We start from the raw sequence: 70,679 nt of genomic DNA on the forward strand, positions 1-70,679 counted from the left end.
ACTATCATTTATCAGAGGGTTAGTTATGAATTGCGTCAAAAGCTACCTAGCTGACAGGAAGCAATATGTGAAGCTAGGAGAATACACCTCTGCAAGTTTAAATATTACGTGTAGAGAACCCCACGGGTCAGTACTGGGACCAAAACTGTTCAACTTGTATATTAATGCCATCGGTAAAGTGACGAAATACTAAAAGTTAGTTTTATTTGCGGATGAAACTACTGCTTTTTTTCTGGGGAAAGCACACAAGAGTTAATTAAAAAAGTGATAAAATGGCCATATTAAAAAGATGGTTGGATAACAACGCTAAGGCCCCACAGCATTTCAGTATGTGCAATCAAATTATGGAACCTAAACATAGCACTAAGATGAGCGATTTCAAGAAACAATACAAGCAGTTGATGTTTGCAAAATACAAGGAAGAAGAGTCTTGAACTTGTTATGTTTATTTGTATTTATTATTATTTGTTTATTATTATATTGATTTATTATGATTGTGGAACCTTGACAATTATATTACCATATTGTTACATTACCTTATCACTTTTTTATGTATTAAAAAGATCACATATAAAATACAGGAAGTGAATACATGTACAGCAACAGATGTGAAATGGATGGGGGGGTAGAATTAAATACGCTTTGCTTTTTCCTACTCCTTTTGGAGATGTGGAACTGTGAATTGTATTTTGTGACGTATTCCACTGTAACTTGTATGCATGCTCAAGTAAAATTAAACCATTACCATAGTAGTGATGCCATAGTTCACAGTCTGAACTATGTCGCAGGATCGTGTCACGAGATCGTGTGACACCCCTAAAAAATTATATGACAATATATTGCAATCTACTAATGTAATTTGTACTATGTTACACTCTTCTGCACTCTGTGTGTATGCTACCAGCCCTGCCTCCACCCATACAGACAAAGACTGTATGACTGACAAACATTGCATGCTCAATGCATTTATGCTGTTGTTCTATGAAACAAATGTGCCAGAAACCAATGCACGGAGAGAACTCTTTTCCTGCCTGTTTGGAGGCAGGAGACGATGAAAATGGACATGCATGCACAAGGCAATGTATTAGGAGGGAGAAGCCGTTCACAGATGGAGAATACATGAAAAGGACTTAGAGTTAAGTGTTTAAATTATTTCAGAGTAGGCCTACACTTGCACAGCACACTTCCGTTTGTTGAATTTTGTGCTGTGTACACACAAAAAAGACCCTGCTTCCGTTGGCCCGTACAGGTGAAAAAGTTTCAACACCTAATTGAAGATACCAGAACAGATTCATTTGCTGAGATATAATGTCCCTCCCTTTGGGTTGCAAAGTGCAGGTTGGGATTGCACTATTTAAAGTAAATAATTCATCATGGCAAGCTATACCACCCTCTGTTCATCCTGATTTTGTATTACATTTTTAACTCATTTTTTGTACTCACTGATAATTTATTAAGTATGTCAGCATTATTAATAATGTATACCTGAATCCCTTGCAAAAAACAATGAGAATCTAGGAAACCTCACCTGTCCAGAATCCAGGTATTTATTTCACAGTGACACTGGTTGAACTTTTGGCTAAAAAGTTACTGAATCGATTTAAAGTTATTGAATCTTTTCGGATCGTTCTAAATGAACAGATATCGTCCTTGAATCGAATCGACAACCACGAATCGTGATACGAATCAAATTGTTGTTAAAATGAATCGTTACACCCTTAATGTTTCCATATGATGTTGCTATACTGCTTTATAGGTATTGTTGTTGTATATGTAGGAACTATTGTTGTTTTTCATATCTAATATTTTTCTTTTGTGTGTCTTGTGTACGTGTTGTTGACAACCTCTCTTGTGTTGCTTTGTGTGATGGACCCCAGGAAGACTAGTTATTACTTTGGTAGCAACTAATGGGGATCCATTTTAAACAAATATTTTGGGTCTACCTAATATTTTTGGCATTGGGCATACCTAATATTTTGAAGGCATCTAATATGTTGGCCTCCAGTAATATTTAGGCCTAATATTTTGGACAACTATTTAGGCATAATGTGTATGTAATATTTTAGGTGTACCATATCATTTAGCCATCATATGTACTGTCATTGAATCCATAATAAACACATGTTGGGAAAGACATGACAGTGTTATTTACACAATAGGGATGGAGAGAAAATGATGAGTAATGCTTTGCTTTTAAAATGATTTTGAAGCACTTTTGAGTTCACCTCCTTTTATTCATTTCTTCACAAGGCTGGTATTTGCAGTTTTCTTGGGCTCCATTTTAGATTATTTTATTTTATTTTTATTTTACAGCCGCCAGAAAAGCAGAGACTTGAGGTGAGAACACTACGTAAAGTAATTCAAAAAACAACTAATGGCAAAACACAAAGGTTGTGTCTGTTGATCTCTCTGCCATATTGTGTCTTTGGCAACAATCACGTCTTCACTGAAAATAAAAGTAACCTTAAATGTTTATTTATCCCTTTCATTCATCATTTACATGTATTTAGATGCATTTTGAATTGTTTTCTGCATGTAAAACTTTAATTGTAAAACTATGGATTTTGTGTTAACGGATTAATTGGATTTTCATGATTTCTTATGGGAAAACTGTATTTGGCTAGAGTATGTTTCAGTTGAGTCGGACACTAACCAAGGTTCGACTGTTCGTGCAAGTTTTAGTTTGATTCTGTAATATTTATAAAACCCATTTTTCAAGGAGAAACACCCATCATGTAACTTAATGACTTTATTTTATTAGCAACTCCAAAAAATGTCTACCCATCTTGGCCCCTGAGCCTCAGTTTGGGAACCTTGTTCAATTCTAACACATTAAATGCAATGAAAATATATATTAGCTATAGATCTATATATTAACATTATACACTGGTGCTGATGCTAATACTGGCTGGACAGTAACCACGACAACAGCGCTAGGCAGGATGCAGTGATGATGCTCGTCTTGTGGCACACTCCACTGGAAACCTCTACAAACATAAAGAAAAAAAAAACATTGTGATTTTGTCTCTCCTTTTTTTTTTATGAAAATAATGATCTAATAATGATCTTACGCATTCCGTTCACAAAAATGGATGTGATGTCCACGTTGAACGCAGTGATGTTCGGCACGGCGTCGATCAGTACTTTCCCAATGGCGGTGTTGTTGGGCACCGACCCTGATGTAAACCTCAGGACCATGTTGTTGATGATTGAGCCGTTACTGACAAAAAAAATCCAAAAAACATTGTAACATGAACACAGCACAATGATATACCAATATGCTGCTGAAAACAATAAAATACCTGAATGACGTAACTATCAAGGAGTTGAATGACGAAAAGGCGCTGCTGTAGAAAGGCTCAAGCTGTGGAGAAAGAGCATTATCCATTCAGTATTTTTTTTTCTTTGTATCCTAATTTGGGCCGCACGGTGGCCTAGTGGTTAGCATGTTGACTACACAGTCAGGAGATCAGGAAGATCTGGATTCAAATCTCCATTGGGCATCTCTGTGTGGAGTTTGCATGTTCTCCCTGGGTGTGCGTGGGTTTTCTCCGGGTACTCCAGTTTCCTCCCACATTCCAAAAACATGGACTGATCGCCAGCCAATCGCAGGGCACATATAGACAAACAACCATTCACACTCACATTCATACCTATGGACAATTTAGAGTCACCAATTAACCTAACATGCATGTTTTTGGAATGTGGGAGGAAACCGGAGTACCTGGAGAAAAACCCACACAGAGATGCTCAAGCGGATGCTCTTCCCGATCTCCTGACTGTGCGGCCAACATGCTAGCCACTCAGCCACCGTGCGGCACTAATGATAACATAAGATAAAAATTAATATCCGTCCCTTGAACTTTATTATAAATGTATTTTCTGTGTGATTCCAATTGTAAAAATCACTGAATATGCATACTTCTTTTTCAAATACAGGGCAAAAACCTAAGATGAGGCGAGTGTCTCTTCTTTGCTTAGTGCGCAAGCCCAAGCCTGCAAGTTTCTACGCCAAAACTTTCTACAGCCCATAAGATGTATTTAGTGTGTGTGTGTCAACATGTCATCATGTCACGTAATGTGTATCGTGTGACATCAAGTCAACATTCTTGCAAGTGATAATGCTTGATAATAAAATATATAGAAACATCATACGTTCTTCAATAGAGAAGGAAAGTCAGTATTTTTTTAAAGCTTTATTGAGATACACAAACAGCAGTGTCGGTTAGAACTAGATTTACAAACAAGTCAAATGCAAGATGAAAGCATGTTTTATCAGAAGTGAATTATTCTCTTCTTTTGTTGTTCTCTTAGGGCCCTATCCTAAGAAAAGGCACGCAGCTGCGTAGGATTCTCCCTCACTACGTAAGTCTTTCATTCAAGATACGCACGTTGTGTGGAGCGACACTAAAATGTGGGTGTTCCCTGTGAAATCTGGCCCTTCCCGCATTATCTCCTTTACTTTATACTTTTGTCCCTGTGTGCTTCTTTGTGCCACACTTGAAGTTTGAGACATACCTGTATTAATCTATATCCATTCATTCTGCCACTGTCACAAAGTTTTTTTCATTTTAGTGTTTTTCTTTTTTTCCCTTATTTTCTGGACAATATTATGAACCTACCACATTTTTCTTGTCTTTCCACTGCACCATTCATTCATCTAAAATGAACACAAATGGTTCAATAATGATTGTCCATCAGCCAGTTGTTTGAACGCTTCAATTGTGAGCTAAAGCGTGTAAAGCCCCTCCCGACATGTTCACGGCAAAAGTTGGACTCAACAGAAATCTGAACATCACGCAAAAGTTCAGCGTCGCTACACTATAGAACAAGTAAAACATATCTATGGAGTTACTATTTACATCCAGTCAGGATGCGGGTGCTGCTGAGAGGTCTGCCCCGCCCTAAAGCAGTCACAACAGTCAGTGTACAGTCAGCCCCTGCGGCACACTGAGGGCATAGTAGAGCTCTAAGGAACCCAAAGTGCAAATGAATTACCATACGCGTGGCGCGATGCCACCTGGCTGGATCTCGCCCTGTTTTACAGAGCGGGTTCTAAAACGTGTTTCTTAATCTTCATGAAATTATTACTCATTACACTCAACCCTCATTCGGACTTGGTCACTTACCTGGTCAGTGTTTCCCAACGTGTGTGATGGGAGAACGTTTTGTGATAAATTAAATGGCGTCATCGAGCGACTTTTAGGACAGCCAATAGCTACTTTTCTTACTGAGGAGTTGGCAATAGTGACTCCATGTGCCTTGATTTTCTGACAAAAACATGACGTCATGGCAAAGTCCTTTGTCAATGAATCACGTAAGCCCGCCTTCCTTCACAACTTGTGTGTGTGGGTCTGCTTTACGCACGGTAGGCATGTCAGAAGTCTGTGTGGGAGAATACGAATAAGGGAAACGTGCGTAACTCGAAACGTGTTGAAAAACCCTTAAGCGCTAATGGGAGAATAAACCCCTTAGCAATAACAACCTGTATTAAGATAAAAAAACAAAGGAATCAGTGCCTCACCGCCCACGAACCTGGTGGAGGAGGCATGCTGCGTGGACAGTAGCCTGTTTTGTTTTTGCAACACCTAAATTGTTGATCGACCACTTCCATGTCATCCTTACAACATCCGGATAGACGTTACAATGCGATCTTTATCCTTAATGATCGTTGCCACAGTCAAGCGATTGAAACAAATGCAGCCAGTATTGAGCACATAGTGTATTCTTCCATGACGCAAAGCTCTGTAACTAGTTTTCTAGAGAGTATAGTGTTTATGGACCAAAATTAGGTTTTTAATTAATTTATGGGAGTGCGGACTTAACCACTGAAATTGGAACACCATAACCCAAGGACCACCTGTACTGTACCTGCATTTTCATAGAAGGTTGTAGGCAATACTGAAAAGGAAGCATTATCAATAATTTTGTTGGACCCTCAGAAACTCTTATTACAGAAACTCTTAGCATTAAGTCCTATATCATTTTGGGAATGCTGAGAATCAAGCATTCACAGCCATTTTGTCATGTACCTGCAAGTATACTACATACTATTGTGTGTTGTTTGTCTTACCATTTCTGAATACTGAGTACTAAGCACTTACACTAGCCAATGCTACTGTGCGGGCAAAAACCTTGTTATTATTGACATGAATGCTGGGAATCGAGAATGCGGTTATTTTTCTTACTGTTGTCTTGATCATCGTTGCTCGAGCAATAAACGCAGCGGACGACTGATTGAGCAAGTTACTGGTGAATGTCTCGCCCACTGACGTAAACCTCAACGTCCGTGTTGTGAACTGCAATGGTGTTGTTGCCTTTTTTGTAGTAGAAGCAGGCTTTGCCGTTGTTGAGTTTGCTTTATGTGGAGATTCTGTCAAAACATTCAGGAGAACTTTGTTAAAAAAAAAATCACATTGCGGGTGACAAATCAGGGTACATAAATGACGATTAACTCACGTATGACTTGAATGCTGTTCGCAACAATGCTGATGTTGAACGTGTTGTTGGGTTGACTGAGTGTTTCCTGCAAGGTGGAAACGACGAGGTCATTCTGCGGGGTTGACTCCGTGTCCATGAACTGGAGTCCCACTTCCACTTCCGTTTTGTCCATTCGTGTGACGACCACCGCGCGGCTGTGTCACACATAAATCACACAGTTTTATGATCTTTTCCAACAAATAACGTGCAATGTTTGCATCATCTTGCAAAAACTGTACATAATGCGGATGAGAAAGGTCCGGATGAAGATTAAACCAAATCTTGCCCTGTAGATGATGTCGCACTGTAATGCAGATAAAAATGCATTAAAACATTGGAAAGCGGAAAAATTTACAAAATATGAAAGTGGACTTACCGCCGTGACAACTTGTGTTTCAAGAGCTTTGTACTGTGCACTATTGACATCATTGAATTCTTCCACAAAAGGTTCCTCCAAAGTCGCAGAAAGAATGACAACTGGCGGCGGAGACGTTGTTGGCCCATGGGTTGTGGACATGTGGGTGGTTGTTGGTCCATGAGTTGTGGGAATTTGGGTGGTTGTTGGCCCATGAGTGGTGGTTGGCCTATGGGTTGTGGGAATGTGGGTGGTTGTTGGTCCATGAGTTGTGGGCCTCTGGATGGTAATTGGGCCATGGGTGGTTGTTGTTGGTTTTTCGGCTGTTAATTGTGAAAAACAATAAAAGGCTGAATTAGGCAGTGCTGTTTTTAGCATTAACAGTAACAAAAACTGACAGTAGTGGCAGAAGTGTTGACTTACAAATGACTGCTATTGAGTCTGGATCAATCGTTAGGTTGAAAGTGTTGTTGGGATTATTCACAGCCTGTACCAAGGTGTCTACCACCACATCAGCTTCTGGGATTTGATCACTTGAAACTGAATTGTTGAATTGCAGTTCCACTTCTACTTGAGTGTTTCCCATTTGTGGCCTTGAATGGTAAAAAAAAAAAAGAACTTAAGTGGTTAAGTTCAATTGCAGGGAATGCAAACTCTGACAGTCCTTGTATTTAAAGCATTACCTAAATCCAATAACAGTGGTTCTGATGAAAATGCTTCCAAATGCTTCCAAGAAGATGAAGTCACACTGGAAGAAGAATCACAGTTTTAAGTAATTTTGTGAAAGGCATTGTGGAAATCAAATAGTTAAAGACTAGGTCACAACCAGTTGAATGGGCTCCTACTGCCTGTCTATGTGCAAAAATCCTGCAAGAAACACACAGAGGGCACGCGTATGATGTGCTGATTTTTGACTGACGCATATTGGCCACAGAAGTAATTTGTCATGTTGAACAAACTTTACAGGCCCTTACGTTTTTTGAGGTTGCAAGACAAACTGACACACTTTGTACATCATTGTGCGTTGTCTGTACAGCCAACGTGTATGTTTAAAAAAATCGCACATCTGGTTGTGACCTAAGCTTCAGAAGTGTACTCACTATTGATACCACTTGTGATTGAAGAGTTTGGTATTGTTCACTGTTGGGATCGTTAAATTCTGGCACAAAAGGTTCCTCTACAATCGCTTCAACAAACACAATTGGTGAAGTAATTGAGGTCACTGAAGTTGTTGGTCCATGAGTGGTCATTGATCGAGTGGTGGAAGTTGATCCATGAGTTGATACCAGGGTTGTTGCTGGACCATGAGTTGTTGGTACTGGGGTGGTTGTTGGCCCATGGATTATTGGTCTATTGGTGGTTGGTTTTGGTTGCTCAGCTGTTTAATAAAAAATATTTTAAACAAAACACACTATTAGTCAATAAACATCAAATACACACAGTGACAGAAATGTTTACTTACAAATGACTGCTATTGAGTCTGGATCAATCGTTAGGTTGAAAGTGTTGTTGGGATTATTCACAGCCTGTACCAGGGTGTCTACCACCACATCAGCTTCTGGGATTTGATCTCTCGATACTGAATTGTTGAATTGAAGTTCCACTTCAACTTGAGTGTTTCCCATTTGTGGCCTTGAATGGTACAAAAAATCCACTTAATTTCAATTCCAGGGGATCTAAACTCTGACAGTCCCTAGATTTAAAGTATTACCTAAATCCAATAACAGTAGTTCTGATGAAAATACTTCCAAATGCTTCCAAAAAGATAAAGTCACACTGGAAGAAGAATTACAGTTTTGAGCAATTTTGCAAAAAGCATCACAGAAATCTAATCATTTAAAAGTGTACTCACCATTGATACCACTTGTGTTTGAAGAGTTTGGTATTGTTCACTGGTGGGATCATTAAATTCTGCCACAAAAGGTTCCTCCACAGTAGCTTCGACAGACAAAACTGGTGAAAGTACTGAGGGGACTGAAGTTGATGGTCGATGAGTGGTCTTTTGTACATTAGTGTTTGTTAGTCCGTTAGTTGTGATTGCCTGGGTGGTTGTTGGTCCACGGGTTGTTGGAACCCGGGTAGTGGTTGGTCCATGAGTTATTGGAACCTGGGTGGTTTCTGGTCCGTGAGTTGTGGGCCCGTGGATGGTAATTGGGCCATGGGTTGTTGTTGTTGGCTTTTTAGCTGTTTAATGTGGAAAAACAATAAAAGGATAGATAAGGCAGTGTTGTCTTTAGCATTAACAGAAACAAAAATTGACAGTCGTGGCAGAAGTGTTGACTTACAAATGACTGCTATTGAGTCTGGATCAATAGTTAGGTTGAAAGTGTTGTTGGGATTATTCACAGCCTGTACCAAGGTGTCTACCACCACATCAGCTTCTGGGATTTGATCACTCGATACCGAATTGTTGAACTGCAGTTCTACTTCTACTTGAGTGTTTCCCATTTGTGGCCTTAATTAGTGAAAAAAAAAATCTGTTAATTTTATTTTCAGGTCATGTAAACTGTGATCATCTCTGTAATTAAAGTATTACCTGAATCCAATAACAATGGTCCTGTTGAAAATGCTTCCAAATGCTTCCAAAAAGATGAAGTCACACTGGAAGAAGAATCACAGTTTTTAGTAATTTTGTTAAAAGCATTGCGGAAATCTAATTGTTGAAGCCTAGGTTACAACCAGTTGTATGGGCTGCGACTGCCGGTCTATGTGCAAAAATCCTGCAAGAAACACACAGAGGGCACGCGTATGACGTGCTGATTTTTGACAGACGCATATTGGCCACAGAAGTTATTTCTCATGTCGAACAAACTTTACGGGCACTTACGTTTTTTCAGGTTGCAAGACAAAGTGACACACTTGTACATCATTGTGCATATGCAACATGTATGTTGCATATGCTGGTGTCAGGTTTGGGCAAAATGTCAATTTTTTCATACGTCGCACTTGCGGACTCCTATGTGTTTGGTGTGCCATACGTGCACCCCCGTAAGTAGTTAGTGCTTCCAAAGTTCAGATGTTTCAAACGTCCTCCATGCGTGTCAAGATCTTACTCCTTCATGATCACCACAAATACGTTCTCCATGAGCAAAAAAAAAAAAACGCAGAAATTTAGGGAGCCCCAAATATTAAACAGCCCAAAAATTGCACATCTGGTTGTGACCTAAGCTTCAGAAGTGTACTCACCATTGATACCACTTGTGATTGAAGAGTTTGGTATTGTTCACTGTTGGGATCATTAAATTCTGGCACAAAAGGTTCTTCTACAATCGCTTCAACAGACACAACTGGTGAAGTAATTGAGGTCACTAAAGTTGTTGGTCCATGAGTGGTCATTGATCTAGTGGTGGTTGTTGATCCATGAGTTGATACCAGGGTTGTTGCTGGTCCATGAGTTGTTGATACTGGGGTGGTTGTTGGCCCATGGGTTATTGGTCTGTTGGTGGTTGTTTTTGGTTGTTCAGCTGTTTAATGAAAAAAATATTGAAAACAAAACAAACTATTAGTCAGTAAACATCAAAGACACACAGCGACAGAAATGTTGACTTACGAATGACTGCTATTGAGTCTGGATCAATAGTTAGGTTGAAAGTGTTGTTGGGACTATTCACAGCCTGTACCAAGGTATCTACCACCACATCAGCTTCTGGGATTTGATCAGTTGATACGGAAGCGTTGAACTCCAGTTCCACTTCTACTTGAGTGTTTCCCATTTGTGGCCTTCAATGGCAAGCAGTCCACAGTTCATTTCAATTCTAGATCATTTAAACTGTCACAGTTCCTGTATTTAAAGTATTACCTAAATCCAATAACAATGGTTCTGATGAAAATATTTCCAAATGCTTCAAAGAAGATGAAGTCACACTGCAAGAGGAATGACCGTTTTGAGTAATTTCAGGAAAGGCAATGCGGAAATCTAACAATTTAGAAGTGTACTCACCATTGATACCACTTGTTTTTGCAGAGTTTGGTATTGTTCACTGTTGGGATCATTAAATTCTAGCACAAATGGTTCCTCCAAAATGGCTTCAACAGACACAACTGCTGAGGGAACTGAGGTGACTGAAGCTGTTGGTCCACGAGTGGTCATTGATCTATTGGTGGTTGTTGGTCTACGAGTTGTTGGTCTGTGAGTGGTTGTTCTTGGTTGTTCAGCTTTTGAAGACAAATAATTAAAAATAAAACAAACTATTAGTCAGTAAACCCTTTGAGAACAGGAACAGGAAAAAAATGACAGTAACGTTGACTTACGAATGACTGCTATTGAGTCTGGATCAATAGTTAGGTTGAAAGTGTTGTTGGGGCTGTTCACAGCCTGTACCAAAGTGTCTACCACCACATCAGCTTCTGGGATTTGATCTGTTGATACCGAATTGTTGAACTGGAGTTCCACTTCTACTTGAGTGTTTCCCATTTGTGGCCTTTAATGGTAAACAGTCCACAGTTAATTTCAGTTCTCAATCATGTAAACTTTGACAGTCCCTGTATTCAAAGTCTTACCTAAATCCAATAACAATGGTTCTGATGAAAATATTTTCAAATGCTTGGAAGAAGATGAAGTCACACTGTTGGGATCACAGTTCTGAGTAATTTCGCAAAAGGCAATGTGGAAATCTAACAGTTTAGGAATGTACTCACCATTGATACCACTTGTGTTTGCAGAGTTTGGTATTGTTCACTGTTGGGATCATTAAATTCCGGCACAAAAGGTTCCTCCAAAATTGCTTCAAGAGACACAACTGGTGAGGGAACTAAGGTGACTGCAGTTGTTGGCCCACGGGTGGTCATTGGTCCATTGGTGGTTGTTGGTCCATGAGTTGGTGGTCTATGGGTGGTTGTTCCTGGTTGTTCAGCTTTTTAATGAAAATAAATGAATACAGAACAAACTGTATTGTTCCGTGCTTTCATGAAAATAATTGTAAACAAAACAAACTATTAATCAGTAAACTAACAATGAGCATCATATGAAAAAAACAACAAAAAACGACAGAAAAGTCGACTTACGAATAACTGCAATTGAGTCTGGATCAATCGATAGATTGAAAGTGTTGTTGGGACTATTAACAGCCTGTACCAAGGTGTCTACCACCACATCAGCTTCTGGGATTTGATCTGTCGATACCGAATCGTTGAACTGCAGTTCCACTTCTACTTGAGTGTTTCCCATTTGTGGCCTTCAATGGTAAACAGTCCACAGTTAATTTCAATTTGAAATCATGGAAACTTTGACAGTCCATGTATTCAAAGTCTTACCGAAATTCAATAACAATGGTTCTGATGAAAATATTTCCAAATGCTTGGAAGAAGATGAAGTCACACTGTTGGGATCACAGTTCTGGGTAATTTCGCAAAAGGCAATGTGGAAATCTAACAGTTTAGGAATGTACTCACCATTGATACCACTTGTGTTTGTAGAGTTTGGTATTGTTCACTGTTGGGATCATTGAATTCTTCCACAAAAGGTTCCTCCAAAATTGCTTCAACAGACACAATTGGTGAGGGAACTGAGGTCAATGCAGTTGTTGGCCCACGTGTGGTCCCTGTTCCATTGGTGGTTGTAGGTCCCGGAGTTGTTGGTCTGTCAGTGGTTGTTGGTTGTTCAGCTGTTTAATCAAAAACAATTGAAAACAAAACAAACTATGAGTCAGTAAACCCTTTAAGAATGGACATCAACTGCAAAAATTCCTTTGAAATGTCGACTTACGAATGACAGCTATTGAATCTGGATCAATACTTAAGTTGAAAGTGTTGTTGGGACTATTCACAGCCTGTACCAAGGTATCTACCACCACATCAGCTTCTGGGATTTGTTCTGCCGATACCGAATCGTTGAACTGGAGTTCCACTTCTACTTGAGTGTTTCCCATTTGTGGCCTTCAATGGTAAACAGTCCACAGTTCATTTCAATTCTAGATCATGTAAACTTTGACAGTCTCTGCATTCAAAGTGTTACCTAAATCCAATAACAATTGTTCTGATGAAAATATTTCCAAATGCTTGGAAGAAGATGAAGTCACACTGCAAGAGGAATCACCATTTTTAGTAATTTCACGAAAGGCAATGTGGAAATGTAACAGTTTTGGGGTGTACTCACCATTGATACCACTTGTGTTTGCAGAGTTTGGTATTGTTCACTGTTGGGATCATTAAATTCCGGCACAAAAGGTTCCTCCAAAATTGCTTCAACAGACACAACTGGTGAGGGAACTAAGGTGACTGGCCCACGGGTGGTCCCTGTTCCATTGGTGGTTGTTGGTCCCGCAGTTGTTGGTCTGTCAGTGGTTGCTGGTTGTTCAACTGTTTAATAAAAAACAATTGAAAACAAAACAATCTGTTAGTCAATAAACACTTTATGGATGGACATCAACTGCAAAAAATAGTTTGAAATGTCGACATACGAATGACTGCTATTGAGTCTGGATCAATAGTTAGGTTGAAAGTGTTGTTGGGACTGTTCACAGCCTGTACCAAGGTGTCTACCACCACATCAGCTTCTGGGATTTGATCTGTCGATACCGAATTGTTGAACTGGAGTTCCACTTCTACTTGAGTGTTTCCCATTTGTGGCCTTCAATGGTAAACAGTCCACAGTTAATTTCAATTTGAAATCATGGAAACTTTGACAGTCCCTGTATTCAAAGTCTTACCGAAATCCAATAACAATGGTTCTGATGAAAATATTTCCAAATGCTTGGAAGAAGATGAAGTCACACTGTTGGGATCACAGTTCTGAGTAATTTTGCAAAAGGCAACGTGGAAATCTAACAGTTTAGGAATGTACTCACCATTGATACCACTTGTGTTTGCAGAGTTTGGTATTGTTCACTGTTGGGATCATTAAATTCCGGCACAAAAGGTTCCTCCAAAATTGCTTCAACAGACACAACTGGTGAGGGAATTAAGGTGACTGCAGTTGTTGGCCCACGGGTGGTCATTGGTCCATTGGTGGTTGTTGGTCCATGAGTTGTTGGTCTATGGGTGGTTGTTCTTGGTTGTTCAGCTTTTTAATCAAAATAAATGAATACAAAACAAACTGTATTGTTCAGTGATTTCATGAAAATAATTGTAAACAAAACAAAGTATTAATCAGTAAACTAATAATGAACATCATTTGAAAAAAACAACAAAAAGCGACAGAAATGTCGACTTACGAATAACTGCAATTGAGTCTGGATCAACAGTTAGGTTGAAAGTGTTGTTGGGACTATTCACAGCCTGTACCAAGGTATTTACCACCACATCAGCTTCTGGGATTTGATCTGTCGATACCGAATCGTTGAACTGCAGTTCCACTTCTACTTGAGTGTTTCCCATTTGTGGCCTTCAATGGTAAACAGTCCACAGTTCATTTCAATTCTAGATCATGTAAACTTTGACAGTCTCTGCATTCAAAGTGTTACCTAAATCCAATAACAATTGTTCTGATGAAAATATTTCCAAATGCTTGGAAGAAGATGAAGTCACACTGCAAGAGAAATCACCGTTTTGAGTAATTTCACGAAAGGCAATGTGGAAATGTAACAGTTTTGGAGTGTACTCACAATTGATACCACTTGTGTTTGTAGAGTTTGGTATTGTTCACTGTTGGGGTCATTGAATTCTTCCACAAAAGGTTCCTCCAAAATTGCTTCAACAGACACAATTGGTGAGGGAACTGAGGTGAATGCAGTTGTTGGCCCACGTGTGGTCCCTGTTCCATTGGTGGTTGTTGGTCCCGCAGTTGTTGGTCTGTCAGTGGTTGTTGGTTGTTCAACTGTTTCATAAAAAACAATTGAAAACAAAACAATCTATTAGTCAATAAACACTTTAAGGATGGACATCAACTGCAAAAAATAGTTTGAAATGTCGACATACGAATGACTGCTATTGAGTCTGGATCAATAGTTAGGTTGAAAGTGTTGTTGGGACTGTTCACAGCCTGTACCAAGGTGTCTACCACCATATCAGCTTCTGGGATTTGATCTGTCGATACCGAATTGTTGAACTGGAGTTCCACTTCTAGTTGAGTGTTTCCCATTTGTGGCCTTCAATGGTAAACAGTCCACAGTTAATTTCAATTTGAAATCATGGAAACTTTGACAGTCCCTGTATTCAAAGTCTTACCGAAATCCAATAACAATGGTTCTGATGAAAATATTTCCAAATGCTTGGAAGAAGATGAAGTCACACTGTTGGGATCACAGTTCTGAGTAATTTTGCAAAAGGCAATGTGGAAATCTAACAGTTTAGGAATGTACTCACCATTGATACCACTTGTGTTTGCAGAGTTTGGTATTGTTCACTGTTGGGATCATTAAATTCCGGCACAAAAGGTTCCTCCAAAATTGCTTCAACAGACACAACTGGTGAGGGAACTAAGGTGACTGCAGTTGTTGGCCCACGGGTGGTCATTGGTCCATTGGTGGTTGTTGGTCCATGAGTTGTTGGTCTATGGGTGGTTGTTCTTGGTTGTTCAGCTTTTTAATCAAAATAAATGAATACAGAACAAAATGTATTGTTCCGTGCTTTCATGAAAATAATTGTAAACAAAACAAACTATTAATCAGTAAACTAACAATGAACATCATTTGAAAAAAACAACAAAAAACGACAGAAAAGTCGACTTACGAATAACTGCAATTGAGTCTGGATCAATCGATAGATTGAAAGTGTTGTTGGGACTATTCACAGCCTGTACCAAGGTATCTACCACCACATCAGCTTCTGGGATTTGATTTGTCGATACCGAATCGTTGAACTGCAGTTCCACTTCTACTTGAGTGTTTCCCATTTGTGGCCTTCAATGGTAAACAGTCCACAGTTAATTTCAATTTGAAATCATGGAAACTTTGACAGTCCCTGTATTCAAAGTCTTACCGAAATCCAATAACAATGGTTCTGATGAAAATATTTCCAAATGCTTGGAAGAAGATGAAGTCACACTGTTGGGATCACAGTTCTGAGTAATTTTGCAAAAGGCAACGTGGAAATCTAACAGTTTAGGAATGTACTCACCATTGATACCACTTGTGTTTGCAGAGTTTGGTATTGTTCACTGTTGGGATCATTAAATTCCGGCACAAAAGGTTCCTCCAAAATTGCTTCAACAGACACAACTGGTGAGGGAACTAAGGTGACTGCAGTTGTTGGCCCACGGGTGGTCATTGGTCCATTGGTGGTTGTTGGTCCATGAGTTGTTGGTCTATGGGTGGTTGTTCTTGGTTGTTCAGCTTTTTAATCAAAATAAATGAATACAGAACAAAATGTATTGTTCCGTGCTTTCATGAAAATAATTGTAAACAAAACAAACTATTAATCAGTAAACTAACAATGAACATCATTTGAAAAAAACAACAAATAACGACAGAAATGTTGACTTACGAATAACTGCAATTGAGTCTGGATCAATCGATAGATTGAAAGTGTTGTTGGGACTATTCACAGCCTGTACCAAGGTATCTACCACCACATCAGCTTCTGGGATTTGATCTGTCGATACCGAATCGTTGAACTGCAGTTCCACTTCTACTTGAGTGTTTCCCATTTGTGGCCTTCAATGGTAAACAGTCCACAGTTCATTTCAATTCTAGATCATGTAAACTTTGACAGTCTCTGCATTCAAAGTGTTACCTAAATCCAATAACAATTGTTCTGATGAAAATATTTCCAAATGCTTGGAAGAAGATGAAGTCACACTGCAAGAGAAATCACCGTTTTGAGTAATTTCACGAAAGGCAATGTGGAAATGTAACAGTTTTGGAGTGTACTCACAATTGATACCACTTGTGTTTGTAGAGTTTGGTATTGTTCACTGTTGGGGTCATTGAATTCTTCCACAAAAGGTTCCTCCAAAATTGCTTCAACAGACACAATTGGTGAGGGAACTGAGGTGAATGCAGTTGTTGGCCCACGTGTGGTCCCTGTTCCATTGGTGGTTGTTGGTCCCACAGTTGTTGGTCTGTCAGTGGTTGTTGGTTGTTCAACTGTTTAATAAAAAACAATTGAAAACAAAACAATCTATTAGTCAATAAACACTTTAAGGATGGACATCAACTGCAAAAAATAGTTTGAAATGTCGACATACGAATGACTGCTATTGAGTCTGGATCAATAGTTAGGTTGAAAGTGTTGTTGGGACTGTTCACAGCCTGTACCAAGGTGTCTACCACCACATCAGCTTCTGGGATTTGATCTGTCGATACCGAATTGTTGAACTGGAGTTCCACTTCTACTTGAGTGTTTCCCATTTGTGGCCTTCAATGGTAAACAGTCCACAGTTAATTTCAATTTGAAATCATGGAAACTTTGACAGTCCCTGTATTCAAAGTCTTACCGAAATCCAATAACAATGGTTCTGATGAAAATATTTCCAAATGCTTGGAAGAAGATGAAGTCACACTGTTGGGATCACAGTTCTGAGTAATTTTGCAAAAGGCAACGTGGAAATCTAACAGTTTAGGAATGTACTCACCATTGATACCACTTGTGTTTGCAGAGTTTGGTATTGTTCACTGTTGGGATCATTAAATTCCGGCACAAAAGGTTCCTCCAAAATTGCTTCAACAGACACAACTGGTGAGGGAACTAAGGTGACTGCAGTTGTTGGCCCACGGGTGGTCATTGGTCCATTGGTGGTTGTTGGTCCATGAGTTGTTGGTCTATGAGTGGTTGTTCTTGGTTGTTCAGCTTTTTAATCAAAATAAATGAATACAAAACAAACTGTATTGTTCAGTGATTTCATGAAAATAATTGTAAACAAAACAAAGTATTAATCAGTAAACTAATAATGAACATCATTTGAAAAAAACAACAAAAAGCGACAGAAATGTCGACTTACGAATAACTGCAATTGAGTCTGGATCAACAGTTAGGTTGAAAGTGTTGTTGGGACTATTCACAGCCTGTACCAAGGTATCTACCACCACATCAGCTTCTGGGATTTGATCTGTCGATACCGAATCGTTGAACTGGAGTTCCACTTCCACTTTCGTGTTTCCCATTTGTGGCCTTCAATGGTAAACAGTCCACAGTTGATTTCAATTTGAAATCATGGAAACTTTGACAGTCCCTGTATTGAAAGTCTTACCTAAATCCAATAACAATTGTTCTGATGAAAATACTTCCAAATGCTTGGATGAAGATGAAGTCACACTGCAATAGGAATCACCGTTTTGAATAATCTCACGCACGGCAATGTGAAAATCTAACAGTTTAGAAGTGTACTCACCATTGATACCACTTGTGTTTGCAGAGTTTGGTATTGTTCACTGTTGGGATCATTGAATTCTGGCACAAAAGGTTCCTCCAAAATTGCTTCAACAGACACAATTGGTGAGGGAACTGAGGTGACTGCAGTTGTTGGCCCACGGGTGGTCCCTGTTCCATTGGTGGTTGTAGGTCCCGGAGTTGTTGGTCTGTCAGTGGTTGCTGTTGGTTGTTCAGCTGTTTAATAAAAACAATTGAAAACAAAACAAACTATTACTCGGTAAACCCTTTTAAGAATGGACATCAACTGCAAAAAATCGACAGAAATGTCGACTTACGAATGACAGCTATTGAGTCTGGATCAATAGTTAAATTGAAAGTGTTGTTGGGACTCTTCAGAGCCTGTACCAAGGTATCTACCACCGCATCAGCTTCTGGGATTTGATCTGTCGATACCGAATCGTTGAACTGCAGTTCCACTTCTACTTGAGTGTTTCCCATTTGTGGCCTTCAATGGTAAAAATCCCAGATTTTATTTCTATTGCAGATCATGTAAATTGTGACACTCCCTGCATTCCAAGTCTTACCTAAATCCAATAACAATTGTTCTGATGAAAATACTTCCAAATGCTTGGAAGAAGATGAAGTCACACTGCAAGAGGAATCACAGTTTTAAGTAATTTCACAAAAAGCAATGCAGAAATCTAACAGTTTAGGAGTGTACTCACCATTGATACCACTTGTGTTTGAAGAGTTTGGTATTGTTCACTGTTGGGATCATTAAATTCTGGCACAAAAGGTTCCTCCAAAATTGCTTCAACAGACACAACTGGTGAGGGAACTGAGGTTATTGTCGTTTTTGTATCAACCTTTGTGGGTGAAATCATATGACTTGTTGTCTCGTATGGTGTTGTTGGTGGTTCTAGTGTGGTGGTTGAACCTTTGGACAGAAAAAAGAAGAATAGCGGTGAGAATTTCATTTTTAGAGAATACTGTACAGCCAGGAGAAGTATGTCGATGGTGAACAAAAGCTTGCACTGAAATGGAACACCAGTGCAAACTATGGATTAGAAGGATATTTTGTTGACTTACTAATTACTGCAATTGATTCTGGGTCTACAGCAAGTTTGAAGGGGTTGCAAGAGTTATTGGCCACCTGCACGAACATTTCTACCACCAGGTCATCTTCTGGGATTCGGTAAGACGATGTATTGCTGAACTCCAACACCACTTCGACTGTCATGTTTCCCATATGTGGACTTAAATTGAAAAAATATGACAATTTATTACAATTTCTACAATACAATTTGCTTATTTATATATAATTAAAGTGTTACCTAAATCCAACAACAGTGGTGTTGATGAAATTAGCTCGAAACGCTTGAATGAAGATAAAGTCACACTGTGAAGTTCGTAAATAAAAGGTTTATGAATGAAATGTCAGAAAATGCCATGAATTTCCATAAACATGTACTCACCATGGCTTGCACTTGCGTTTCAAGTTTTTTGTATTGTGCACTGCTGTTATTCTTCAACTCCGCGACGAAAGCTTCCTCCAAAGTCGCCACAAGCGACACGGTCGCTGTTGTTGCCACTGTCAGCCCATCACTGATGCTACAAATCTGTGCTCCAGAAGGCCTACAAATCACCAAAGCCACTGTAGTAGAAAAAATATGTAAAAAAAACCCAACCATATATATATATATATGTATATTATATCAATTATATATACATAAGTAAGACTGGAATTACTGATTTTTCTTGGTAAGAATTGCACTCACCAAGCAGCACTAAAATAGTGCCAACGCCCATAATGTCCTCTTTTGCACCTGTAAAATCATTTCGTAAAGAGATGAAAAAAAAAAGAAAAATTCTTATAATACTGCTACTTTTTTCTGATAATTACTCTCAGAAAGTTGCAACCTTTATTTGGTAAAGCTACGACCTTTGTCGTATAATTTTACGACAGTGGTCATGTAAAACTATGACTTATTCGCTCATAATGTTACAATTTTCTTGGGAAAAACTACCTTGTAAAATGCAAATGTCTTTTTTTGTAAATGTCCAGTCTTTGTCTTATAATGCTTTGTCACAATTCATTCTCAATCCCACTGACATACCCTCCATAGAGGAAGCAGAGTCTGAGGCAACGAACGTGACGGTTCCATCTCGGTGGCTTAAGTTTCTGGGGTAGTCAAAACGCTCCCCAGTGGCAAAGCAAAGGGGTGGATGAGTTTCGCCCTGAATTCCTTTCGTCTCTGGATGTTGAGGGACTGTCTTGGCTGACACGTCCCTTCAACATTGCGTGGATGTCGTGAAAGGGACCTCTGGCTTGTTGGACAGGGGTGGTGCTCCCCCTTTTCATGAAGGCTGACCCGAGGGTGTGTTCCAACTATAGAGGAATCAGACTCCTCAGCCTGCCTGGGAAAGTCTATTCCAGGGTGCTGGAGAGAAGAGTACGACCGTTAGTCGAACCTCGGCTACAGGAGGTGAAACTAGCGAAACACAGAAAATTATTGTGACTGCGAAGCTCGCTGGATATCGCAAGTCCATAGTTTTCAGCAGGTTTTTAAAGCCATTTTTTCAACTGTTGCAACGGGGACTATATCTTAGCAATGTGATAGGACACCTTTTTATAACAGCACACCACTATGCTTTTCCTTTGATGAGGAACGCAGCAGGAGCGCACGGCTTCACACATTCCTCTGTTGGAGTTTGTGCCAAGTTTTAAGTTGGTAAAAAATATTTTTTTATGCTCTGAATTTGTAGCACCTCCACATTACTGAGCTAACGCTTATTGCTTGCTGCCAAATTTTTCCACCGCAGACGCTGTCGCTTTCACTGGAGCCGCCGGGCTTCTGCTCCGCCCCTCCTCCCTTCCTGCAGGCACGGATGAGGGAGATACAGCGCAAATCCAGTCTATATTGATAACAAACGATATGGTTGATTTTGATATCGTGTTTAAAGTAAATATCAACATTTTAAAAATATCGATATATCGCCCAGCCCTTTTTGCAGATATGAGAATATAAAATATAAGAACGAGTGGTTGTTATATACATGAAACATCTCTCTACAAAGCTAAATCCAAATTCTTCCATATATGAAGGTTTTTCATAAAAGTAACGCAATAATTACTTTACATGGTAACTAATTACATTTATGAAGGAGTACGGTATGCAAACCATCTGTGGTTGCAGCTCTGCAGAATTTTCAAGTGTGATTGACACAAAAAGCTTTTAATTTTTTACTTTTGGGCTTTTGTTGAATTGAATCGTAATAATGTATTACAGATATTACAGAAGTAATGCACACAGTGTAACAATAAAATCATTCACCTACCTAAACTCAAAGAAAAGATCTGACGTTAAAGGCAAGGCAAGTTTATTTATAGAACTCAATTCGTACACAAGGTACAGTAATTCAAAGGGTTAAAGGGTAACATCACTTCATATCAAATGAAACACTTACCAAAGAATAGTCTTTATTTCTGCTTTAGTTTTTAATCCTCTTCACATCAACGCTCGCACTTTTTGTGGCTGGCTTTGAAAAAAAACGAAGCCTTTTTATGAAGTGGGTGGTGTGAGACATCTTTTAGAAATGTGGACTCTTAATCTGCTAACAATATGCGTCTCCGTCAACGGTGACAGTGCCTTGGCACTGTGTCACGGCATCCTCCCTTCTTTTGTTCGCCAATAAAAATTTAAAACAACTCTCTCAAATCACCTGTCAATCAAACAAAAAAAACAGTATTGAAAAATGATATAACCTTGACTTTTTTTAATATTATAAAACAAATTGAATAAAAAGTAATTATTAATTATTCATTATGAATTATTATATCCACAGTTGAGGTCCCAACTGTAAACTGTGTGGACAGGGCACTGCTTTTTCTTTTTGAGGTATCAAACCGTTTTCATTTCCTTTATTTACTTGATAAGGATAAACATGGGTGATTCTCCTGAAAGGGGTACCAAAAGCGTGACATAGCAAGCACAAATGTAAGTTGTTTTCTAACCAGTTTGCATTTTTAAATAAAGTATGACTTGTTCTGTTTTAGTTTATGAAGAAAAACCTGCAAGAAAATATCACATTTGATAGATTTCATGGCAGCAGGGCACTGTTCACTGAAATCTCAATTGTAATATTTACATAAAAGTGCTCTATTATTATTATTATGTGTGATAAAAGCCTGATTTGCCCCTGATTGTTGGGCTGACCAGGATGTCACGTAATGGTGGCTTATATTTCACATAACACAGAGCTAGTAGCTGGACCCTGCTTTAAACTCGATGCGAGACTCAACCCTGTGTTCTTCAAAGCATTGTTAGTTAGCACAAGAGTAGCACACTTCATTCACCTTCTGCAGAAACATGATTTAAAACAATAGTTCCCCAAAGTGTATTGATTGCAAAAAATAGATCTGTAGAAAATCGGATTGTAACGCGTATGATGACCACTACCCCATATTTCTGATCTTGAGTCAGTGTCGCTTTTGTTATTTTTGGGAAAAAAATGGAGAAATAGCCCGGAAATACTCTGAGGTTCACATTATGTGTCAATGCAGATATCAGCTCATTTGCATACAGACTTCCTTGATTCAAGTTTAGTTACATTGTTTGCGGACTACACTTTTTACCTTGATGAGGCATAACATTTGGTCAAAGTACCGTAATTCCGGTGTATAAACCGCACCCACTAAATTTAGAGGATAAAACCACATTTGTACATATACAGTATAAGCCGCACCGGACTATAAGCCGCACATGTCCGCGTCATAAGATTACATGTTGTGGCGTACATGAGTCCATGAACATGAGGCAGCTCTTTATCTGAGAGGAGCCAATGATGAGCTATGAAAAAGCTCACAACGAGCTTGTGAACCCTTTGGAGGAGGTCATTACGCCATATAACAGTCTGACGCACGGTGGCATCTTACAAAGAACACAAAACTGATCACACACTCAAAAGGTATACGTAATGCATATACAAACAATACAATATGAGTTAAAAAAACAAACATTTGAAGTTTTCCCATAATTCATTTTGTCTGAGCAAAGCATTTAATTGGAGTACAAGCAGCATAGATGGATGGATGGATGGATGGATGGGTGGATGGATGAATGGATGGATGGATGGATGGATGGATGGATGGATGGATGGATGGTGCTACAATGCTGCTCTGTCCATAAAAGCGCTGTTTACTGAGCTCAGTATTTCAGCTGCTTTCCCCCCGCCACCCATTATGAAGCTCTAATAACCACGTCCATCTCCATGGTGAATGCCAGAGGAGATGTGATGCAGCCATTATGAAAGTTGACATATAATTTGACAAGACTAAAGTTGTGGAAATAAAAGCTAAATATAATAACAAAAATGAATAAATAAAATGGGGCATAAGCGTTGAAAGAAAATACACATCACAAAACCCAATTACTTTGTTCCGCAAGAATGACGTTTCTGTCGTCACATTGGGAATTCTTTAGTGCGTTATTTAGTTATGGACGTGTTCTACCAGTTGACCCAGCGTCTTTTTAAACATAGCAATACCACACGTGTAACCTCTATGTAGACTACATCGAACTATGCAACGCTATGTGTGAGGAATGTTCAAGAAGCACAGAAGACATCTTTCAACTCTTTTATTGAAATACATATTTAGAATAATTTAACTGGACTTCAATAAAATTCAATATCGTACTTGTGTCCATATGTGGTTAAAAGAGGTCTTAGCTGTCAATGTACACGTCATCGCAAAACATGCCAAACATTGTTTAAATAAAAAAAAAAAACAAGACAAAGTCGTCAAGAAAAACATGGTACTAAGGTTGGAATATTACGTGAATACTACAAACTAAGATTACCTCGCACCACCACTGTAACAATAATTAGAAAATCTACACTTTATGACACTAAACGTCATAAATACAGGAAAGTTGTTAAGTTATTTAAGAAAGATCTGACTGAAGATGTAATATTATGAGATAAGTTATAATATATTAATAGAATAAAGTTGTCATTTTCATCTGGCTTTTTTTGTCATGAATTCCAACCTTTTTCTCCACTATATTCTTGTAAAATGACAACTTTGCTCCCTTAAGATGATGACTTTTTTAGTAAATCTATGAGCTTTTGTTTTTTTATTATGACTTTATTTACTTTATGCTCATAAAAAAGTCCACTACCCAACTTAGCTGTCTTTTTCAAAATGAAGACGTTTTTATGACCTTGTTATAGTGCAACTTTATAGTGAAAAAAATCATACTTTTATGAAAATAAAGTTGTAATTTTACAACAGTTACTTATTTTTATCTGAACGTAATTTAAAGTCATTTAATTTAATTTCACAAAAATGAAGTCGTGCCATTACGATACAAAAAGGTGTGGATTTAGGGAAAAAAAGATGAAGTGCATGTGTTGGCTTCCCTCTGGTGAAGTACAAGTCATTTAATTGTACGTATGCTATGTTCAAATAAGTTGACATGAAATCAAAGATTCTATTATTGAAGGTTCACCACTCTTCCGTGTTTTCGCCATTTGTGGATAATGGCTCTCACTGTGGTTCGCTGGAGTCCCAAAGCTTTAGAAATGGCTTTTATAACCTTTTCCACTTGAACTCAGGTGTGATGCACCACAGTTATGTTTTAACAGGGGCAATCACTTATTCACACAGGGTCATGTAGGTTTGGATGTTTTCTCCCTTGATAAGGTCAGAAAAAAGGTCAAGGTCAAAAAAGTAACGTTCATCGCACTTGCACGCGCTTACAACATGCGAGTGAGTAAGGACACCGTACGTTAGCAGCACGTTTTAAGTACAGCCTCCGCATGATAACGTGGCAATCGGACGGAGGTCGTACGTTTCAAGCACGTTGTAAGCACGTACAACTCAGCGCGTGCGCAATGTACGCTGCTATGTACTTACACCTTGCGCAACCGTGCGAGTGACGTGCCTTGACGTACTCCCTGCCTGCTCTTGCCACGCCCTCCCCTTTGACCAACACCCATTGCCCCCCGCACCGCAAATTCACACACCCAGTTTTTCTTTACTTTTTCTTGACAAAGACAATTAAAAAAAAAAGTAAAAACTATGTTATACGTACATTGCCACAAAAATAAAATATATAATAACAAATAAGCAAAAAAAACATTTAATACAGCAAAAAAAGAATGGAAAATTAATTTTTGTAGTGCACAAACCCTCAAATACAACCCCCCCAAACCTACATCCCTCAACCTCGACACACACTCCCACAACTGTTATCTGTCCGTCTATTATCTGTCAGAACAAACTACAATATATAAAATATAAGTGCAAATAAGCATCTCTGAGTACACCAACTAACTCCCGTAGGCTTTTTTGCCCCCTCCAGTGTCCTTCTGAAGGATTGGAGGTGGAAACTTCTTCCATTTCCCTCATTCCTCAGTAAAACAAAGTTAGGTGCTACCTTATTTGCTCCTCTATCAGGCAGAAACATTCTAATCCTGTCCGTCTGAACTGAAGGCCAACTAGGCGGATCAATTGAATTGAATTGACTTAGTCGGTGATACTGCTCTACTAATAAATATAACATACATATCATTCTTAGATTTAAAATAAAACATTTAACAACCAAACAACTACTACAGCAACTGAAATCCAAGTGAACTCACCCGCCTCACTACTTGGTTTGATCCACGTCACGTGGTGGACCTTTGATCACGTCTGAACAGCTTGGGGGTGCCAGCCAGACATATCCTGACTTGATACCCAAATGAGCGCTGAACACTAAAAAATAGGATTTTATTTCTTTCCCCTCATCCTTGGCGCCTCCTAGAAAATGCCCCCGTGGACAATTGCCCATATGGCCCATAGCTAGAACCACCACTGATTAGGATAGCGGAGGTCTTGTATTTGAACACAAATTGAAGTTTCAAACGTCACTCTAAGCTTTAAATTCATTATTTTTGGTTGCGACCCTTTTTTTTTTGCAAGTCTGTTTTTGTTTGCAAATTGTTTTTTTGTTGATTGGATAAAAATAGGCCGCATGGTGGTCTAGTGGTTAGCACGTTGGCCAATACAGTAACAGTCTGGAGATAGGGAAGACCTGGGTTCGATTCTCCCCTGGGCATTTCTGTGTGGAGTTTGCATGTTCTCCCCGTGCGTGCGTGGGTTTTCTCCGGGTACTCCGGCTTCCTCCCACATTCCCAAAAAAACCATGCATGTTAGGTTAATTGGCGACTCTAAATTGTCCATAGGTATGAATGTGAGTGTGAATGGTTGTTTGTCTATATGTGCCCTGCGATTGGCTGGCGACCAGTCCAGGGTGTACCCCGCCTGTCACCCGAAGTCAGCTGGGATAGGCTCCAGCATGCCCCTGCGACCCTAATGAGGATGAAGCGGTATAGAAAATGGATGGATGGATAAAAATACACAAATTTCTTTCCATAATATTTAGGCCAACAATTTACCTAGCATTTCGGCCTCAAGTCTAACTAAAAAAATAAGAAAAAATACTAATATTTTGGGCATAGCTAATATTTTGGCTGCTGGTGCACCAAATATTTTGGGCAAAATGTAATATTTCAGGTGTACCAAATCTTTTGGCGCCATATGTATTAATGTCTCTTCTGTTGTTGTTGCTTAATTTATTGGTATATATGTTTATGTTTCTTATGTTCTTATTCTTTCTTGTGTTTTCTTTCTTTTCTTGGGAGAATGAACAGAATAAGATTTTCATTGCATAGTATAACTGCTGTTTTACTATGCATATGACAATAAAACTCTCTTGAATCTTGAATATGTACTGCTATTGAATCCATATCCTGTGTTAGATATAAAAAGCTTGTTGGGACAGAAATGACAGTGTTATTTACACGAGGGAGAGAAAATGATGGATCATGCTTTGCCATTTTTTAATGATTTTTTTTGCACAGAGAAGCACTTTTGAGTAAGGTGTTTCTTGAATTCAGTAGTGTTTCTCAGCCCCCTTTTTCATTTCTTCAAAATGCTGGCATTTGCAATTTTCTTGGGCTCCATTTTAGATGATCTTACAGCCGTGATCAACACAAAAGCAGAGACTTGCGGTGAGAAACACAACTGAATTCAAGAAACAACTCCTGGCAAAATATAAAGGTGGTGTCGCTGCCACATTGTGTCTTTGGCAACAATCACATCTGCAATGAAAATAAAAGTAAATGTTCATTTATCCCTTTCATTCATCATTTATTTGTATTTATATGCATTTTCAATTGTTTTCTGCATGTAAAACTATAATTGTAAAACTATGGGTTTTGTGTTAGCATTTTTGTCTTTCTGGAAGGGATTAATTGGATTTTCATTATTTCTTATGGGAAAAATGTATTTGGTTAGAGTATGTTTCGGTTGAATCGGACCTTCAGATTAATTACACGAACCAAAGTTCCATTGTACGTGCAAGTTTTAGTGTGATTCCGTAATATTTATAAAACCCATTTATCAACGTACATCACAGTCAGTTATAATCTTATATTTCAGGAGGAGGAGGAACACCCATCAAGCAACTTCATGACTTTATTTTATTAGCAACCTGCTAGCTGGACAGTAACCATGACAACAGCACTAGGCAGGTTGCGGTGATGATGCTCGTCTTGTGGCTCGCTCCGCTGGAAACCTCTACAAACAACAACAAAAAAAAAACATTTGGATTTTGTCTGTCCTTAATTTTTTTGATGAAAATAATACAATGGATGATCTTACGCATTCCATTCACAAAAATGGATGTGATGTCCACGTTGAACGCAGTGATATTCGGCACGGCGTCGATCAGTACTTTCCCAATGGCGGTGTTGTTGGGCACCGACCCTGATGTAAACCTCAGGTCCATGTTGTTGATGATTGAGCCGTTACTGACAAAAAAAAATCCAAAAAACATTGTAACATGAACACATAGCACAATGATATACCAATATGCTGCTGAAAACAATAAAATACCTGAATGACGTAACTATTAAGGAGTTGAATGACGAAAAGGCGCTGCTGTAGAAAGGCTCAAGCTGTGGAGAAAGAGCATTATCCATTTAGTATTTTTTTTTACGTTGTATCGTAATTTACTGACTGCTGACAAGAAAGCATTCGCACTGTTGGGTTCTATTTTGTTTTACCCAAAAATGTATTATTTTCATAATCTAGTAAATGCTCAGAATCAAACATACTAATACAAACTAGCATGCTGCTATTACATGGATTGTGAATGCTGTGAATCTAATATTGTTGTACGGCCAAACACGTTTCTTATGATTAGCGCGAATGCTGAGAGTCAGACATTTACATAAATTCTTATCTTGTGTAATTTTTTTAATTGTTGTGTGAATGCTGTGACTTGAGTTCTGACTGTGTGAGTGGGTCCTGATGAAAAAAATAAACAATAATAATGGTAACATAAGCTAAACATTAATATTTGTCCATTGAACTGTATTATAAATGTATTTTCTGTGTGATTCCAATTGAAAAAAATCACTGAATATGCATATTTCTATTTCAAATACAGGGCAGGAACCTAAGATGAGACGAGCGTCTTTTTGTCTCTCTTTGTCCAGTGTCTTTCTTATGGTAGAGTCATGAACATTGACTTTAACTGAGGCAAGTGAGGCCTGCAGTAATTTGGATTTGTTGTGGGGCCATTTTGCCTTGTTTTCCAGTAAAGAAATATGTTCTGGACACAGCTTATAAACTTTTAAAAGTTTTAATCTTTTTAAAATTGTACCTATTACAACAACAGAATTGAACTAATAGAAGTGCAGAGTGCATGTGTAGGCTTACCGGTACTTTGAAATAATTTAAACACTGAACTACACAGGCGTTTTTGAGGTGTTTCCATGTTTGTGTAAAATGAAAACAAAATGTTTGCCAACTTTAACATAAAAAAGCCCATCAGAGTTCACATATCTGCATATCAGTCACTTGACTCATCACAGGCAATTCAATATCCTTGCACTGAATTCATGTAATTCATTTACTAACTAGTGATGTTTGTCGCCATTCTGTTGGTGCTGTCCTTGACTGTCTTTGCAGGAAGGTGCATTTCTTTCATTCTCTGAATAATTTCTTGTTTATTTCTTTAATTTGGAGAATAGATTCTGTGTTATTTTTATGAATGACTCTTTCATGTATTCTCCATCTGTGAATGGCTTCCTCCTCCAGTCCTTACGCTCCCCAATGCAGCGAGTCAGCTGTAACACTAGCAGCTGTAGTTGTGTATGGATTTTTCAACCATTTCTTGTAAGTATGTTTGCTTTGCTCAACCTTCTGTAGTAGTTCCAAAATCATTCCATTACGGCCATCTGCAGTTGGGTACTTTTGAGTGCTTGTTATGAAAAGGTCTTTCAATGTTACATTTTTTGTTGTTTGCTAATTTGTTGCCACATATAAAGCACATGGGTGGGTAAGCCCGTGTCGTTGGTAGTGAAGGCAAACGAATATATCCATTCTGAATTAAACTCTATTTTCTTCAGACATTTTTTTTAGCGACAAATTCATAGTTATGGATAGCTTGCTTGGAGTAGCACACTCAAGACGTCTTTTTTGCGTGTCATTATCACACTGGCCCTCCTCCCCCTTCCTTTGCTCATCCAATCAGCAGTCAGAACACAGTGTCGTGATATTTCACACTCTTTTGAAAACGCACAGTTCCTTTGCTTCGGTCACAGAGCTCGGCATGGGAGCCACAACATGGGGGCTGTAGAGCCACATGCGGCTCCGGACCCGCGGGTTGCCGACCACTGGCATAGTGGAGCTCTACGAATCCAAAGTGCAAATGAATCAGGCATGTGTGAGGCGTGGTGGCTGGTTGGAGATCCTGGCTGTATCTCTCCCTGTTTTACAGAGCGGGATCTAAGACCTACATTTTTTGTTAAACTTCATTAAATTATTACTCAAAAAAAAATTATGATTGCTCATTTGAGACTAGTGGTGGTGAGTTTTGTTTTATTTACACCCAAAAAAAAGTCCCACACAGTGTGAAGCAGTGCGAAAACATGTACAGTGAAACGTACTGTACACACAAAAATATTTATAGGGTAAAATTTAAATAAAAATAGACAACAAAAATGTCCCAAAAGTACCAAACAAAAAACTCAGAAATACAAGTGCATGTTACCAGCAGCAACTTCTCACTCCAACAGCCTTCAATCCAACCTACTCCCACACTAACAGGGGAGAAACCTTCCCTTTAAATACACCCCACCACCTCCGAAAATTGGAACGCCATAACCCAAGTACCACCTGTACCAACATTTTTCATATAATTTTGCGAATACTGAGAACCAAGCATGATCAAGAATGTGGTTGGACCCCCAGAAGCTCTTATTATAGTGTTAATGCTGAGAATCAAGCTTTCATAGTCATATTGTCATGCACCTGCCTCAAAAAGTTTTTTTTTTTTTGCATGATGTAAAAATTACTGAGAATCAAGCATTCATGCTAACTGATGTTGCTTTGCTCCCCAAAATGTTTTATTATTAGCATGAATGATAAGAATCAAGTCAACTACAAACTATTGTGTGCTATTTTTCTTACAAGTTTTGAATGCTGAGAACCAAGCACTCACACTAGCCAATGCTACTGTGCGGGCAAAATGAATGCTAGGAATCGAGGATGCGTTTATTTTTCTTACCGTAGTCTTGATCATCATTGCTCGAGCAATAAACGCAGCAGACGACTGATTGAGCAAGTCACCGGTGAATGTCTCGCCCACTGACGTAAACCTCAACGTCCGCGTTGTGAGCTGCATTGGTGTTGTCACTGCCTTTTTGGTAGTAGAAGCAGGCTTTGCTGTTGTTGAGTTTGCTTTAAGTGGAGATTCTGTCAAAACATTCAGAAGAACTTCGTAAAAAAAAAAAATCATCGCGGGTGAAAAATCAGGATGTATAAATGACGATTAACTCACGTATGACTTGAATGCTGTTCGCAACAATGCTGATGTTGAACGTGTTGTTGGGTTGACTGAGTGTTTCCTGCAAGGTGGAAACGACGAGGTCATTCTGCGGGGTTGACTCCGTGTCCATGAACTGGAGTCCCACTTCCACTTCCGTTTTGTCCATTCGTGTGACGACCACCGCGCGGCTGTGTCACACATAAATCACACAGTTTTATGATCTTTTCCATCAAATAACGTGCAATGTTTGCATCATCTTGCAAAAACTGTACATAATGCGGATGACAAAGGTCCGGATGAAGATTAAACCAAATCTTGCCCTGTAGATGATGTCGCACTGTAATGCAGTAAAAATGCATTAAAACATTGGAAAGTGGACAGATATATACAAATATACAAAAGATGAAAGTGGACTTACCGCCGTGACAACTTGTATTTCAAGAGCTTTGTACTGTGCACTATTGACATCATTGAATTCTTCCACAAAAGGTTCCTCCAAAGTCGCAGAGAGAATGACAACTGGCGGTGGAGACGTTGTTGGCCCATGGGTTGTGGACATGTGGGTGGTTGTTGGTCCATGAGTTGTGGGAATTTGGGTGGTTGTTGGCCCATAAGTGGTGGTTGGCCTATGGGTTGTGGGAATTTGGGTGGTTGTTGGTCCATGAGTTATGGGCACTTGCGTGATTGTTAGCCCACGAGTGGTCATTGGCCCATGAGTTGAGGGAACCTGGATTCTTGTTTGCCCATGGGTTGATGATACCTGGGTGGCGACTGGTCCATGAGTTGTGGGAATTTGAGTGATTGTGGGCCCACGGGTGGTGGATATCTGGGTGGTGGTTGGCACATGGGTTGTGGGAATGTGGGTGGTTGTTGGTCCATGAGTTATGGGCACTTGCGTGATTGTTGGCCCATGGGTGGTTGTTGGTCCATGAGTTGAGGGAATTTGAGTGGTTGTTGGCCCATGGGTGGTGGGTATCTGGGTGGTGGTTGGCACATGGGTTGTGGGAATGTGGGTGGTTGTTGGTCCATGAGTTATGGGCACTTGCGTGATTGTTGGCCCATGGGTGGTTGTTGGTCCATGAGTTGAGGGAACCTGGATTCTTGTTTGTCTATGACTTGTGGGAACCTGGATGGTTGTTGGCCCGTGGGTGGTGGTTGGCCCATGAGTTGTGGGTATCTGGGTGGTGGTTGGCCCATCGGAAGTGGGAATGTGGGTGGTTGTTGGTCCATGAGTTATGAGCACTTTCGTGATTGTTGGACCATGGGTGGTTGTTGGTCCATTAATTGAGGGAACCTGGATTCTTGTTGGTCCATGACTTGTGGGAACCTGGGTACTTGTTGGCCCATGGGTTGTAGATACCTGGGTGGCGACTGGTCCATGAGTTGTGGGAAATTGAGTGGTTGTTGGCCCATGGTTGGTGGTTGGCCCATTGGGTGTGGGAATTTTGGTGATTGTTGGTCCATGTGTTGTGGGTACCTGGGTGGGGGTTGGTCCATGTGTTGTGGGTACCTTGGTGGCTGTTGGTCCACGGCTTGTGGGAACTTCGGTGACTGTTGGTCCATGGCTTGAGGGAACTTGAGTGGTTGTTGGTCCATGGGTTGAAGGAACCTGGGTGGTGGTTGGTTCATGAGTTGTGGAAAACTGGGTGATTATTGGTCCATAAATTGTGGATAGGTGGGTGGTTGATGGCCCATGTGTTGTGGGTAGCTGGGTGGTTGTTGGTCCATGTGTTGTGGGTACCTGGGTGGGGGATGGTGTATGTGTTGTGGGTAGCTGGGTTGTTGTTGATCCATGGCTTGTGGGAATTTGGGTGACTGTTGGTCCATGGTTTGTGGGAACTTGGGTGACTGTTGGTCCATGGCTTGTGGGAACTTGGCTGGTTGTTGGTCCATGAGTTGAGGGAATTTGAGTGGTTGTTGGCCCATGGGTGGTGGGTATCTGGGTGGTGGTTGGCACATGGGTTGTGGGAATGTGGGTGGTTGTTGGTCCATGAGTTATGGGCACTTGCGTGATTGTTGGCCCATGGGTGGTTGTTGGTCCATGAGTTGAGGGAACCTGGATTCTTGTTTGTCTATGACTTGTGGGAACCTGGATGGTTGTTGGCCCGTGGGTGGTGGTTGGCCCATGAGTTGTGGGTATCTGGGTGGTGGTTGGCCCATCGGAAGTGGGAATGTGGGTGGTTGTTGGTCCATGAGTTATGAGCACTTTCGTGATTGTTGGACCATGGGTGGTTGTTGGTCCATTAATTGAGGGAACCTGGATTCTTGTTGGTCCATGACTTGTGGGAACCTGGGTACTTGTTGGCCCATGGGTTGTAGATACCTGGGTGGCGACTGGTCCATGAGTTGTGGGAAATTGAGTGGTTGTTGGCCCATGGTTGGTGGTTGGCCCATTGGGTGTGGGAATTTTGGTGGTTGTTGGTCCATGTGTTGTGGGTACCTGGGTGGGGGTTGGTCCATGTGTTGTGGGTACCTTGGTGGCTGTTGGTCCACGGCTTGTGGGAACTTGGCTGCTTGTTGGTCGATGTCTTGTGGGAACTTGGGTGGTGGTTGGTCCATGGCTTGTGGGAATTTGGCTGGTTGTTGGTCCATGGGTTAAGGGAACCCGGGTGGTGGTTGGTTCATGAGTTGTGGAAAACTGGGTGGTTGTTGGTCCATAAATTGTGGATAGGTGGGTGGTTGATGGCCCATGGGTTGTGGGAATTTTGGTGGTTGTTGGTCCATGTGTTGTGGGTACATGGGTGGGGGTTGGTGTATGTGTTATGGGTAGCTGGGTGATTGATGGTCCATGGCTTGTGGGAACTTGGCTGGTTGTTGGTCCATGAGTTGAAGGTACCTGGTTCGTGGTTGGTTCATGAGTTGTGGAAAACTGGGTGGCTGTCTGTCCATAAATTGTGGGTAGGTGGGGAGTTGATGGCCCCTGGGTTGTGGGAATTTTGGTGGTTGTTGGTCCATGTGTTGTGGGTACCTGGGTGAGGGATTGTGTATGTGTTTTGTGTAGCTGGGTTGTTGTTGGTCCATCTGTTGTGGGTACCTGGGTGGGGGATGGTGTATGTGTTGTGGGTAGCTGGGTTGTTGTCGGTCCATGGCCTGTGGGAACTTGGGTGGTTGTTGGTCCATGGCTTGTTGGAACTTGGCTGGTTGTTGGTCCATTGATTGAAGGAACCTGGGTGGTGGTTGGTTTATGAGTTGTGGAAAACTGGGTGGTTGTTGGTCCATAAATTGTGGATAGGTGGGTGGTTGATGGCCCATGGGTTGTGGGAATTTTGGTAGTTGTTGGTCCATGTGTTGTGGGTACCTGGGTGGGGGATGGTGTATGTGTTATGGGTAGCTGGGTGATTGATGGTCCATGGCTTGTGGGAACTTGGCTGGTTGTTGGTCCATGAGTTGAAGGTACCTGGTTCGTGGTTGGTTCATGAGTTGTGGAAAACTGGGTGGCTGTCTGTCCATAAATTGTGGGTAGGTGGGGAGTTGATGGCCCCTGGGTTGTGGGAATTTTGGTGGTTGTTGGTTCATGTGTTGTGGGTACCTGGGTGAGGGATTGTGTATGTGTTTTGTGTAGCTGGGTTGTTGTTGGTCCATCTGTTGTGGGTACCTGGGTGGGGGATGGTGTATGTGTTGTGGGTAGCTGTGTTGTTTTTGGTCCATGGCTTGTGGGAACTTCGGTGACTGTTGGTCCATGGCTTGAGGGAACTTGAGTGGTTGTTGGTCCATGGGTTGAAGGAACCTGGGTGGTGGTTGGTTCATGAGTTGTGGAAAACTGGGTGGTTGTTGGTCCAAAAATTGTGGATAGGTGGGTGGTTGATGGCCCATGGGTTGTGGGAATTTTGGTGTTTGTTGGTCCATGTGTTGTGGGTACCTGGGTCGGGGATGGTGTATGTGTTGTGGGTAGCTGGGTGGTTGTTGGTCCATGTGTTGTGGGTACCTGGGTGGGGGATGGTGTATGTGTTGTGGGTAGCTGGGTTGTTGTTGATCCATGGCTTGTGGGAATTTGGGTGACTGTTGGTCCATGGTTTGTGGGAACTTGGCTGGTTGTTGGTCCATGGGTTGAAGGAACTTGGGTGGTGGTTGGTTCATGAGTTGAGGAAAACTGGGTGGTTGTTGGTCCATAAATTGTGGATAGGTGGGTGGTTGATGGCCCATGGGTTGTGGGAATTTTGGTGTTTGTTGGTCCATGTGTTGTGTGTACCTGGGTGGGGGATGGTGTATGTGTTGTGGGTAGCTGGGTGGTTGTTGGTCCATGTGTTGTGGGTACCTGGGTGGGGGATGGTGTATGTGTTGTGGGTAGCTTGGTTGTTGTTGGTCCATGGCTTGTGGGAACTTGGGTGACTGTTGGTCCATGGGTGGTGGTTGGCCGATGGGTTGAAGGAATATGGGTGGTTGTTGGCCCATGAGTTATGCGCACTTGCGTTATTGTTGGCCCATGGGTGGTGATTGGTCCATGAGTTGAGGGAAAATTAATTCTTGTTTGTCTATCACTTGTGGGAACATGGATGGTTGTTGGCCCATGGGTGGTGGTTGGCCCATGGGTTGTGGGAACGTGGGTGGTTGTCGGTCCATGAGTTATGGGCACTTGCGTGATTGTTGGACCATGGGTGGTCGTTGGTCCATGAGTTGAGGGAACCTGGATTCTTGTTGGTCCATGAGTTGCGGGGCTTTGAATGGTAATTGGGCCAGGGGTGGTTGTTCTTGCTTTTTCGGCTGTTTAATGTAAAAAACAATGAAAGGCTAAATTAGTCAGTGTCAGTGTTTAGCATTAACAGTAACAAAAACTAACAGGAGTGGCATAAGTGTTGACTTACGAATGACTGCTATTGAGTTTGGATCAATCGTTAGTTTGAAAGTGTTGTTGGGACTAATCACAGCCTGTACCAAGGTGTCTACCACCACATCAGCTTCTGGAATTTGATCTGTCGATACCGAAACGTTGAACTGCAGTTCCACTTCTACTTGAGTGTTTCCCATTTGTGGCCTTCAATGGTAAAAATCCCAGATTTAATTTCTATTGCCGATCATGTAAACTGTGGCACTCCCTGTATTCAAAGTCTTACCTAAATCCAATAACAATTGTTCTGATGAAAATACTTCCAAAGGCTTGGAAGAAGATGAAGTCACACTGCAAGAAGAATCACAGTTTTGAGTAATTTCAAGAAAAGCAATGCAGAAATCTAACAGTTTAGGAGTGTACTCACCGTTGATACCACTTGTGTTTGAAGAGTTTGGTATTGTTCACTGTTGGGATCATTAAATTCTGGCACAAAAGGTTCCTCCACAATCGCTTCAACAGACACAACTGGTGAGGGAACTAAGGTGACGGCAGTTGTTGGCCCACTGACGGTCACTAGCCCATTGGTGGTTGTAGGTCCAGGAGTTGTTGGTCTGTCGGTTGTTGTTGGTTGTTCAGCTGTTTAATAAAAATAATTGAAAACAAAAAAAGTATTAGCAGTAAACCCTTTAAGAATGTACATTAACTGTAAAAATTTGGCAGAAATGTCGACTTACAAATGACTGCTATTGAGTTAGGATCAATCGTTAGGTTGAAAGTGTTGTTGGCACTAATCACAGCCTGTACCAAGGTGTCTACCACCACATCAGCTTCTGGGATTTGATCTGTCGATACCGAAATGTTGAACTGCAGTTCCACTTCTACTTGAGTGTTTCCCATTTGTGGCCTTCAATGGTAAAAATCCTAGATTTAATTTCTATTACAGATCATGTAAACTGTGGCACTGCCTGTATTCAAAGTCTTACCTAAATCCAATAACAATTGTTCTGATGAAAATACTTCCAAACGCTTGGAAGAAGATGAAGTCACACTGCAAGAGGAATCACAGTTTTTAATAATTTCACAAAAAGCAGTGCGGAAATCTACCAGTTTAGGAGTGTACTCACCGCTGATACCACTTGTGTTTGAAGAGTTTGGTATTGTTCACTGTTGGGATCATTAAATTCTGGCACAAAAGGTTCCTCCACAATCGCTTCAATAGACACAACTGGTGAGGGAACTGAGGTGACGGCAGTTGTTGGCCCACTGACGGTCACTAGCCCATTGGTGGTTGTAGGTCCAGAAGTTGTTGGTCTGTCAGTTGTTGTTGGTTGTTCAGCTGTTTAATAAAAATAATTGAAAACAAAAAAAGTATTAGCAGTAAACCCTTTAAGAATGTACATTAACTGTAAAAATTTGGCAGAAATGTCGACTTACAAATGACTGCTATTGAGTTAGGATCAATCGTTAGGTTGAAAGTGTTGTTGGCACTAATCACAGCCTGTACCAAGGTGTCTACCACCACATCAGCTTCTGGGATTTGATCTGTCGATACCGAAATGTTGAACTGCAGTTCCACTTCTACTTGAGTGTTTCCCATTTGTGGCCTTCAATGGTAAAAATCCTAGATTTAATTTCTATTGCAGATCATGTAAACTGTGGCACTCCCTGTATTCAAAGTCTTACCTAAATCCAATAACAATTGTTCTAATGAAAATACTTCCAAAGGCTTGGAAGAAGATGAAGTCACACTGCAAGAGGAATCACAGTTTTGAGTAATTTCAAGAAAAGCAATGCAGAAATCTAACAGTTTAGGAGTGTGCTCACCGTTGATACCACTTGTGTTTGAAGAGTTTGGTATTGTTCACTGTTGGGATCATTAAATTCTGGCACAAAAGGTTCCTCCACAATCGCTTCAATAGACACAACTGGTGAGGGAACTGAGGTGACGGCAGTTGTTGGCCCACTGACGGTCACTAGCCCATTGGTGGTTGTAGGTCCAGGAGTTGTTGGTCTGTCGGTGGTTGTTGTTGGTTGTTCAGCTGTTTAACAAAAATAATTGAAAACAAAACAAAGTATTAGCAGTAAACCCTTTAAGAATGTACATCAACTGCAAACAGTTAACAGAAATGTCGACTTACAAATGACTGCTATTGAGTTAGGATCAATCGTTAGGTTGAAAGTGTTGTTGGCACTAATCACAGCCTGTACCAAGGTGTCTACCACCACATCAGCTTCTGGGATTTGATCTGTCGATACCGAAATGTTGAACTGCAGTTCCACTTCTACTTGAGTGTTTCCCATTTGTGGCCTTCAATGGTAAAAATTCCAGATTTAATTTCTATTGCAGATCATGTAAACTGTGGCACTCCCTGTATTCAAAGTCTTACCTAAATCCAATAACAATTGTTCTAATGAAAATACTTCCAAAGGCTTGGAAGAAGATGAAGTCACACTGCAAGAAGAATCACAGTTTTGAGTAATTTCAAGAAAAGCAATGCAGAAATCTAACAGTTTAGGAGTGTGCTCACCGTTGATACCACTTGTGTTTGAAGAGTTTGGTATTGTTCACTGTTGGGATCATTAAATTCTGGCACAAAAGGTTCCTCCACAATCGCTTCAATAGACACAACTGGTGAGGGAACTGAGGTGACGGCAGTTGTTGGCCCACTGACGGTCACTAGCCCATTGGTGGTTGTAGGTCCAGGAGTTGTTGGTCTGTCGGTGGTTGTTGTTGGTTGTTCAGCTGTTTAACAAAAATAATTGAAAACAAAACAAAGTATTAGCAGTAAACCCTTTAAGAATGTACATCAACTGCAAACAGTTAACAGAAATGTCGACTTACAAATGACTGCTATTGAGTTAGGATCAATCGTTAGGTTGAAAGTGTTGTTGGCACTAATCACAGCCTGTACCAAGGTGTCTACCACCACATCAGCTTCTGGAATTTGATCTGTCGATACCGAAACGTTGAACTGCAGTTCCACTTCTACTTGAGTGTTTCCCATTTGTGGCCTTCAATGGTAAAAATTCCAGATTTAATTTCTATTGCAGATCATGTAAACTGTGGCACTCCCTGTATTCATAGTCTTACCTAAATCCAATAACAGTTGTTCTGATGAAAATACTTCCAAACGCTTGGAAGAAGATGAAGTCACACTGCAAGAGGAATCACAGTTTTTAATAATTTCACAAAAAGCAGTGCGGAAATCTACCAGTTTAGGAGTGTACTCACCGCTGATACCACTTGTGTTTGAAGAGTTTGGTATTGTTCACTGTTGGGATCATTAAATTCTGGCACAAAAGGTTCCTCTACAATCGCTTCAATAGACACAACTGGTGAGGGAACTGAGGTGACGGGAGTTGTTGGCCCACTGACGGTCACTAGCCCATTGGTGGTTGTAGGTCCAGGAGTTGTTGGTCCGTCGGTGGTTGTTGTTGGTTGTTCAGCTGTTTAACAAAAATAATTGAAAACAAAAAAAGTATTAGCAGTAAACCCTTTAAGAATGTACATTAACTGTAAAAATTTGGCAGAAATGTCGACTTACGAATGACTGCTATTGAGTTAGGATCAATCGTTAGGTTGAAAGTGTTGTTGGCACTAATCACAGCCTGTACCAAGGTGTCTACCACCACATCAGCTTCTGGAATTTGATCTGTCGATACCGAAACGTTGAACTGCAGTTCCACTTCTACTTGAGTGTTTCCCATTTGTGGCCTTCAATGGTAAAAATCCCAGATTTAATTTCTATTGCAGATCATGTAAACTGTGGCACTCCCTGTATTCAAAGTCTTACCTAAATCCAATAACAATTGTTCTAATGAAAATACTTCCAAAGGCTTGGAAGAAGATGAAGTCACACTGCAAGAAGAATCACAGTTTTGAGTAATTTCAAGAAAAGCAATGCAGAAATCTACCAGTTTAGGAGTGTACTCACCATTGATACCACTTGTGTTTGAAGAGTTTGGTATTGTTCACTGTTGGGATCATTAAATTCTGGCACAAAAGGTTCCTCCACAATCGCTTCAATAGACACAACTGGTGAGGGAACTGAGGTGACGGCAGTTGTTGGCCCACTGACGGTCACTAGCCCATTGGTGGTTGTAGGTCCAGGAGTTGTTGGTCTGTCGGTTGTTGTTGGTTGTTCAGCTGTTTAATAAAAATAATTGAAAACAAAAAAAGTATTAGCAGTAAACCCTTTAAGAATGTACATTAACTGTAAAAATTTGGCAGAAATGTCGACTTACAAATGACTGCTATTGAGTTAGGATCAATCGTTAGGTTGAAAGTGTTGTTGGCACTAATCACAGCCTGTACCAAGGTGTCTACCACCACATCAGCTTCTGGGATTTGATCTGTCGATACCGAAATGTTGAACTGCAGTTCCACTTCTACTTGAGTGTTTCCCATTTGTGGCCTTCAATGGTAAAAATCCTAGATTTAATTTCTATTACAGATCATGTAAACTGTGGCACTCCCTGTATTCAAAGTCTTACCTAAATCCAATAACAATTGTTCTGATGAAAATAGTTCCAAACGCTTGGAAGAAGATGAAGTCACACTGCAAGAGGAATCACAGTTTTTAATAATTTCACAAAAAGCAGTGCGGAAATCTACCAGTTTAGGAGTGTACTCACCGCTGATACCACTTGTGTTTGAAGAGTTTGGTATTGTTCACTGTTGGGATCATTAAATTCTGGCACAAAAGGTTCCTCCACAATCGCTTCAATAGACACAACTGGTGAGGGAACTGAGGTGACGGCAGTTGTTGGCCCACTGACGGTCACTAGCCCATTGGTGGTTGTAGGTCCAGAAGTTGTTGGTCTGTCGGTTGTTGTTGGTTGTTCAGCTGTTTAATAAAAATAATTGAAAACAAAACAAAGTATTAGCAGTAAACCCTTTAAGAATGTACATTAACTGTAAAAATTTGGCAGAAATGTCGACTTACAAATGACTGCTATTGAGTTAGGATCAATCGTTAGGTTGAAAGTGTTGTTGGCACTAATCACAGCCTGTACCAAGGTGTCTACCACCACATCAGCTTCTGGGATTTGATCTGTCGGTACCGAAATGTTGAACTGCAGTTCCACTTCTACTTGAGTGTTTCCCATTTGTGGCCTTCAATGGTAAAAATCCTAGATTTAATTTCTATTGCAGATCATGTAAACTGTGGCACTCCCTGTATTCAAAGTCTTACCTAAATCCAATAACAATTGTTCTGATGAAAATACTTCCAAACGCTTGGAAGAAGATGAAGTCACACTGCAAGAGGAATCACAGTTTTTAATAATTTCACAAAAAGCAGTGCGGAAATCTACCAGTTTAGGAGTGTACTCACCGCTGATACCACTTGTGTTTGAAGAGTTTGGTATTGTTCACTGTTGGGATCATTAAATTCTGGCACAAAAGGTTCCTCCACAATCGCTTCAATAGACACAACTGGTGAGGGAACTGAGGTGACGGCAGTTGTTGGCCCACTGACGGTCACTAGCCCATTGGTGGTTGTAGGTCCAGGAGTTGTTGGTCCGTCGGTGGTTGTTGTTGGTTGTTCAGCTGTTTAACAAAAATAATTGAAAACAAAACAAAGTATTAGCAGTGAACCCTTTAAGAATGTATATCAACTGCAAACAGTTAACAGAAATGTCGACTTACGAATGACTGCTATTGAGTTAGGATCAATCGTTAGGTTGAAAGTGTTGTTGGCACTAATCACAGCCTGTACCAAGGTGTCTACCACCACATCAGCTTCTGGGATTTGATCTGTCGGTACCGAAATGTTGAACTGCAGTTCCACTTCTACTTGAGTGTTTCCCATTTGTGGCCTTCAATGGTAAAAATCCTAGATTTAATTTCTATTGCAGATCATGTAAACTGTGGCACTCCCTGTATTCAAAGTCTTACCTAAATCCAATAACAATTGTTCTGATGAAAATACTTCCAAACGCTTGGAAGAAGATGAAGTCACACTGCAAGAGGAATCACAGTTTTTAATAATTTCACAAAAAGCAGTGCGGAAATCTACCAGTTTAGGAGTGTACTCACCGCTGATACCACTTGTGTTTGAAGAGTTTGGTATTGTTCACTGTTGGGATCATTAAATTCTGGCACAAAAGGTTCCTCCACAATCGCTTCAATAGACACAACTGGTGAGGGAACTGAGGTGACGGCAGTTGTTGGCCCACTGACAGTCACTAGCCCATTGGTGGTTGTAGGTCCAGGAGTTGTTGGTCTGTCAATTGTTGTTGGTTGTTCAGCTGTTTAATAAAAATAATAGAAAACAAAAAAAGTCTTAGCAGTAAACCCTTTAAGAATGTACATCAACTGCAAACAATTAACAGAAATGTTGACTTACGAATGACTGCTATTGAGTTAGGATCAATCGTTAGGTTGAAAGTGTTGTTGGCACTAATCACAGCCTGTACCAAGGTGTCTACCACCACATCAGCTTCTGGAATTTGATCTGTCGATACCGAAACATTGAACTGCAGTTCCACTTCTACTTGAGTGTTTCCCATTTGTGGCCTTCAATGGTAAAAATCCCAGATTTAATTTCTATTGCAGATCATGTAAACTGTGGCACTCCCTGTATTCAAAGTCTTACCTAAATCCAATAACAATTGTTCTAATGAAAATACTTCCAAAGGCTTGGAAGAAGATGAAGTCACACTGCAAGAAGAATCACAGTTTTGAATAATTTCAAGAAAAGCAATGCAGAAATCTACCAGTTTAGGAGTGTACTCACCGCTGATACCACTTGTGTTTGAAGAGTTTGGTATTGTTCACTGTTGGGATCATTAAATTCTGGCACAAAAGGTTCCTCCACAATCGCTTCAATAGACACAACTGGTGAGGGAACTGAGGTGACGGGAGTTGTTGGCCCACTGACGGTCACTAGCCCATTGGTGGTTGTAGGTCCAGGAGTTGTTGGTCTGTCGGTTGTTGTTGGTTGTTCAGCTGTTTAATAAAAATAATTGAAAACAAAACAAAGTATTAGCAGTAAACCCTTTAAGAATGTACATTAACTGTAAAAATTTGGCAGAAATGTCGACTTACAAATGACTGCTATTGAGTTAGGATCAATCGTTAGGTTGAAAGTGTTGTTGGCACTAATCACAGCCTGTACCAAGGTGTCTACCACCACATCAGCTTCTGGGATTTGATCTGTCGATACCGAAATGTTGAACTGCAGTTCCACTTCTACTTGAGTGTTTCCCATTTGTGGCCTTCAATGGTAAAAATCCTAGATTTAATTTCTATTACAGATCATGTAAACTGTGGCACTCCCTGTATTCAAAGTCTTACCTAAATCCAATAACAATTGTTCTGATGAAAATACTTCCAAACGCTTGGAAGAAGATGAAGTCACACTGCAAGAGGAATCACAGTTTTTTATAATTTCACAAAAAGCAGTGCGGAAATCTACCAGTTTAGGAGTGTACTCACCGCTGATACCACTTGTGTTTGAAGAGTTTGGTATTGTTCACTGTTGGCATCATTAAATTCTGGCACAAAAGGTTCCTCCACAATCGCTTCAATAGACACAACTGGTGAGGGAACTGAGGTGACGGCAGTTGTTGGCCCACTGACGGTCACTAGCCCATTGGTGGTTGTAGGTCCAGAAGTTGTTGGTCTGTCAGTTGTTGTTGGTTGTTCAGCTGTTTAATAAAAATAATTGAAAACAAAAAAAGTATTAGCAGTAAACCCTTTAAGAATGTACATCAACTGCAAACAATTAACAGAAATGTCGACTTACGAATGACTGCTATTGAGTTAGGATCAATCGTTAGGTTGAAAGTGTTGTTGGCACTAATCACAGCCTGTACCAAGGTGTCTACCACCACATCAGCTTCTGGAATTTGATCTGTCGATACCGAAACGTTGAACTGCAGTTCCACTTCTACTTGAGTGTTTCCCATTTGTGGCCTTCAATGGTAAAAATCCCAGATTTAATTTCTATTGCAGATCATGTAAACTGTGGCACTCCCTGTATTCAAAGTCTTACCCAAATCCAATAACAATTGTTCTAATGAAAATACTTCCAAAGGCTTGGAAGAAGATGAAGTCACACTGCAAGAAGAATCACAGTTTTGAGTAATTTCAAGAAAAGCAATGCAGAAATCTACAAGTTTAGGAGTGTACTCACCATTGATACCACTTGTGTTTGAAGAGTTTGGTATTGTTCACTGTTGGGATCATTAAATTCTGGCACAAAAGGTTCCTCCACAATCGCTTCAATAGACACAACTGGTGAGGGAACTGAGGTGACGGCAGTTGTTGGCCCACTGACGGTCACTAGCCCATTGGTGGTTGTAGGTCCAGGAGTTGTTGGTCTGTCGGTTGTTGTTGGTTGTTCAGCTGTTTAATAAAAATAATTGAAAACAAAAAAAGTATTAGCAGTAAACCCTTTAAGAATGTACATTAACTGTAAAAATTTGGCAGAAATGTCGACTTACAAATGACTGCTATTGAGTTAGGATCAATCGTTAGGTTGAAAGTGTTGTTGGCACTAATCACAGCCTGTACCAAGGTGTCTACCACCACATCAGCTTCTGGGATTTGATCTGTCGATACCGAAATGTTGAACTGCAGTTCCACTTCAACTTGAGTGTTTCCCATTTGTGGCCTTCAATGGTAAAAATCCCAGATTTAATTTCTATTGCAGATCATGTAAACTGTGACACTCCCTGTATTCAAAGTCTTACCTAAATCCAATAACAATTGTTCTGATGAAAATACTTCCAAACGCTTGGAAGAAGATGAAGTCACACTGCAAGAGGAATCACAGTTTTTAATAATTTCACAAAAAGCAGTGCGGAAATCTACCAGTTTAGGAGTGTACTCACCGCTGATACCACTTGTGTTTGAAGAGTTTGGTATTGTTCACTGTTGGGATCATTAAATTCTGGCACAAAAGGTTCCTCCACAATCGCTTCAATAGACACAACTGGTGAGGGAACTGAGGTGACGGCAGTTGTTGGCCCACTGACGGTCACTAGCCCATTGGTGGTTGTAGGTCCAGGAGTTGTTGGTCCGTCGGTGGTTGTTGTTGGTTGTTCAGCTGTTTAACAAAAATAATTGAAAACAAAACAAAGTATTAGCAGTGAACCCTTTAAGAATGTACATCAACTGCAAACAGTTAACAGAAATGTCGACTTACGAATGACTGCTATTGAGTTAGGATCAATCGTTAGGTTGAAAGTGTTGTTGGCACTAATCACAGCCTGTACCAAGGTGTCTACCACCACATCAGCTTCTGGGATTTGATCTGTCGGTACCGAAATGTTGAACTGCAGTTCCACTTCTACTTGAGTGTTTCCCATTTGTGGCCTTCAATCGTAAAAATCCTAGATTTAATTTCTATTGCAGATCATGTAAACTGTGGCACTCCCTGTATTCAAAGTCTTACCTAAATCCAATAACAATTGTTCTGATGAAAATACTTCCAAACGCTTGGAAGAAGATGAAGTCACACTGCAAGAGGAATCACAGTTTTTAATAATTTCACAAAAAGCAGTGCGGAAATCTACCAGTTTAGGAGTGTACTCACCGCTGATACCACTTGTGTTTGAAGAGTTTGGTATTGTTCACTGTTGGGATCATTAAATTCTGGCACAAAAGGTTCCTCCACAATCGCTTCAATAGACACAACTGGTGAGGGAACTGAGGTGACGGCAGTTGTTGGCCCACTGACAGTCACTAGCCCATTGGTGGTTGTAGGTCCAGGAGTTGTTGGTCTGTCAGTTGTTGTTGGTTGTTCAGCTGTTTAATAAAAATAATTGAAAACAAAAAAAGTATTAGCAGTAAACCCTTTAAGAATGTACATCAACTGCAAACTATTAACAGAAATGTCGACTTACGAATGACTGCTATTGAGTTAGGATCAATCGTTAGGTTGAAAGTGTTGTTGGCACTAATCACAGCCTGTACCAAGGTGTCTACCACCACATCAGCTTCTGGAATTTGATCTGTCGATACCGAAACATTGAACTGCAGTTCCACTTCTACTTGAGTGTTTCCCATTTGTGGCCTTCAATGGTAAAAATCCCAGATTTAATTTCTATTGCAGATCATGTAAACTGTGGCACTCCCTGTATTCAAAGTCTTACCTAAATCCAATAACAATTGTTCTAATGAAAATACTTCCAAAGGCTTGGAAGAAGATGAAGTCACACTGCAAGAAGAATCACAGTTTTGAATAATTTCAAGAAAAGCAATGCAGAAATCTACCAGTTTAGGAGTGTACTCACCGCTGATACCACTTGTGTTTGAAGAGTTTGGTATTGTTCACTGTTGGGATCATTAAATTCTGGCACAAAAGGTTCCTCCACAATCGCTTCAATAGACACAACTGGTGAGGGAACTGAGGTGACGGCAGTTGTTGGCCCACTGACGGTCACTAGCCCATTGGTGGTTGTAGGTCCAGGAGTTGTTGGTCTGTCGGTGGTTGTTGTTGGTTGTTCAGCTGTTTAACAAAAATAATTGAAAACAAAAAAAGTATTAGCAGTAAACCCTTTAAGAATGTACATTAACTGTAAAAATTTGGCAGAAATGTCGACTTACGAATGACTGCTATTGAGTTAGGATCAATCGTTAGGTTGAAAGTGTTGTTGGCACTAATCACAGCCTGTACCAAGGTGTCTACCACCACATCAGCTTCTGGAATTTGATCTGTCGATACCGAAACGTTGAACTGCAGTTCCACTTCTACTTGAGTGTTTCCCATTTGTGGCCTTCAATGGTAAAAATCCCAGATTTAATTTCTATTGCAGATCATGTAAACTGTGGCACTCCCTGTATTCAAAGTCTTACCTAAATCCAATAACAATTGTTCTAATGAAAATACTTCCAAAGGCTTGGAAGAAGATGAAGTCACACTGCAAGAAGAATCACAGTTTTGAGTAATTTCAAGAAAAGCAATGCAGAAATCTACCAGTTTAGGAGTGTACTCACCATTGATACCACTTGTGTTTGAAGAGTTTGGTATTGTTCACTGTTGGGATCATTAAATTCTGGCACAAAAGGTTGCTCCACAATCGCTTCAATAGACACAACTGGTGAGGGAACTGAGGTGACGGGAGTTGTTGGCCCACTGACGGTCACTAGCCCATTGGTGGTTGTAGGTCCAGGAGTTGTTGGTCTGTCGGTTGTTGTTGGTTGTTCAGCTGTTTAATAAAAATAATTGAAAACAAAACAAAGTATTAGCAGTAAACCCTTTAAGAATGTACATTAACTGTAAAAATTTGGCAGAAATGTCGACTTACGAATGACTGCTATTGAGTTAGGATCAATCGTTAGGTTGAAAGTGTTGTTGGCACTAATCACAGCCTGTACCAAGGTGTCTACCACCACATCAGATTCTGGGATTTGATCTGTCGGTACCGAAATGTTGAACTGCAGTTCCACTTCTACTTGAGTGTTTCCCATTTGTGGCCTTCAATGGTAAAAATCCTAGATTTAATTTCTATTGCAGATCATGTAAACTGTGGCACTCCCTGTATTCAAAGTCTTACCTAAATCCAATAACAATTGTTCTGATGAAAATACTTCCAAATGCTTGGAAGAAGATGAAGTCACACTGCAAGAGGAATCACAGTTTTTAATAATTTCACAAAAAGCAGTGCGGAAATCTACCAGTTTAGGAGTGTACTCACCGCTGATACCACTTGTGTTTGAAGAGTTTGGTATTGTTCACTGTTGGGATCATTAAATTCTGGCACAAAAGGTTCCTCCACAATCGCTTCAATAGACACAACTGGTGAGGGAACTGAGGTGACGGCAGTTGTTGGCCCACTGACGGTCACTAGCCCATTGGTGGTTGTAGGTCCAGGAGTTGTTGGTCCGTCGGTGGTTGTTGTTGGTTGTTCAGCTGTTTAACAAAAATAATTGAAAACAAAACAAAGTATTAGCAGTGAACCCTTTAAGAATGTACATCAACTGCAAACAGTTAACAGAAATGTCGACTTACGAATGACTGCTATTGAGTTAGGATCAATCGTTAGGTTGAAAGTGTTGTTGGCACTAATCACAGCCTGTACCAAGGTGTCTACCACCACATCAGCTTCTGGAATTTGATCTGTCGATACCGAAACGTTGAACTGCAGTTCCACTTCTACTTGAGTGTTTCCCATTTGTGGCCTTCAATGGTAAAAATCCCAGATTTAATTTCTATTGCAGATTATGTAAACTGTGGCACTCCCTGTATTCAAAGTCTTACCTAAATCCAATAACAATTGTTCTAATGAAAATACTTCCAAAGGCTTGGAAGAAGATGAAGTCACACTGCAAGAAGAATCACAGTTTTGAGTAATTTCAAGAAAAGCAATGCAGAAATCTACCAGTTTAGGAGTGTACTCACCATTGATACCACTTGTATTTGAAGAGTTTGGTATTGTTCACTGTTGGGATCATTAAATTCTGGCACAAAAGGTTCCTCCACAATCGCTTCAATAGACACAACTGGTGAGGGAACTGAGGTGACGGCAGTTGTTGGCCCACTGACGGTCACTAGCCCATTGGTGGTTGTAGGTCCAGGAGTTGTTGGTCTGTCAGTTGTTGTTGGTTGTTCAGCTGTTTAATAAAAATAATTGAAAACAAAAAAAGTATTAGCAGCAAACCCTTTAAGAATGTACATTAACTGTAAAAATTTGGCAGAAATGTTGACTTACAAATGACTGCTATTGAGTTAGGATCAATCGTTAGGTTGAAAGTGTTGTTGGCACTAATCACAGCCTGTACCAAGGTGTCTACCACCACATCAGCTTCTGGGATTTGATCTGTCGATACCGAAATGTTGAACTGCAGTTCCACTTCTACTTGAGTGTTTCCCATTTGTGGCCTTCAATGGTAAAAATCCTAGATTTAATTTCTATTGCAGATCATGTAAACTGTGGCACTCCCTGTATTCAAAGTCTTACCTAAATCCAATAACAATTGTTCTGATGAAAATACTTCCAAACGCTTGGAAGAAGATGAAGTCACACTGCAAGAGTAATCACAGTTTTTAATAATTTCAAGAAAAGCAATGCAGAAATCTACCAGTTTAGGAGTGTACTCACCGCTGTTACCACTTGTGTTTGAAGAGTTTGGTATTGTTCACTGTTGGGATCATTAAATTCTGGCACAAAAGGTTCCTCCACAATCGCTTCAATAGACACAACTGGTGAGGGAACTGAGGTGACGGCAGTTGTTGGCCCACTGACGGTCACTAGCCCATTGGTGGTTGTAGGTCCAGGAGTTGTTGGTCTGTCGGTGGTTGTTGTTGGTTGTTCAGCTGTTTAATAAAAATAATTGAAAACAAAACAAAGTATTAGCAGTAAACCCTTTAAGAATGTACATCAACTGCAAACAGTTAACAGAAATGTCGACTTACGAATGACTGCTATTGAGTTAGGATCAATCGTTAGGTTGAAAGTGTTGTTGGCACTAATCACAGCCTGTACCAAGGTGTCTACCACCACATCAGCTTCTGGGATTTGATCTGTCGATACTGAAATGTTGAACTGCAGTTCCACTTCAACTTGAGTGTTTCCCATTTGTGGCCTTCAATGGTAAAAATCCCAGATTTAATGTCTATTGCAGATCATGTAAACTGTGACACTCCTTGTATTCAAAGTCTTACCTAAATCCAATAACAATTGTTCTGATGAAAATACTTCCAAACGCTTGGAAGAAGATGAAGTCACACTGCAAGAGGAATCACAGTTTTTAATAATTTCACAAAAAGCAGTGCGGAAAACTACCAGTTTAGGAGTGTACTCACCGCTGATACCACTTGTGTTTGAAGAGTTTGGTATTGTTCACTGTTGGGATCATTAAATTCTGGCACAAAAGGTTCCTCCACAATCGCTTCAATAGACACAACTGGTGAGGGAACTGAGGTGATGGCAGTTGTTGGCCCACTGACGGTCACTAGCCCATTGGTGGTTGTAGGTCCAGGAGTTGTTGGTCTGTCAGTTGTTGTTGGTTGTTCAGCTGTTTAATAAAAATAATTGAAAACAAAAAAAGTATTAGCAGTAAACCCTTTAAGAATGTACATTAACTGTAAAAATTTGGCAGAAATGTCGACTTACGAATGACTGCTATTGAGTTAGGATCAATCGTTAGGTTGAAAGTGTTGTTGGCACTAATCACAGCCTGTACCAAGGTGTCTACCACCACATCAGCTTCTGGAATTTGATCTGTCGATACCACAACGTTGAACTGCAGTTCCACTTCTACTTGAGTGTTTCCCATTTGTGGCCTTCAATGGTAAAAATCCCAGATTTAATTTCTATTGCAGATCATGTAAACTGTGGCACTCCCTGTATTCAAAGTCTTACCTAAATCCAATAACAATTGTTCTAATGAAAATACTTCCAAAGGCTTGGAAGAAGATGAAGTCACACTGCAAGAAGAATCACAGTTTTGAGTAATTTCAAGAAAAGCAATGCAGAAATCTACCAGTTTAGGAGTGTACTCACCATTGATACCACTTGTGTTTGAAGAGTTTGGTATTGTTCACTGTTGGGATCATTAAATTCTGGCACAAAAGGTTGCTCCACAATCGCTTCAATAGACACAACTGGTGAGGGAACTGAGGTGACGGGAGTTGTTGGCCCACTGACGGTCACTAGCCCATTGGTGGTTGTAGGTCCAGGAGTTGTTGGTCTGTCGGTTGTTGTTGGTTGTTCAGCTGTTTAATAAAAATAATTGAAAACAAAACAAAGTATTAGCAGTAAACCCTTTAAGAATGTACATTAACTGTAAAAATTTGGCAGAAATGTCGACTTACGAATGACTGCTATTGAGTTAGGATCAATCGTTAGGTTGAAAGTGTTGTTGGCACTAATCACAGCCTGTACCAAGGCTTCTACCACCACATCAGATTCTGGGATTTGATCTGTCGGTACCGAAATGTTGAACTGCAGTTCCACTTCTACTTGAGTGTTTCCCATTTGTGGCCTTCAATGGTAAAAATCCTAGATTTAATTTCTATTGCAGATCATGTAAACTGTGGCACTCCCTGTATTCAAAGTCTTACCTAAATCCAATAACAATTGTTCTGATGAAAATACTTCCAAATGCTTGGAAGAAGATGAAGTCACACTGCAAGAGGAATCACAGTTTTTAATAATTTCACAAAAAGCAGTGCGGAAATCTACCAGTTTAGGAGTGTACTCACCGCTGATACCACTTGTGTTTGAAGAGTTTGGTATTGTTCACTGTTGGGATCATTAAATTCTGGCACAAAAGGTTCCTCCACAATCGCTTCAATAGACACAACTGGTGAGGGAACTGAGGTGACGGCAGTTGTTGGCCCACTGACGGTCACTAGCCCATTGGTGGTTGTAGGTCCAGGAGTTGTTGGTCCGTCGGTGGTTGTTGTTGGTTGTTCAGCTGTTTAACAAAAATAATTGAAAACAAAACAAAGTATTAGCAGTGAACCCTTTAAGAATGTACATCAACTGCAAACAGTTAACAGAAATGTCGACTTACGAATGACTGCTATTGAGTTAGGATCAATCGTTAGGTTGAAAGTGTTGTTGGCACTAATCACAGCCTGTACCAAGGTGTCTACCACCACATCAGCTTCTGGGATTTGATCTGTCGATACTGAAATGTTGAACTGCAGTTCCACTTCAACTTGAGTGTTTCCCATTTGTGGCCTTCAATGGTAAAAATCCCAGATTTAATGTCTATTGCAGATCATGTAAACTGTGACACTCCTTGTATTCAAAGTCTTACCTAAATCCAATAACAATTGTTCTGATGAAAATACTTCCAAACGCTTGGAAGAAGATGAAGTCACACTGCAAGAGGAATCACAGTTTTTAATAATTTCACAAAAAGCAGTGCGGAAAACTACCAGTTTAGGAGTGTACTCACCGCTGATACCACTTGTGTTTGAAGAGTTTGGTATTGTTCACTGTTGGGATCATTAAATTCTGGCACAAAAGGTTCCTCCACAATCGCTTCAATAGACACAACTGGTGAGGGAACTGAGGTGATGGCAGTTGTTGGCCCACTGACGGTCACTAGCCCATTGGTGGTTGTAGGTCCAGGAGTTGTTGGTCTGTCAGTTGTTGTTGGTTGTTCAGCTGTTTAATAAAAATAATTGAAAACAAAAAAAGTATTAGCAGTAAACCCTTTAAGAATGTACATTAACTGTAAAAATTTGGCAGAAATGTCGACTTACGAATGACTGCTATTGAGTTAGGATCAATCGTTAGGTTGAAAGTGTTGTTGGCACTAATCACAGCCTGTACCAAGGTGTCTACCACCACATCAGCTTCTGGAATTTGATCTGTCGATACCACAACGTTGAACTGCAGTTCCACTTCTACTTGAGTGTTTCCCATTTGTGGCCTTCAATGGTAAAAATCCCAGATTTAATTTCTATTGCAGATCATGTAAACTGTGGCACTCCCTGTATTCAAAGTCTTACCTAAATCCAATAACAATTGTTCTAATGAAAATACTTCCAAAGGCTTGGAAGAAGATGAAGTCACACTGCAAGAAGAATCACAGTTTTGAGTAATTTCAAGAAAAGCAATGCAGAAATCTACCAGTTTAGGAGTGTACTCACCATTGATACCACTTGTGTTTGAAGAGTTTGGTATTGTTCACTGTTGGGATCATTAAATTCTGGCACAAAAGGTTGCTCCACAATCGCTTCAATAGACACAACTGGTGAGGGAACTGAGGTGACGGGAGTTGTTGGCCCACTGACGGTCACTAGCCCATTGGTGGTTGTAGGTCCAGGAGTTGTTGGTCTGTCGGTTGTTGTTGGTTGTTCAGCTGTTTAATAAAAATAATTGAAAACAAAACAAAGTATTAGCAGTAAACCCTTTAAGAATGTACATTAACTGTAAAAATTTGGCAGAAATGTCGACTTACGAATGACTGCTATTGAGTTAGGATCAATCGTTAGGTTGAAAGTGTTGTTGGCACTAATCACAGCCTGTACCAAGGCTTCTACCACCACATCAGATTCTGGGATTTGATCTGTCGGTACCGAAATGTTGAACTGCAGTTCCACTTCTACTTGAGTGTTTCCCATTTGTGGCCTTCAATGGTAAAAATCCTAGATTTAATTTCTATTGCAGATCATGTAAACTGTGGCACTCCCTGTATTCAAAGTCTTACCTAAATCCAATAACAATTGTTCTGATGAAAATACTTCCAAATGCTTGGAAGAAGATGAAGTCACACTGCAAGAGGAATCACAGTTTTTAATAATTTCACAAAAAGCAGTGCGGAAATCTACCAGTTTAGGAGTGTACTCACCGCTGATACCACTTGTGTTTGAAGAGTTTGGTATTGTTCACTGTTGGGATCATTAAATTCTGGCACAAAAGGTTCCTCCACAATCGCTTCAATAGACACAACTGGTGAGGGAACTGAGGTGACGGCAGTTGTTGGCCCACTGACGGTCACTAGCCCATTGGTGGTTGTAGGTCCAGGAGTTGTTGGTCCGTCGGTGGTTGTTGTTGGTTGTTCAGCTGTTTAACAAAAATAATTGAAAACAAAACAAAGTATTAGCAGTGAACCCTTTAAGAATGTACATCAACTGCAAACAGTTAACAGAAATGTCGACTTACGAATGACTGCTATTGAGTTAGGATCAATCGTTAGGTTGAAAGTGTTGTTGGCACTAATCACAGCCTGTACCAAGGTGTCTACCACCACATCAGCTTCTGGAATTTGATCTGTCGATACCGAAACGTTGAACTGCAGTTCCACTTCTACTTGAGTGTTTCCCATTTGTGGCCTTCAATGGTAAAAATCCCAGATTTAATTTCTATTGCAGATTATGTAAACTGTGGCACTCCCTGTATTCAAAGTCTTACCTAAATCCAATAACAATTGTTCTAATGAAAATACTTCCAAAGGCTTGGAAGAAGATGAAGTCACACTGCAAGAAGAATCACAGTTTTGAGTAATTTCAAGAAAAGCAATGCAGAAATCTACCAGTTTAGGAGTGTACTCACCATTGATACCACTTGTGTTTGAAGAGTTTGGTATTGTTCACTGTTGGGATCATTAAATTCTGGCACAAAGGGTTCCTCCACAATCGCTTCAATAGACACAACTGGTGAGGGAACTGAGGTGACGGCAGTTGTTGGCCCACTGACGGTCACTAGCCCATTGGTGGTTGTAGGTCCAGGAGTTGTTGGTCTGTCAGTTGTTGTTGGTTGTTCAGCTGTTTAATAAAAATAATTGAAAACAAAAAAAGTATTAGCAGCAAACCCTTTAAGAATGTACATTAACTGTAAAAATTTGGCAGAAATGTTGACTTACAAATGACTGCTATTGAGTTAGGATCAATCGTTAGGTTGAAAGTGTTGTTGGCACTAATCACAGCCTGTACCAAGGTGTCTACCACCACATCAGCTTCTGGGATTTGATCTGTCGATACCGAAATGTTGAACTGCAGTTCCACTTCTACTTGAGTGTTTCCCATTTGTGGCCTTCAATGGTAAAAATCCTAGATTTAATTTCTATTGCAGATCATGTAAACTGTGGCACTCCCTGTATTCAAAGTCTTACCTAAATCCAATAACAATTGTTCTGATGAAAATACTTCCAAACGCTTGGAAGAAGATGAAGTCACACTGCAAGAGTAATCACAGTTTTTAATAATTTCAAGAAAAGCAATGCAGAAATCTACCAGTTTAGGAGTGTACTCACCGCTGTTACCACTTGTGTTTGAAGAGTTTGGTATTGTTCACTGTTGGGATCATTAAATTCTGGCACAAAAGGTTCCTCCACAATCGCTTCAATAGACACAACTGGTGAGGGAACTGAGGTGACGGCAGTTGTTGGCCCACTGACGGTCACTAGCCCATTGGTGGTTGTAGGTCCAGGAGTTGTTGGTCTGTCGGTGGTTGTTGTTGGTTGTTCAGCTGTTTAGTAAAAATAATTGAAAACAAAACAAAGTATTAGCAGTAAACCCTTTAAGAATGTACATCAACTGCAAACAGTTAACAGAAATGTCGACTTACGAATGACTGCTATTGAGTTAGGATCAATCGTTAGGTTGAAAGTGTTGTTGGCACTAATCACAGCCTGTACCAAGGTGTCTACCACCACATCAGCTTCTGGGATTTGATCTGTCGATACTGAAATGTTGAACTGCAGTTCCACTTCAACTTGAGTGTTTCCCATTTGTGGCCTTCAATGGTAAAAATCCCAGATTTAATGTCTATTGCAGATCATGTAAACTGTGACACTCCTTGTATTCAAAGTCTTACCTAAATCCAATAACAATTGTTCTGATGAAAATACTTCCAAACGCTTGGAAGAAGATGAAGTCACACTGCAAGAGGAATCACAGTTTTTAATAATTTCACAAAAAGCAGTGCGGAAAACTACCAGTTTAGGAGTGTACTCACCGCTGATACCACTTGTGTTTGAAGAGTTTGGTATTGTTCACTGTTGGGATCATTAAATTCTGGCACAAAAGGTTCCTCCACAATCGCTTCAATAGACACAACTGGTGAGGGAACTGAGGTGATGGCAGTTGTTGGCCCACTGACGGTCACTAGCCCATTGGTGGTTGTAGGTCCAGGAGTTGTTGGTCTGTCAGTTGTTGTTGGTTGTTCAGCTGTTTAATAAAAATAATTGAAAACAAAAAAAGTATTAGCAGTAAACCCTTTAAGAATGTACATCAACTGCAAACAATTAACAGAAATGTCGACTTACGAATGACTGCTATTGAGTTAGGATCAATCGTTAGGTTGAAAGTGTTGTTGGCACTAATCACAGCCTGTACCAAGGTGTCTACCACCACATCAGCTTCTGGAATTTGATCTGTCGATACCGAAACATTGAACTGCAGTTCCACTTCTACTTGAGTGTTTCCCATTTGTGGCCTTCAATGGTAAAAATCCTAGATTTAATTTCTATTGCAGATCATGTAAACTGTGGCACTCCCTGTATTCAAAGTCTTACCTAAATCCAATAACAATTGTTCTGATGAAAATACTTCCAAAGGCTTGGAAGAAGATGAAGTCACACTGCAAGAAGAATCACAGTTTTGAGTAATTTCAAGAAAAGCAATGCAGAAATCTACCAGTTTAGGAGTGTACTCACCGCTGATACCACTTGTGTTTGAAGAGTTTGGTATTGTTCACTGTTGGGATCATTAAATTCTGGCACAAAAGGTTCCTCCACAATCGCTTCAATAGACACAACTGGTGAGGGAACTGAGGTGATGGCAGTTGTTGGCCCACTGACGATCACTAGCCCATTGGTGGTTGTAGGTCCAGGAGTTGTTGGTCTGTCGGTGGTTGTTGTTGGTTGTTCAGCTGTTTAACAAAAATAATTGAAAACAAAAAAAGTATTAGCAGTAAACCCTTTAAGAATGTACATTAACTGTAAAAATTTGGCAGAAATGTCGACTTACGAATGACTGCTATTGAGTTAGGATCAATCGTTAGGTTGAAAGTGTTGTTGGCACTAATCACAGCCTGTACCAAGGTGTCTACCACCACATCAGCTTCTGGAATTTGATCTGTCGATACCGAAACGTTGAACTGCAGTTCCACTTCTACTTGAGTGTTTCCCATTTGTGGCCTTCAATGGTAAAAATCCCAGATTTAATTTCTATTGCAGATTATGTAAACTGTGGCACTCCCTGTATTCAAAGTCTTACCTAAATCCAATAACAATTGTTCTAATGAAAATACTTCCAAAGGCTTGGAAGAAGATGAAGTCACACTGCAAGAAGAATCACAGTTTTGAGTAATTTCAAGAAAAGCAATGCAGAAATCTACCAGTTTAGGAGTGTACTCACCATTGATACCACTTGTGTTTGAAGAGTTTGGTATTGTTCACTGTTGGGATCATTAAATTCTGGCACAAAAGGTTCCTCCACAATCGCTTCAATAGACACAACTGGTGAGGGAACTGAGGTGACGGGAGTTGTTGGCCCACTGACGGTCACTAGCCCATTGGTGGTTGTAGGTCCAGGAGTTGTTGGTCTGTCAGTTGTTGTTGGTTGTTCAGCTGTTTAATAAAAATAATTGAAAACAAAAAAAGTATTAGCAGTAAACCCTTTAAGAATGTACATCAACTGCAAACAATTAACAGAAATGTCGACTTACGAATGACTGCTATTGAGTTAGGATCAATCGTTAGGTTGAAAGTGTTGTTGGCACTAATCACAGCCTGTACCAAGGTGTCTACCACCACATCAGCTTCTGGAATTTGATCTGTCGATACCGAAACATTGAACTGCAGTTCCACTTCTACTTGAGTGTTTCCCATTTGTGGCCTTCAATGGTAAAAATCCCAGATTTAATTTCTATTGCAGATCATGTAAACTGTGGCACTCCCTGTATTCAAAGTCTTACCTAAATCCAATAACAATTGTTCTAATGAAAATACTTCCAAAGGCTTGGAAGAAGATGAAGTCACACTGCAAGAAGAATCACAGTTTTGAGTAATTTCAAGAAAAGCAATGCAGAAATCTACCAGTTTAGGAGTGTACTCACCGCTGATACCACTTGTGTTTGAAGAGTTTGGTATTGTTCACTGTTGGGATCATTAAATTCTGGCACAAAAGGTTCCTCCACAATCGCTTCAATAGACACAACTGGTGAGGGAACTGAGGTGATGGCAGTTGTTGGCCCACTGACGATCACTAGCCCATTGGTGGTTGTAGGTCCAGGAGTTGTTGGTCTGTCGGTGGTTGTTGTTGGTTGTTCAGCTGTTTAACAAAAATAATTGAAAACAAAAAAAGTATTAGCAGTAAACCCTTTAAGAATGTACATTAACTGTAAAAATTTGGCAGAAATGTCGACTTACGAATGACTGCTATTGAGTTAGGATCAATCGTTAGGTTGAAAGTGTTGTTGGCACTAATCACAGCCTGTACCAAGGTGTCTACCACCACATCAGCTTCTGGAATTTGATCTGTCGATACCGAAACGTTGAACTGCAGTTCCACTTCTACTTGAGTGTTTCCCATTTGTGGCCTTCAATGGTAAAAATCCCAGATTTAATTTCTATTGCAGATTATGTAAACTGTGGCACTCCCTGTATTCAAAGTCTTACCTAAATCCAATAACAATTGTTCTAATGAAAATACTTCCAAAGGCTTGGAAGAAGATGAAGTCACACTGCAAGAAGAATCACAGTTTTGAGTAATTTCAAGAAAAGCAATGCAGAAATCTACCAGTTTAGGAGTGTACTCACCATTGATACCACTTGTGTTTGAAGAGTTTGGTATTGTTCACTGTTGGGATCATTAAATTCTGGCACAAAAGGTTCCTCCACAATCGCTTCAATAGACACAACTGGTGAGGGAACTGAGGTGACGGGAGTTGTTGGCCCACTGACGGTCACTAGCCCATTGGTGGTTGTAGGTCCAGGAGTTGTTGGTCTGTCAGTTGTTGTTGGTTGTTCAGCTGTTTAATAAAAATAATTGAAAACAAAAAAAGTATTAGCAGTAAACCCTTTAAGAATGTACATCAACTGCAAACAATTAACAGAAATGTCGACTTACGAATGACTGCTATTGAGTTAGGATCAATCGTTAGGTTGAAAGTGTTGTTGGCACTAATCACAGCCTGTACCAAGGTGTCTACCACCACATCAGCTTCTGGAATTTGATCTGTCGATACCGAAACATTGAACTGCAGTTCCACTTCTACTTGAGTGTTTCCCATTTGTGGCCTTCAATGGTAAAAATCCCAGATTTAATTTCTATTGCAGATCATGTAAACTGTGGCACTCCCTGTATTCAAAGTCTTACCTAAATCCAATAACAATTGTTCTAATGAAAATACTTCCAAAGGCTTGGAAGAAGATGAAGTCACACTGCAAGAAGAATCACAGTTTTGAGTAATTTCAAGAAAAGCAATGCAGAAATCTACCAGTTTAGGAGTGTACTCACCGCTGATACCACTTGTGTTTGAAGAGTTTGGTATTGTTCACTGTTGGGATCATTAAATTCTGGCACAAAAGGTTCCTCCACAATCGCTTCAATAGACACAACTGGTGAGGGAACTGAGGTGATGGCAGTTGTTGGCCCACTGACGATCACTAGCCCATTGGTGGTTGTAGGTCCAGGAGTTGTTGGTCTGTCGGTGGTTGTTGTTGGTTGTTCAGCTGTTTAACAAAAATAATTGAAAACAAAAAAAGTATTAGCAGTAAACCCTTTAAGAATGTACATTAACTGTAAAAATTTGGCAGAAATGTCGACTTACGAATGACTGCTATTGAGTTAGGATCAATCGTTAGGTTGAAAGTGTTGTTGGCACTAATCACAGCCTGTACCAAGGTGTCTACCACCACATCAGCTTCTGGAATTTGATCTGTCGATACCGAAACGTTGAACTGCAGTTCCACTTCTACTTGAGTGTTTCCCATTTGTGGCCTTCAATGGTAAAAATCCCAGATTTAATTTCTATTGCAGATTATGTAAACTGTGGCACTCCCTGTATTCAAAGTCTTACCTAAATCCAATAACAATTGTTCTAATGAAAATACTTCCAAAGGCTTGGAAGAAGATGAAGTCACACTGCAAGAAGAATCACAGTTTTGAGTAATTTCAAGAAAAGCAATGCAGAAATCTACCAGTTTAGGAGTGTACTCACCATTGATACCACTTGTGTTTGAAGAGTTTGGTATTGTTCACTGTTGGGATCATTAAATTCTGGCACAAAAGGTTCCTCCACAATTGCTTCAATAGACACAACTGGTGAGGGAACTGAGGTGACGGCAGTTGTTGGCCCACTGACGGTCACTAGCCCATTGGTGGTTGTAGGTCCAGGAGTTGTTGGTCTGTCGGTTGTTGTTGGTTGTTCAGCTGTTTAATAAAAATAATTGAAAACAAAAAAAGTATTAGCAGTAAACCCTTTAAGAATGTACATCAACTGTAAAAATTTGGCAGAAATGTCGACTTACAAATGACTGCTATTGAGTTAGGATCAATCGTTAGGTTGAAAGTGTTGTTGGCACTAATCACAGCCTGTACCAAGGTGTCTACCACCACATCAGCTTCTGGGATTTGATCTGTCGATACCGAAATGTTGAACTGCAGTTCCACTTCTACTTGAGTGTTTCCCATTTGTGGCCTTCAATGGTAAAAATCCTAGATTTAATTTCTATTACAGATCATGTAAACTGTGGCACTCCCTGTATTCAAAGTCTTACCTAAATCCAATAACAATTGTTCTGATGAAAATACTTCCAAACGCTTGGAAGAAGATGAAGTCACACTGCAAGAGGAATCACAGTTTTTAATAATTTCACAAAAAGCAGTGCGGAAATCTACCAGTTTAGGAGTGTACTCACCGCTGATACCACTTGTGTTTGAAGAGTTTGGTATTGTTCACTGTTGGGATCATTAAATTCTGGCACAAAAGGTTCCTCCACAATCGCTTCAATAGACACAACTGGTGAGGGAACTGAGGTGACGGCAGTTGTTGGCCCACTGACGGTCACTAGCCCATTGGTGGTTGTAGGTCCAGAAGTTGTTGGTCTGTCAGTTGTTGTTGGTTGTTCACCTGTTTAATAAAAATAATTGAAAACAAAAAAAGTATTAGCAGTAAACCCTTTAAGAATGTACATCAACTGCAAACAATTAACAGAAATGTCGACTTACGAATGACTGCTATTGAGTTAGGATCAATCGTTAGGTTGAAAGTGTTGTTGGCACTAATCACAGCCTGTACCAAGGTGTCTACCACCACATCAGCTTCTGGAATTTGATCTGTCGATACCGAAACGTTGAACTGCAGTTCCACTTCTACTTGAGTGTTTCCCATTTGTGGCCTTCAATGGTAAAAATCCCAGATTTAATTTCTATTGCAGATCATGTAAACTGTGGCACTCCCTGTATTCAAAGTCTTACCTAAATCCAATAACAATTGTTCTAATGATAATACTTCCAAAGGCTTGGAAGAAGATGAAGTCACACTGCAAGAAGAATCACAGTTTTGAGTAATTTCAAGAAAAGCAATGCGGAAATCTACCAGTTTAGGAGTGTACTCACCATTGATACCACTTGTGTTTGAAGAGTTTGGTATTGTTCACTGTTGGGATCATTAAATTCTGGCACAAAAGGTTCCTCCACAATCGCTTCAATAGACACAACTGGTGAGGGAACTGAGGTGACGGCAGTTGTTGGCCCACTGACGGTCACTAGCCCATTGGTGGTTGTAGGTCCAGGAGTTGTTGGTCTGTCGGTTGTTGTTGGTTGTTCAGCTGTTTAATAAAAATAATTGAAAACAAAAAAAGTATTAGCAGTAAACCCTTTAAGAATGTACATCAACTGTAAAAATTTGGCAGAAATGTCGACTTACAAATGACTGCTATTGAGTTAGGATCAATCGTTAGGTTGAAAGTGTTGTTGGCACTAATCACAGCCTGTACCAAGGTGTCTACCACCACATCAGCTTCTGGGATTTGATCTGTCGATACCGAAATGTTGAACTGCAGTTCCACTTCTACTTGAGTGTTTCCCATTTGTGGCCTTCAATGGTAAAAATCCTAGATTTAATTTCTATTACAGATCATGTAAACTGTGGCACTCCCTGTATTCAAAGTCTTACCTAAATCCAATAACAATTGTTCTGATGAAAATACTTCCAAACGCTTGGAAGAAGATGAAGTCACACTGCAAGAAGAATCACAGTTTTGAGTAATTTCAAGAAAAGCAATGCAGAAATCTACCAGTTTAGGAGTGTACTCACCATTGATACCACTTGTGTTTGAAGAGTTTGGTATTGTTCACTGTTGGGATCATTAAATTCTGGCACAAAAGGTTCCTCCACAATCGCTTCAATAGACACAACTGGTGAGGGAACTGAGGTGACGGCAGTTGTTGGCCCACTGACGGTCACTAGCCCATTGGTGGTTGTAAGTCCAGGAGTTGTTTGTCTGTCGGTTGTTGTTGGTTGTTCAGCTGTTTAATAAAAATAATTGAAAACAAAACAAAGTATTAGCAGTAAACCCTTTAAGAATGTACATCAACTGCAAACAGTTAACAGAAATGTAGACTTACGAATGACTGCTATTGAGTTAGGATCAATCGTTAGGTTGAAAGTGTTGTTGGCACTAATCACAGCCTGTACCAAGGTGTCTACCACCACATCAGCTTCTGGGATTTGATCTGTCGATACCGAAATGTTGAACTGCAGTTCCACTTCAACTTGAGTGTTTCCCATTTGTGGCCTTCAATGGTAAAAATCCCAGATTTAATTTCTATTGCAGATCATGTAAACTGTGACACTCCTTGTATTCAAAGTCTTACCTAAATCCAATAACAATTGTTCTGATGAAAATACTTCCAAACGCTTGGAAGAAGATGAAGTCACACTGCAAGAGGAATCACAGTTTTTAATAATTTCACAAAAAGCAGTGCGGAAATCTACCAGTTTAGGAGTGTACTCACCATTGACACCACTTGTGTTTGAAGAGTTTGGTATTGTTCACTGTTGGGATCATTAAATTCTGGCACAAAAGGTTCCTCCACAATCGCTTCAATAGACACAACTGGTGAGGGAACTGAGGTGACGGCAGTTGTTGGCCCACTGACGGTCACTAGCCCATTGGTGGTTGTAGGTCCAGGAGTTGTTGGTCCGTCGGTGGTTGTTGTTGGTTGTTCAGCTGTTTAATAAAAATAATTGAAAACAAAACAAAGTATTAGCAGTAAACCCTTTAAGAATGTACATCAACTGCAAACAATTAACAGAAATGTCGACTTACGAATGACTGCTATTGAGTTAGGATCAATCGTTAGGTTGAAAGTGTTGTTGGCACTAATCACAGCCTGTACCAAGGTGTCTACCACCACATCAGCTTCTGGAATTTGATCTGTCGATACCGAATCGTTGAACTGGAGTTCCACTTCCACTTTAGTGTTTCCCATTTGTGGCCTTCAATGGTAAACAGTCCACATTTAATTTCAATTTGAAATCATGGAAACTTTGACAGTCCCTGTATTCAAAGTCTTACCTAAATCCAATAACAATTGTTCTGATGAAAATACTTCCAAATGCTTGGAAGAAGATGAAGTCACACTGCAAGAGGAATCACCGTTTTTAATAATTTCAGAAAAAGCAATGCAGAAATCTACCAGTTTAGGAGTGTACTCACCATTGATACCACTTGTGTTTGAAGAGTTTGGTATTGTTCACTGTTGGGATCATTAAATTCTGTCACAAAAAGTTCCTCCAAAAGCGCTTCGACAGGCACAACTGGTGAGGGAACTGAGGTCATTGTCTTTGTTGTTTTATCGACCTTTCTGGTTGAAATCATATGAAATGTTGTTGGCTTGTAAGTTGTTGTCAGTGGTCCTCGTGTGGTGGTTGATGCTTTTGATAGAAAATAGAAGAGTAGCGATGAGAGTGCAAATCCATGCTGAACAAAAACTTGCACTGGAAGCGAACCCTGGGGAACACTAGTGCAGAGTTGTGGATTAGAAGGATTTTTAGATGACTTACGAATTACTGCGATTGATTTTGGGTCCACAGCGAGTCTGAAGGGGTTGCAGGAGTTATTTGCCATCTGTACGAACCTTTCTACCACGAGGTCGTCTTCTGGGATTGGATAAGACGATGTATTGCTGAACTCCAACACCACCTCTACTGTCGTGTTTCCCATCTGTGGACTTAAATTAAAAAAAATACAATTTACCACAATTGTTAGGATAAAATTAGCTTGTTTAAATATAATTAAAGCATTACCTAAATCCAACAACAGTGGTGTTGATGAAATTAGCTCTAAATGCTTGGATGAAGATCAAGTCGCACTGTGAAGTTCGTAAATATTAGGTTTGTAAATGAAAACTCAGAAAATGGCATGAATTTCCCAACGTGTACTCACCATGGTTTGCACTTGCGTTTCAAGTTTTTTGTATTCGGCACTGCTTTTATTCTTCAACTGCGCTACAAAAGCTTCGTCCAAAGTCGCCACAAGTGACACAATCGCTGTCGATGCCACTGTCAGCCCATCACTGATGCTACAAATTTGTGCTCCAGAAGGCGTACAAATCGCCATAGCCACTGTTGTAGAATATTATGTAAATATATATGTCATATATAGTATTTCAATTATGTGTGTGTGTGTGTGTGTGTGTATATATATATACACACACACACACACATACAGTGACAATATTAATAATAATAATCCATTTTATTTATACAGCGCTTTTCAAAAACTCAGATGCTTTACATGGTGAAAGCAAACAAATACAAGTGTACAAAACTGTAAAACAAAAAAGCAGATTTCAGAACAAACAGTTAAAAGTGCATACAAAAGACCAGATTAAGAGATTGCACTGTGGTGTAATTACTAAATATGTACATTTTAAAGCATTATCTGTTAAAAGCAGTGTGGAACAAGTGTGTTTCTATGTTAGTCTTGTAAGTGGTAAGGTCAGCAGTGTCACAGATGTGTGGCCGAAGTGAGTTCCAAAGGGAGGGGGCGGCAACAGAGAATGCTCTGTCTCCCTAGGTTTGGCTCTTGGTCCTCGGGACAGTCAGGAGGTTTGTTTCTGGGGAGCGGAGGGTACCCAAAGGGGTGTAGGCCTGGTTGTGGAGTGTTTTATGTGTAAGAGGATGTTGAATTGGATACGGTCAGGGGCAGGGGGCTAGTGGAGGTTCTGAAGGACAGGGGTGATGTGGTCTCATGAATGGGTACGAGTGAGGAGGTCAGAATTTGTTAAGGAGATTGGTAGGTGTGCCATAAAGACTACTGTTACAGTCGTCAATGCGTGTGGTGACGAATGCATGAATGAGGGCTTCAGCTGCAGGGAAAGAGAGAGAGGGCTGAAGTTGGGCGATATTCTTGAGGTGGTGAAAAGCTGTTTTAGGTGAGTTTACTGTCAAAGATGACTCCAAGGTTCTGGAAGTGAGGTGAGGGTGAGAGTTGTCAAAGGAGAGTTGGAAGTCTTTGGATGTAGAGGTGAGGGAGTTGAGATTGTCGGATTTGGTACAGTTGAGTTTTAGGAAATTTGTTTGCATCCAGAGTCTAATATCAAAAAAACAGTTTGAAATGGTCAGAGGGTTGATGAATTTAGTGGATATGTAAAGCTGTGTGACATCGGTTGAAAACTGAGACGATGGCGATGGATAATCTGACCAAGGGGGAGGAGGTAGAGGATGAAGGGGATACGACCAAGCACTGAACCTTGAGGGATGCCTTGGCAGACAGTTGGCAGTAGAGGAGGTGAAGTTATTCAAAAAGTTTAACTGTTCTCGGTCTTTGAGGTAGGATGTCGGCCAAGTGAGGGTGTCGTCTGTGATGTGGAGAGATTTTAGGCGTGAAAGTAGAACGGAATGGTTGATTGTGTCAAAAGCGGCAGTGAGGTCCAGGAGGATAAGAATAGAGAGAAGGCCAGGGTCAGAAGGGAGGAGGAGGTTGTTTGTGACCTTGAGGAGGGCAGTTTCTGTGCTATGGTGAGTACGGAATCCGGATTAAAATTGTTCACAGACTTTGTTGTTGTTGAGATGGGTTTTGATTTGGATGCCAACAGCACTTTCAACAATCTTGGAGAGGAAAGGTCGGTTTCATATTGGGCGGAAGTCATTGAGATCATCGGAATTGAGTTCATGTTTCTTGAGGATGGGGTTAATGGTAGCCAGTTTGAGAGATGGAGGGACAGTAGAGGAGATAGTGATTTGGCAGTGTTTTAACGAGGGAGGATGGGATGGGGTCTAAAATGCAAGTGGATGATTTCATGGAAGTGATGATTTTAGACAGATCGGCTCGGGAGATGGGTGCAAATTTAGAAAGGTGTAAGGTGAACCGAAGGGAGGGAGGAGACATGGGATGAGGGCAGTGCGGATAGGGAGTTGGTGATGGAGTCAATTTTGATTTGATTGTGATTGATTGAACGAACGAGAGCACAGAGTTGCATTTGTCGACGGTGAATGAGGTTGAGGTGTTATCGTTGTGGTTGAAGTGTTGAAAAGAGAGTCTTACGATTATTGGAGACAGTGTGGATGAGGTTTGAGTAATAAATGGAGCGGGCGTGGATAAGGGCGGATTTGTAGTGCTTAAGGTGGTCCGTGTATGTTTTTTTAATTTTTTTATTTACAAAGTCTGTCGAGCCCTCGTTTTTGTGCTTTCAGATGGTGGAGTGAGTAAAAGAAACAGTTTTTGTTTTAAAGGGGGCTTAATTGATCTGAGGCAGTTGGCCACAGAGTTGAACGATCGAGGGGGGCGTGTAGCCATGGTGGTGCTGAGTGAGGATGAGAATTCTTAGGGAAGGATACATTTTATGTTTCTGAAGGATATGGTGCGTTTTTCTTTGGGAATAGGCGTGCGATGGTCTATCGAAAACTATGTCTAGGTGGTCGGACATGTGGAGGTTGATGCTGGAGAGTAGCTGAATGGTGAGACCGGTGTAGCAAACAAGTAAGACTGGAATTATTGATGTTTCTTGGTAAGAATTGCACTCACCTAGCAGCACTAAAATAGTGCCAACGCCCATAATGTCCCCTTCTGCACCTGTAAAATAATTTATTAAAGAGATGACAAAATCAAAACAAGTTGGCAAAAAATATCTACAGAAGATTGAGAATTTTTGTAAAAAATCTAGAAGACATTTCGATAAAATGTACAGAAAAAAATCTCATAATACAGTACTGCAACCTTTTTTAAAAAATATTTACTCTCATAGTACAACCTTTATTTGGTAAAGCTATGACCTTTGTCGTATAATATTATGACAGTGGTCAATTTAAAACTATGACTTGTTCTCTCATAATGTTATGACTTTTTTGGGAAAACTACCATGTAAAATACCAACTCTCTTTTTTGTAAATGTTCAATCTGTCTCATAATGTTTTATTCCAATTTATTCTCATAAAATGACGACCTACTTCCTTGTAATATTACGACTTTGTTCTTGTGCTGCATGTCATGGTTAGATACTGCAATGGGGCGCTAGCAGTCGAACGTACGACATCCAGCCTTCTTCCTGCTCAATCAAGACTGCTGATTGTCGATAGCTTCTTTGTTACAGTTAACAAATTAACAAACACTTAATTTCACTGCCCTTACAACTAATTTCTACATCTACATGCAATGGGTTTGCAATCATCTTTCATGACAAAGTTCGAGGTATAAAAAATGCAATAATTTCCACGACAAAAATAACTATTCTGCAGCCAGCTATATACCTCAAGCTGACACATTTCACACCTGTCATTGGCAAAACAGTCAGAGATCATCTGCAGTCTGAGTCCATCAACATGCTGCCTTGACGAGTTACGCACTAGATTTCTAAAGTCTGTGCTGAGCAGTTTGCTACCGCAACTCACTCATGTAGTTATCATCTCAGTTCAGACATTTTGAAAGGCCCTAAAAACTGCTGACATTAAGCCTCTTCCGAAGAAGAGCAGTCTTGATGCCACAGTACTGAACAACTATCGGCCTATATCAAACCTGCCATTCTTGGGAAAAGTGTTAGAAAAGGTTTTATACCAACACCTTACTGACTTTCTCCTCTCTAACAATGTGTTTGATACTTTCCATTCTGGCTTTAGGCCCCACCGCCCCAGGTTATAGCCGTCTGAACACAGATGCACGCAAAACCTGACTTTTAGCTCTGCTTGACCTCAGCACTGCCTTTGACACAGTTGAACATGTGATCTTATTACAGTGGTTAGAAAACTGAGTGGGAATCTCTGGTACTGCTCTAAACTGGTTCAAATCCTATCTGGAGGACAGGGAATATTTTGTTGGAATTGGTAACTGTGTCTCAGACCAAATGGTCTGTGGGGTTCCCCAGGGGTCAATCCTGGGGCTCCTATTGTTCAATCTGTCCATGCTTCCTTTAGGCCAGCTAATACGCAGCTGCAATGTGTCCTACCACAACTATGCAGGCGACTCTCAGATCTATGTGTCACTGATGGCGGGTGAACATTGTCCTGCAGATTTACTGCATCAAACAGACCAGTGTGTGGATGCAAACAGCTTTCTTCAGCTAAACTCAATCATTGAAACTGAAATCATTGTGTTGGCACACAGAAACAAAGAGATTATTGTCCACCTTCAGACTCTTTCTGTTAAACCTAATCATCAGTGCTCAGGTCTCTGCTCTGGCTTCCTGTTGCTCAGAGAAATTGACTTTTAAACAGCTCTGCTTGTGTACAAGTATTTTTATGGTCTTGTGTCAAAGTACATCTCTGACATGTTCGAGCCACATAAACCATCTTTGGCGCTGAGAAGCTCAGGGAGGGGTCTCCTGCGGGTGGCCAGAGTCAGAACTAAACACGGTGAGGCTATGTTTCAGTTTTATGCTGCCAAAATGTGGAACAGTCTTCCAGAAGATGTGAGACAATCGTCAACTTTGGCAATGTTCAAATCCAGGCTGAAAACACTTTCTATTCAACTGTGTATTTGACACCTGAAAGTATTTTATCTGCGCTAGTCATCTTTAATTTTTTTTGTTTTATCGAATGATTTATGGAATTTAATGTAATGATTTTAGAAAAATTTTATGTTATATGGAATGATAATTTTACCCTTCTTTTCTGTAAAGCCCTTTCAATACCTTATGTACGAATTGTGCTCTATAAATAAACTTGCCTTGCCTTGCCGTGCCTTATGTGACTGCCAACATTTACGGTAATTGTACTTTATTTGCAAAGTACATCTTCACTCAGTGTGCTCATTTGTCATTAAATACAGGTGTCATGTTTGAATAGAACACTTATACACTATATACACAATACTAAGAGGTGAAGCAAATATTCTTTGCTGAACTACTCAACATCAGCTGATGAGCGACTGTTAGCTTATGAGCTACAGTACCTGTTGGAGACCCCAGTGCTCGTACTGTGTAAAGCTGGACACACTATGTGCTTGTTGAACAACCTAGAGACACAACTAGTGTTTTTAAGACAAGCCATAAGTATTATAATGATAACTAGAACAATTTCAGTTGAAATTTTTAATGGGCCTGCCCTTGCAATTATCCCCGGTACCGAGTTGTATCCCTGCAGGTCATCGATTTGCCCACTGTATTGATAATGTCGATACTGGGATCATTCTACCCACCTCTTTCTATGGTTTGAAATTACTCTGTAGAATGGAAGACGGATCAAGATTTGATGATTTGACCCTGGTAATTTTACTGATATTTGCAAATATCATTGTGAATTTTTTATATCAGAGTGCACTCTGACTTAAAAACTTGACTTAAAACTCTAAGATTTAAAAGAACTCTGACTTAAAGGAAATTTACTAAATCAAACATTCATTGCATCTCGACTGGCACCGTGTCTACACATGTGCAATATACGTCACCTCCGTCCCCACTCCCCCGAAAAATGTGAGAAATTCCAACATAATCATTTTTTTTTCTTACCATATCCATAGTGCAAGTGGATATATTATAAGTCCTCATTTCTTGGTTGCATAAATTATTTTAGGTTTTATTTTGGCACTGAAAAAATACAGACAAAAGCACTTTATATGTGTAACTCAGCTAAACAAATAGCAGGTTAATACATTAATAATTAATAATTAATACATGGGTTGCTGCGCTTTGCCCATATTATTGGCCCATAACAAGAGAGCAAGATTATTAAGTGACTTAGGTTAGCATGAACGTGATAGCCACTTCTAACTTGCCCGTGGGACAAAAATAAGCGAGCTAGCTCATGCCAGAGAGACAGTGCAAAATGGGTAAAACACGTCAAAAAGTCGAATGAGATTAAAACGTGAGCGATCACATGTGACAAACTGTCGTCAATTAACTACACACTTTACAGACTATTATTTGCACGATAACAAAGAGCAAAGTGAACGTCCTCCTCCCTGAGCTACCACCTTATCGTGGTCGAGGAGTTTGCGTGTCCCGATGATCCTAGGACAGGGGTGTCAAACTCATTTTCATTGAGGGCCACATCGCAGTTACGGCTGCCCTCAGAGGGCCACTTGTAACTTCCGTGTATATGAATCTAAATATGAATATAACCTCATAATATTATTACACAGTTGCCCATGCATTAGATTATTATATTTTTACTAACAAATTGATGGATAACTTAAAAATGAGAAGTAAAGTGAGAATTTCATGGTGACAAGCAGACATTCAAGTATTTAGTTTTGAAAAATGCTTGGAATATCCTGCTGCATGATGAGATAATACTGACGTTTAGAAGAACCGCATGCAGTAAAATTTTTCTGTCAAAATGACAGATCAAATACATTTAGAAGGGCAGAGGTGAAGTGCATTATTGACATGCATTATTCCAAGAGTTTCGCGGGCCGTATAAAATTATGTGGCGGGCCATATCTGGTCCCCGGGCCTTGTGTTTGACACCTGTGTCCTAGGAGCTAAGTTGTCAGGGTTTTTTATGCCCCTGGTAGGGTCACCCACGACAAACAGGTACTAGGTGAGGGACCAGACAAAGAGTGGCTCAATAGACCCATATGATAAAACAAACCATTGGACCACGTTTTCCCTTGCCCAGACGCGGGTCACCGGGGGCCCCCCTCTGAAGCCAGGCCTGGAGGAGGGGCACAATGGCGAGCGTCTGGCCGGGCCTACACCCATGGGGCCCGGCCGGGCACAGCCCAAAGAGACAACATGGGTCCCCCCTCCAATGAGCTCGCCACTCATGGGAGGGGTAAAAGGGGTCAGGTGCAGAGTGAGCTGTCTGGCAGCCGAGCGGGGACCTTGGCGGTCCAATCCTCGGCTACAGAAGCTAGCTCTTGTGAGATGGAATGTCACCTCTCTTGTAGGGAAAGAGCCTGAGTTGGTGCACGAGGTTGAGAAGTTCCAGCGAGATATAGTCGGACTCACCTCAACGCACAGCAAGGGCTCTGGAACCAGTCCTCTCGAGAGGGGATGGACGTTGTTCCACTCTGGCGTTGCCAGCAGTGAGAGGCAACAGGCAGTGGTAGCAATTCTTGTTGCGCCCCGGCTTGTGGCCTGTATGTTGGTGTTTAACCCGGTGAACAAGAGGGTCGTTGCCCTCCGCCTTCGGGTGAGGGGGACGGATCCTGACTGTTGTTTATGCTTATGTGCCAAACAGCAGTTCAGATTACCCA

The 70,679-nt window shown here is 40.4% G+C and overlaps 3 protein-coding genes and 2 long non-coding RNA genes across 5 annotated transcripts in view; all 5 read right to left on the bottom strand.

Annotated features, from left to right (window-relative positions):
• Positions 1 to 2,379: 2,379 nt before the first annotated feature.
• Positions 2,380 to 12,702, bottom strand: LOC129194991 (mucin-2-like). Its single transcript, XM_054800644.1, has 26 exons — positions 12,540 to 12,702; positions 12,227 to 12,438; positions 12,089 to 12,153; positions 11,840 to 12,009; positions 11,474 to 11,688; positions 11,336 to 11,400; positions 11,087 to 11,256; positions 10,776 to 10,990; positions 10,635 to 10,699; positions 10,386 to 10,555; positions 10,022 to 10,299; positions 9,372 to 9,436; positions 9,121 to 9,290; positions 8,688 to 9,019; positions 8,547 to 8,611; positions 8,298 to 8,467; positions 7,936 to 8,213; positions 7,519 to 7,583; positions 7,259 to 7,428; positions 6,857 to 7,158; positions 6,720 to 6,784; positions 6,460 to 6,635; positions 6,189 to 6,373; positions 3,303 to 3,364; positions 3,072 to 3,220; positions 2,380 to 2,987 (listed from the first exon to the last, which is right to left on the bottom strand). The coding sequence occupies exons 1-26, from the start codon at positions 12,700 to 12,702 to the stop codon at positions 2,899 to 2,901; spliced, it is 4,131 nt and encodes a 1,376-aa protein (XP_054656619.1). The 3' UTR covers positions 2,380 to 2,898.
• Positions 12,703 to 15,690: 2,988 nt separating this feature from the next.
• Positions 15,691 to 16,337, bottom strand: LOC129168503 (uncharacterized). Its single transcript, XR_008566269.1, has 3 exons — positions 16,196 to 16,337; positions 15,830 to 16,044; positions 15,691 to 15,756 (listed from the first exon to the last, which is right to left on the bottom strand). It is a non-coding gene; the product is annotated as an uncharacterized LOC129168503 (long non-coding RNA).
• Positions 16,338 to 16,440: 103 nt separating this feature from the next.
• On the bottom strand, positions 16,441 to 21,554 carry LOC129194992 (uncharacterized). The gene is made up of 16 exons (XM_054800646.1): positions 21,491 to 21,554; positions 19,801 to 20,463; positions 19,498 to 19,676; positions 19,357 to 19,421; positions 19,112 to 19,278; positions 18,748 to 18,959; positions 18,584 to 18,606; positions 18,358 to 18,527; positions 18,042 to 18,256; positions 17,901 to 17,965; positions 17,652 to 17,821; positions 17,286 to 17,500; positions 17,148 to 17,212; positions 16,899 to 17,068; positions 16,586 to 16,797; positions 16,441 to 16,509 (listed from the first exon to the last, which is right to left on the bottom strand). Exons 2-16 carry the CDS (start codon positions 19,829 to 19,831, stop codon positions 16,441 to 16,443), a joined length of 2,028 nt encoding a protein of 675 aa, XP_054656621.1. The 5' UTR covers positions 19,832 to 20,463; positions 21,491 to 21,554.
• A 3,523-nt stretch (positions 21,555 to 25,077) lies between these two features.
• LOC129194993 (mucin-2-like) lies at positions 25,078 to 41,490 on the bottom strand. The gene is made up of 19 exons (XM_054800647.1): positions 41,328 to 41,490; positions 41,014 to 41,228; positions 40,172 to 40,236; positions 39,923 to 40,092; positions 39,654 to 39,824; positions 38,910 to 39,124; positions 38,769 to 38,833; positions 38,520 to 38,689; positions 38,247 to 38,420; positions 37,502 to 37,716; positions 36,102 to 36,160; positions 35,712 to 35,881; positions 31,328 to 35,610; positions 31,182 to 31,246; positions 30,922 to 31,097; positions 30,649 to 30,836; positions 27,969 to 28,030; positions 27,735 to 27,883; positions 25,078 to 27,650 (listed from the first exon to the last, which is right to left on the bottom strand). The coding sequence occupies exons 1-19, from the start codon at positions 41,488 to 41,490 to the stop codon at positions 27,568 to 27,570; spliced, it is 6,858 nt and encodes a 2,285-aa protein (XP_054656622.1). The 3' UTR covers positions 25,078 to 27,567.
• Positions 41,491 to 62,768: 21,278 nt separating this feature from the next.
• The window catches only part of LOC129194608 (uncharacterized), an 11,583-nt gene continuing 3,672 nt past the window's right edge, over positions 62,769 to 70,679 (bottom strand). The window contains exons 2-6 of the long non-coding RNA XR_008573768.1: positions 66,075 to 66,122; positions 63,492 to 63,670; positions 63,353 to 63,417; positions 63,110 to 63,276; positions 62,769 to 62,980 (exon numbers count right to left, since the gene is read on the bottom strand). This is a non-coding gene — a long non-coding RNA (uncharacterized LOC129194608). The remainder of the gene's footprint in view (positions 62,981 to 63,109; positions 63,277 to 63,352; positions 63,418 to 63,491; positions 63,671 to 66,074; positions 66,123 to 70,679) is intronic.

Source organism: Dunckerocampus dactyliophorus, chromosome 15 (assembly GCF_027744805.1).
Source record: "Dunckerocampus dactyliophorus isolate RoL2022-P2 chromosome 15, RoL_Ddac_1.1, whole genome shotgun sequence".
Classification (NCBI taxonomy): domain Eukaryota; kingdom Metazoa; phylum Chordata; class Actinopteri; order Syngnathiformes; family Syngnathidae; genus Dunckerocampus; species Dunckerocampus dactyliophorus.

What these genes read in the sequence shown, in the direction of transcription:
- LOC129194991 (XM_054800644.1), bottom strand. Translation starts at nt 12,702, where the DNA reads ATGGGAAACACTCAAGTAGAAGTGGAACTCCAGTTCAACGATTCGGTA. An exon ending in AAACACAAGTGGTATCAATG is followed by an intron (nt 8,612 to 8,687) that starts GTGAGTACACTT and finishes TTCTTCTTCCAG; the next exon opens with TGTGACTTTATCTTTTTGGA. An exon ending in TTGATAGTTACGTCATTCAG is followed by an intron (nt 3,221 to 3,302) that starts GTATTTTATTGT and finishes TTTTTTTGTCAG; the next exon opens with TAACGGCTCAATCATCAACA.
- LOC129194992 (XM_054800646.1), bottom strand. Translation starts at nt 19,831, where the DNA reads ATGGGCGTTGGCACTATTTTAGTGCTGCTTG. An exon ending in ACCACTGTTGTTGGATTTAG is followed by an intron (nt 19,279 to 19,356) that starts GTAACACTTTAA and finishes TTTCAATTTAAG; the next exon opens with TCCACATATGGGAAACATGA. An exon ending in AGACTCAATAGCAGTCATTC is followed by an intron (nt 16,798 to 16,898) that starts GTATGTCGACAT and finishes TTTATTAAACAG; the next exon opens with TTGAACAACCAACAACCACT.
- LOC129194993 (XM_054800647.1), bottom strand. Translation starts at nt 41,490, where the DNA reads ATGGGAAACACTCAAGTAGAAGTGGAACTGCAGTTCAACATTTCGGTA. An exon ending in AAACACAAGTGGTATCAGCG is followed by an intron (nt 40,237 to 41,013) that starts GTGAGTACACTC and finishes TTCCTCTTGCAG; the next exon opens with TGTGACTTCATCTTCTTCCA. An exon ending in CAATGATGATCAAGACTACG is followed by an intron (nt 28,031 to 30,648) that starts GTAAGAAAAATA and finishes CTTTCTCCACAG; the next exon opens with CTTGAGCCTTTCTACAGCAG.